The sequence below is a fragment of the Mercenaria mercenaria genome, chromosome 17 (assembly GCF_021730395.1).
Source record: "Mercenaria mercenaria strain notata chromosome 17, MADL_Memer_1, whole genome shotgun sequence".
Lineage (NCBI taxonomy): Eukaryota > Metazoa > Mollusca > Bivalvia > Venerida > Veneridae > Mercenaria > Mercenaria mercenaria.
The window spans coordinates 21,940,848-22,012,936 of NC_069377.1; the positions used below are offsets into that span (position 1 = coordinate 21,940,848).

General features: G+C 34.5%; 2 protein-coding genes across 2 annotated transcripts; one reads left to right on the top strand and one right to left on the bottom strand.

Annotated features, from left to right (window-relative positions):
• Positions 1-32,200: 32,200 nt before the first annotated feature.
• Positions 32,201-38,079, top strand: LOC128550351 (GTPase IMAP family member 9-like). Its single transcript, XM_053529241.1, has 2 exons — positions 32,201-32,818; positions 34,077-38,079. The coding sequence occupies exons 1-2, from the start codon at positions 32,420-32,422 to the stop codon at positions 34,986-34,988; spliced, it is 1,311 nt and encodes a 436-aa protein (XP_053385216.1). The 5' UTR covers positions 32,201-32,419; the 3' UTR covers positions 34,989-38,079.
• A 16,728-nt stretch (positions 38,080-54,807) lies between these two features.
• Positions 54,808-55,338, bottom strand: LOC128549916 (uncharacterized; the record flags this gene model as incomplete). The annotated part of the gene is made up of 1 exon (XM_053527695.1): positions 54,808-55,338. A coding segment is annotated over one exon (531 nt), but the record flags the coding sequence as incomplete, so codon positions are not given.
• Positions 55,339-72,089: the final 16,751 nt, after the last annotated feature.

The window sequence follows — 72,089 nt, forward strand, 5'->3', positions numbered from 1 at the left end:
TTTAAAGGTTTTCAAAATTTTCCAAAGAGCCAAATTGAGAAATCTAGACCCCACACCCACCCACCTCCAGTTCGGGAACACTAACGATTATTACATTATAACCATCACACCGTTATTTTTATATAAAGCCAAATCAGATACATTTGATGAGGATTTTCTACATTTTAAGCTAATAACTTATGATGAAATACGGTAGTGAAAGTTGTGCATTCTGGTATATTTAGGAAAGCTTTCTTCTGTGTATTGTTGAAGTTATTTCAGCTTGATATATGCAATATTTGCGTAAACCCTACATGTATAATGTTACGATCCTGGTGTAGTTTTCATGCGGGTAAATGTAATCAGTAAAATATGTCAGAAAAAAAGGTCATGTTGAAAAGCTCAGTCGTTTTATCATATATATTTATTAATTATTTTTATTATTTTTTAAAACATGATTTGTAAATTTGTAGTTCGTATTTTGTATCTTGTTATTATACGTAGATGTAAAAGAAACTTTGATTTTTCGGACGCTAAACAGAGACCGAATTTGGAATGGCCTAAATTGATTATGCCGATAAATGAACCGGTGTATAAACGAATTTTCATTGGTTTAGAAGAAATAATCCATACAGATCATGTTTCAGAAAACATTAAATATCTCATTTTGTAGCTAGCATACGGAAACGAGTGTAGTGTATTTCTTTTTTAACTTAATAAGCTCACGCGATATCGATAGATACGACGGAAGTGTACTTTTTCTTAAGAAAACATTTACAAGTTGTCTGAAGAATGTCTGCTCGGGTGAGTTTTTTAATTCAAGTATTTACATATCAGTTTGCGATTGCAATATGTGTACATGTGCGTATTTACAAAATAAGAAGCATCTGCTAACACTGTTCGAACTGTTCGTTAAAGATAGATATTCACACTCAAAACTTACATGAAATTTTTGAACGTGTAGGGGAACATCGTTTGAACATTGTCATGTTTTGCATTTTCTCTCAAAGACGCCTGTTGATATAAAGAAATCCCAGAAGCACCCGCATACTTTTCAGATCGCAACCTCTTTAATTTATTATTTCACTGCAGTGAATTAAATTGGGTTTAGAACAAGCGTTCTAAGATTTCGCACCAGTGTTAACATCATCTCCGTCAGATACTGGAAAAGTTTTTACTTAAAGCGAAGGCGGAGGATGGATAACTCTAGACGTACATCATATTAACTATTGCCGTGTCTTGCATGGGGATCGGACTTTCGATCGCTTGATAAGTAGTCGTATTTACGTCCTCCTGCGCTATCAAGACAGAGCCGTAGATAGTCAATCTATTTAATATTGTTTAAGTTGGTCTGCAATTCGCATTTCGCGAATCGAATCGCAGACTGCAAACTGCAGCTCGTGATTCAAATTATGAACTGCATACTGTTCTATTCGACTTGTCAGCCAAACTCTGTTGAAACTACGAACTGCAAAGGTCATAGTTTGGGAATCGAATCGCCAGCTGCACATCAACTTATCTGTTTAAGACTAAAGAAAAATCGTTATTCTTCTAAAATGCAACGCTTTCACATGAATCAATTAACAACTTTGATTCGATGAAAACATGGTACGCTGTCAATAGAGATACACAACAACATCTGTTGAATTTCCATACGCCCATTTTGGCACGGAATCAAAGTTAATCTATGATGGGACTTTCCACTGACGAAGAAAGAATTGAATTTAATACTCCTGTATTGGTCCAAAGTTCGTTGCACATGTATTTCCTTTTGTAATTTCAATGAACAGATCCATAATTTTATACAACGGCACTGAAAAATATAAAGCTTTCATTGAGCGATATAATAAATTGATTTGTGGTTCACATGATTTTAAAGGAAATAAATAGCATTTGATCTAAACGATAAAAATAATTTTCTTCATAACAAAACCGTGTGTATTTTTCGTACAGTGAATAATATTTAACATGGTAAATGGTTATCTAATTAAGCATAAAAACATATGCATATTTTTGCATTATACTGCATGGTCAAAAGAGCCTTATCAGTAAATAGTAGTATATCAATAAAACTAACACAGATAGATAGAATCAAAACTTAGAAACGATAGTAAAACAAAATTACATTTTTATACAGCATATGATAACGATAAACATGCTAAACAAGTTAACTGGAAATATTCATGATGTTCCCTGACTCAGGCATATCTAATTAATATCCCAGGTACAACCCCATCTAAATGAGCATTTTTTACAATATCATCTATATTCCATTCTATCATAGATTTTCGTACCGCGTATTTATGACTGAAAATATAAACGGACCAAAATTCTTACTTTATCGCCTATTAAACTAAAAAAAAACACTAAAAAAACAGGTTTTTCACACTGGAACTATCCTAGTAAAATAAAATGAGAGCTCAACGGGAAATTTACATTTAAAGAACGCAGCCTCCTATACAGCACTCCACATGGACAGGTATCCGCGTGCACAAATAGACCGACCAACCTGATAATGGCATTCTCATGTAACTTAGAATGGGGTCTACCTTTATCAAATGTAAAGAATCATGGACGACAAGTCTGGATATCTTTGATGTGAATTTATCATTTCTATTAGAATGGATCAAATAATATATCAAATATAGAAAAACCGCTTATATCAATCTGCTACACTGAGACTTTATCCTTAATGCTTAGTACTTTTGGCAAGATTAACTGATACTTTATCCAAAATGATCAGTAGTCTGACAAGTTTACTGACACTTTATCCTAAATCATCAGTAACTTCGATATGTTTGACTGACACGTGATCCTAAACCATCAGTAACTTCGATATGTTTGACTGACACGTGATCCTAAATGATCAGTACTTTGCAGACTTGTGTATCATCAATACGTAGGCCAAAAGCCATACCATAAGTTTGCTGTGCAGTTTGTCTGAATAATGGCCCTTTACGTACTTTAAAGGTTTGGATTTCTTTTTATTTAGGTCCACTTTTTTAATTCCATGGGAGCAATAGATTTGTACACTTGTTTATTAGTCCTCTACTGGTTGAAAACCAGTTTCGGGAATTATAGGAATGCACTTTACCGTCATTCCGTCATTCTCTCATTCCGTCATTCTGTCCGTCCGTCCGAACGCAATTTCGTGTCCGGTCCATAACGTCATCCTTGTATGGATTTTAATATTACTTGGCACAAATGTTCTCCATGGTGAGACAACATGTCTTGCGCAAAACCCGGTACCATAGCTCAGAGGTCAAGGTCACGATTGGAGGTCAAAAGTCAACGGATTTATTTTCCTGTTCGGTCTATAACTTTGCCATCCTTGAAGGGATTTTAATATTACTTGACACAAATGTTCCACATAATAAGACGATTTGTCAAGCACAACTTTCAGACCCCTAGCTCAAAGGTCAATGTCACACTTAGCCGTCAAATGTTAACATGGCATAAACAGGGTCTGTTTCGTGCCCGGTCCATAACTCTGTCAATTATTAAGGAATTTTAATATTACTTGACACAAATGTTTCCCATGATGAGACGACATGTTATGCGCAAATCTCGGACCCCTGACTCTAAGGTCAAGGTCACAATTTGGGGGTCAAAGGACACAGGGCTTTTTTTCTGCCCGATCCATAACTCTGCCATCTACGAAGGGACTTTAATGTTACTTGGCTCAACTTCCCAATGATGAGACAACGTGTCATGCGCAAAACCCGGACCCCTAACTCTAAGGTTAAGGTCACAATTGGAGGGCAAATGTCAATAGGCTTTTTCCTGTTCGGTCCAGAACTCTGTCATCCATAAAGGGATTATAATATTTCTTGGCATAAATGTTTCCCATGATAAGACGACGTGTCATGCATAACACCCAGAACCTTAGCTTAAAGGTCAAGGTCACACTTGAATATCAAAGGTCAATAGGATTTTTTTTATGTCCGGTCTTAAACTTTGTCATGCAAAACAGGATTTAAATATCAGTTTGCACAAATATTCCCCCTGGATGAGACAACATGTCCTGCGCAGAAACCGGGCCCTAGGTCTAAGGTCAAGGTCACACTTAGAGGCCAAAGGTCAGATTCAAGAATGACTTTGTCCGGAACATTTATTCTTCATGCATGGAGGGATTTTGATGTAACTTTTCACAAATGGTCGCCATCATGACACAGATTGTTATATGCAAGGACCAGGTCCCTAGGTCTAAAGTCAATGTCACACTTAGAGGTCAAAGGTCAAATTTAAGAATGACTTTGTCCGGAGCATTTCTTCTTCAGGCATGGAAGGATTTTGATGTAACTTGGCACAAATGTTCACCACAATGAGGCACCCTTATCTTTAGAATTACGTTTCTTTGTTTTACTATAAATAGTTGATATTGTAACATTTTTTATTACTGGCTGTAGGAAAAAAATCAAGAATTTTTTTTGTGGTACAACATGCATGCTACATCTAATTATTAGGTTTATTTTGACCTATCTCTATCTGGTAAAGAGTTTCTTAAGGACCTATATTATATATTTATGTGGATTTTTAGCATTAATTTCCCTTTGTTGTTACTATTAATAACTTATATGATAACTTTTTTATAATCGGACAAAAAATTCCATATGAAAACAACTGCAGGTTTTTATATATGCAAATTTAGATCCAAGTGTTTTGTTACAACATATTATATATAATATTGTTTATACATTATTGACATATATCAGTTCATTATGTTATACTGCAGTAGAGAAAATTAAGTGCCTTCTAGTAGGGGACCTTGTATTGCATGGTAATACTTCATTCACTTGTTATCATTAGATTTGTATGAAGGTCAGTATTTCTTGGTTGGTTTTCTTTAAGTTCATTTTGGTTGAATACTTACTATAGCTTTAAACGCTTGATGAATTTTCCTTGTCATCAATTAAGATGAGTAGGAAGGCCAAGATCCATTATTCCAATTCTCTTTTCTTATATACAGTTGAATATCGTTACCTCGATATCGGTTAGCTCGATACTCCGGTTAGCACGATGTGTTTTAGTCGGTCCCGATTTTTCCCTATATATTTTAATGTAATTATTTATCATTACCTCGATATGATTAGCTCGATATTTTGTTTAGCTCGATGAGATTTTTCAGTCCCGTCAGTACTTGTACCTGTACTGTTTTTACACCTTGTTTCGTCGATATCACAGCGTGTCAAAAAATATCCATGTTATTTGTAAGGTGTGAAAATCAACCTATTGTTGTCCGGCGATGTATTAATCATAATCGAGTTAGTGTGTGTGTTTGTTGTTGTTTTTCTTCTTCTTTTTTTTTGCTGTTTATTCTTTAATCCAATTTAAATGTCAGGAAGTTTGCATTTAATTCCCAATAATTATAAAACAACGTGCAAGCGGGCAGGCTGTTTTCCAATATAACAACTAATTTGGATGAAAGATTTTTCTGTTTGACGGAGAAAAATCTGCAATTTACGATTGAGTCAAAATGACTAATCAACTAGGAACATTACCGCTGCATTCAGACTTGTTTAAGGAAGGAATAAAAATGCTAATGTTTACACGTATATTTTGAAAAATTAAAAAGTTGTATGTATGTACATGTATGTACTATTTAATTAAGATGTTTTGTCAATAAAATTAAAATCGTATTTACGTTTTTTATAATTTCTTTCCCCTTTCAAACCCTTTGAAAAAAAAAAGCCTTGGATATAATGACAATAAAGACGTCCGACACAAGTAAAAAGTCCCAGATAGTCGATATCTTTACGTCGAACTTCGGATACATCGATGCAATTTTTACAGTCCCTTGAATATCGAGGTAACGGTATTCGACTGTATTAGCCAGCACTTGCAAACGAGCGATGGCTTCCGCTGGCGCTTCTCCTGTTTATATGTGTAGTTTCCTTTGTCATTCTGTTTACAAACGCTTAAACGATATTTTTTGAATGACAAAAGCACATTTTAATCATACACTTGGCAATAGACTTGCTCGGTGAATCGGTCATTGTTACATAAACTCTCTTTTTGATTGGCTTGGTTACTATTTCTTATTTCCATATATTTAATAAGTAATTGTCGACGCTCTTGGAACAGAGGCTTAAAGCAAATGAAACTCTTATTACACCTAGTTAATATAAACTGGTGGTGGAGCCTGTTGTGTTGTAGAATGACGCTTTACATCGACTGCTCCAACAGAATGAAGATAAAATACATTTTCTCGGTAAATGCCTGTTGTTTGCTTATTTGTGTTATAGAGAAAGTAAAGTATCTTATTCCAGTTGTGTTACTATCAAATAATGGTACCAAAGTCTGCAATGAAATTTTATTAACACGACAAAATACTTAAATGGTATATGCATTGTTTTCATTATTTCTAAAGAACTGTTATACAATGCTGATATACATTGTATGACAATTTAGTTTGTGCTATTTGGTATTTTATTTCTATGTATTTATAAATCAGGAAATTTTTTGAAATAGCAACTTTCTTAATTCTGTATTACACGACTGATCCTTAATAAACTCTTTGTCAGATTGTCTGTCTGTCTGTACGATGAATAATTACACTAAGTCCAAGTAATGGACATTTAAAGGTAATGATAGTAAATACAACTGAAAGAAAGTCTTCCAAAGAGATAAAACATGAACTACATTTATACCAGACACTATATTATAAGAGAAAATGACATTCGTGGTAACTATTCCCGGTTTTGGTGATAGTTGACTGGTTTTGCAGATATATCTATTATCATAAGCCTAGCTTACTTCAGCCAAATAGGTAAATTATATCAGTGAATAATCTATACTTTAAATTTCACAAATAATTGTGTTTCTTCAAAACGTGTCAGCCTATATATTGTTTGGCAAAACTTTAGTCTATCTTGATCTTTAACAAAAGATTAGCAGTCTATTTAAATAAGAACATGCAACGACCTTCAAGTAACATAAGGATATTATATAGAGATAATAAGTTTTGCAATTTACAGCACAAACTGCGCGTAATGACTGTTACAAAAGGGTATGATACACATTTTAAATAATAGCCCAGGGCCGCTCAGGACAACATTAAAAAGAAACTCTAATCTATAATATTGCCTTCTTTTCAAAGCATTACTTTCTGTAATTAGGCAATTGTTGAAAACATGTATCAGTTATGTCATGTTTTGAAAATAATTTTCTTCCAAATGTCATTTCTATATATTTTCATAATGATTCAAACAGCTGTTAATATCATGAAAATATTCTTCACTTCTAAACTGGTAAAACAAATTAGAACAATGATCATTTTTACCATACTTTAAAATAATAAATTAAATTATTACAAGGTAGGTATAGTCAATCGATTTCTAAATAAAATCTGTAAGAAGATCAGGTGGAAGCACAGAACGCAACCATCGAAACCAATAGCAGACTAGGTTAACCATTATATGTCAAATAAGTAAGTGTATGCATTACGTAAATCTACTTGGACCTACTTTCCAAATATATAGACCTTGTCAATGAGTGCTATCAAGTTACTCCACTTGGCAGTATAGATTGTCTAACTGAATATGTAAACATGCAGACTATTATTTCATTTTGATACATTCGGATAAGAAATATCAGGTACAACTTTTTCTACTTTGTATGTATCTTATAGGAGATATTTTGTTAGAAAATCGACATCTTTGTTTCAATTCATGATTTACTTGGGCTGAAAAAAGATCTTTCTGATTTCGTTATATCCTCTGTTGGCAAAGATTTTATTGCATATGATGCAACCCCTCGCTGTGTCTTAATATCATTGAGGGGCCTCCGTGGCCGAGTGGTTAGAGTCGTTGACTTCAAACCATTTGCCACTCATCGATGTGGGTTCGAAACCTCATTTGGGGCGTAGAATTCTTCACGTGAGGAAGCCATCCAGCTGGCTTACGGAAGGTCGGTGGTTCTACCCAGGTGCCCGCTCGTGATGAAATAGTGCACGGAGGGGCACCTGGGGTCTTCCTCCATCATTACAGCTGGAAAGTCGCCATATGACCTAAAATTGTGTCGGTGCGACGTTAAACCCAACGAAATAAATAAATAATATCATTGAAATCTCACATCGACCTACTGTTGGACACCATACATAATAATAATAAAGACAATAATAATAACTTTATTTAAAGAGAATAACATAATAAATTATTTGGCTATAGTTAGTCTAACGCATGGTCCTCTAACATAATATTGTAAAAATTCATCCTAAGTACGTAACATAGACAGTAAAGTAAAGCCTTGAATCAAAATAACGTATTATGAACAAATAAACTCTTAGTGGCTTAAACAGTACGTATAGTACAGTAAAATGGTGTAAAAATACTTCAGAAAATGGGAAAAGCATGAAACTTGGTACATAACTACTTTAGGGCAAAATACTAAAAATGAGCATGAGACCCACTCCGAAAAATCCAATATGGCCGAAAAATCCAAGATGGCCGCCATATATGTATATATTTTCAAAAATACATAATATCATATATAAAATTTCTACTGACACTTACAGTTATCAGTATAATAAGCTAAAACCACCTGCCTGAATAAATCCAAACATATTATATTAACAAAAATACCGCTCTTCCAACAAAAATGAAAAAAAGTTGTCTCCCTTGGATAAAATGTGCTATTAAGCAGAAGAAAAGTCATAATGCATTTATATGAATCAAAATTAAGTATATAATGGTAACTGGCATATCAAGAAAGTTTAATAATGCAACAGTCTTGTGCAGAACTTTACAACAATTGTAAATTAATTAATTATAAATACATTCGAACTTCGGTAACTGGAACCCATCAGGACCGACTAAATTTATTCGAATTATCGGTAGTACTAGTATGAGTGATCGAAAAATATATTATAAAGGAATTTGTTTGGGACCTGACGATAGATTAATTGAAGAATGGTGTTCGAATTATCAGAGTTTGAGCAAACGAAGTTTTAGTCTATAATGTGTATTAGTGAATAAATGACTTGTGTTTCACTTTGTCATTAGTTTTCGTGACTCAGAATTTGTAAGTGTTGCTGTATTCATTTCAATTTATTTACACTAAGAGAACTAATGACAGTTAATAAAACTATATAATTCATTAATTATGTTAGTGTGATAGACCATGTGAACATCCCTGGCCTGTCAGATCATCATAATTTCTTTGGGAAAAAGTCATTGCCGGTTGATCAGCGTAATCAAATTTACATTTGCATGTCCCTGTAATATTCTGTTTTTGTCAAATTGTAGCACATTATGCCATAATAATGGTTTTATAGTTTAATGTCATAAGCATATAATGTACAGTCACTAATGCCCTGATCACTCTCGGGCAAAGACCATGAAGATCATACTGCTTCCTGAAAATTTTGACTCGGTGGGGACGGGGATCAACCTCGAAAAATGTGCAGTTCTAAAGTTCATACTGCGCGCTTTTAACATCCTTGCCAGGTTCTCACGGCGTCTAACATGTTCACACTAATTTTCTTACCACGCGCTTCTTCACGTCCAGTGTGTTCTTACTACATTCTTAGTACGATCAGTCAGATTGCACCTCTCGCTTACCATGCTTTAACCATATGCTTATCACCTTTTCACTGCATTCGTCGGCTACTTATAAATACTACGCCATGCGCCTCTTTTTTTTTTTCATTCCTGCTGCAAGTTATATTGACATAATTTTGTCCGCATCTACACTCAACAACCATAAATTACAATAAATGATGACCCACCCCACCCCACCCCAACGCCCCAATGAAGAAAAAAGAGCAGTCTTATAGAGAGAGACTGCAGTGGAATAAGCAAAAGCAGTGTGAAGGATATACGGAGGTCCAAAAGTCCACTACAAGCTACCAGTGCTGCTGAGTCCATGATTATGTGGCAATTCCTGATGATGTTCGATACCCATTGCTGATTGAAAACGAAGTGATTGGGAATTGGATCCAGTATTCATACTTAATTATCAGAATCTGAACCAATCATGGTGAGAACCTGCTGCAAACGTGACATAGATGTGTTAAGAACCGAAAGAACGTATTCATAACCTTATGCGGTATACTTCAATGTGGCATGCACGTAGCATGGTCATAGCACACAAGCGTAGATAAGTTGTAGTAAGAACTCCATTGACGTAGCAAGAACGCAATGATAACCCAATGACAGCGCAGTGAGCACGCCATGCAGCCTTTCCCGTCCGCACCACGCTTGTACTATGTCCTACTAGGTTTTAGTTAATCATTACTACGTCCTTCCTGCTTCCTTATTAGACCGCGTTCTCACTACATTTGTTTTGAACATGTCCAAAATTCGACCGCGTTCTCTACACTCATGGAGACCATAATTATTAATTATCATGTTCTTATCGGAGTCAACTGTATTTCTTCTACATTGTACAAGTTCTTACTGCGTCCTGCTAGTTTTTACGACGTAGTGGGGACGTGGCTGAGTGTAACGGGGGTATAAATTAAGAGCAGAATCTATCATTTCTACAAGAAAAATGTGCTCTAATATCTATTTCTGGACATTTTACTGAAATTAAAATTAAATCAAATGTGAGTACTTAAGGATTTTTCTAATGAGCACAGGTACATTCGAAAAACAATTTTAATACCAATTTAAATTACTAGTTTTAAGACGACAAATATTATCTATTTACCATTTGTACTTCCAGTTAAGCAGTCCAATGTAAGAATAACACTGTCTTGTCAAACAAAACTAACCAGTACAGCTCGCGCTTACCGGTGAATCAAGCTTTTAAATGCATTTTCTACATCTTCCTACAAGCAAACTGTTCGTATTATATTTCTGGGGTATAAATGGAGGCTTTCGATACTCTTCTTTACAGCAAAACATGTCAAGTAGCTTGATCAACCATCTGTTCACATATAGATTAGGGCTATAATGTGCATTCCTGCATCGTCTGCACACCTCTTGAACATACTAAAAAAGGTTGCCCATTAGGTCGGGCACATATGGGTGTCGGGTGTTCTATCATTTTCCTAAAATTCCTAGTCAAGATAAATAAGGCTGACCAGAGAGATCTTTGATATAATGGAACCTTTCCAGTAGTTTTTGTCTCAAGTACCCGAGTCTCGTACCAATAGCTCCTCAAGTGCATTTGCAACCTCGATAAAGTCTGTCGAGGAAGACGTAATTTGTCAAACGTGCTGAAATGCTCTGCACTGCCTTATGCAAGTTAACTAAAGTTGTCGACAATCTCGTGCTTGTGTGTACTGACAAGAGTAACTGACATGTACCTTATTTCAGATTTCAGCTCACTGTTCAGAGTAATATATTTCACAGAATAGTTACTAAGTGTTGTCCATGACAACAACTTTTATATTTTCAGCATTACTCTTCTTTGTTACACAGTTAGCAATTTATTACGCAGACATTGTGACTGTGGGTGCATAATAACGAACATTGTTTCATTTGATCCTACTAGCCCGTCGCTATAATCTATTCTTGCATTTCGAAGTCCCAAACTGAAAGGGGTAGTTGTCGTACTTGGTGTCAAAGAAACTACAATTTTATATAGCAACTAAGTTAATTGACCTTCACATTCTCCATATTACTTACCATCTATAAACAAGGTTTCATAAAGAAGTCTATAGAATTTGCAATTTTGAAGTTATTGAAGAATCCGCCATTTGCAAATGATGGACCGACATACAGACGGACAAAATGATGTACAAGAGGAGAAAATAAGATAACAAGCATGTTCTCAATTTGTCCCTCTGTCTATGTAAAATTTCTCAAGAAACAATCTCTCCTTGTTTTGAAGAAATGCAGGATGACACTTTGTGTCATATTGGTGCACTATTTGTTGCCATAGGAACAAAATTAAATGACATTGGCATTCTCTGCATTGCCATCTATCCATGTACCACGTATCATGAAAAATTTTGCTGTACTTTCAAAGTTATTGCGGTATCCAACTCTGCATGACTGACGTATTGACATGCATACAGGGGCAACCCATAAGCCCCATCTGGCTAAATACTGGTAAGGGAATAACAACAATGTTTCAACTTGCTGCTGTGGAGGGAATTCAAGTGAAATAATATAAATTACATATATTAAAACAAAATATTCTTAAAAATATGAAAACTACACAATGATAATATTAAACTAAGTTTTAAAGGTTAGATTTTTGCCGTTACCATGGAAACAGAAAGAAACTAACATCATTTGAATTGTTATTTTTGCATTTGATGCAAATTTAGGATTTATTTTATTATATACATTTATATTTAGTGCATTTGGGGGTGAATGTAAATATAATGACCTTTCATTAGAGTCTTCTAAGGTAAATATTGAGTTTTGGCGGCCATTTTGGAAAATGGCCGCCATATCGGCCATCTTGACAGATATCAAATGGGTCCCATGAAAAAAAACGTTTTTAATGCTTTAATAAATAGCTGTGCCAATTTTGGTGCTTTTCCCATTTTCTGAAGTATTTTGGCATTTTCTGTTACGAATTGATCGCACTATAGTAAAATGAGCAGAGATTGAAATAAGATAAAAATATGTACAAGTGATAAAAGAATAAAATGGTATTTGTAATACGTGCACCAAAACCGTGAAACCTCTTAAGCGTTGGATCACATTTAAAGAAATAATATCGTTATTATGTCATACATGTAATAACAGAAATAGCTAAAGAGAAAAAAAGAACACATTATATAAAAATGTGAACATTGCAAGGCTATTACACTTTTAAGAGAAAGTTATGCTTGACAATCAGTTAATTTTATATGAAGGCCATCCCCAAGTCTTTCATAACGCTGAAAGAATTTTTAAAATCGGACCACTATTGAAAAAATATGACAATTTGAAATTTAAGAAAATGGCCGATCATGGAGACAGCATTTTAGTGTGTTTATGACGTCATATACACACTGCTTAATTTTTCATTTAGTACATTTACCTTTTAAATAGATTAATTTCATATTGATCTATTGTTCGAGTCTGAGATGTAAAACATGGTAATTGTTTTCATTTTATAAGAAACAAGAAAGAAAAAAGAAAAACAATAAGAAAGTGCATGAAACAGAAACATTTTTGTGACAGAATTATCATTTGAGTTAAATAAGAAGGGAGTAAAACGAAAGCAATGTCACTAAGTAAATTAAGGTTAAAACAATCAAAAGAAGATGTGTAGAGAATGAATCAATATATGTTTTTATAAATGTATATAAGAATGCTTTTTCGTGAATCTTACGATCTCTGAGAACTCATGAGTGGGAAGAATGAATAGATGTGCCTAGAAATTTTGTTTACCTATACCATCCGCATTTTATATGAAATACGTATAAGGATCGAAATGAATAGAGCAGAATCATGTTTTCATATAATTTAAGTGAAAGTTCGTTTTATATGATGCTTAATAAATATAAGATATTCATATTTATCATACTACGAATTTTCTCCCAATGTTTAATGGCTTGTTGTGACGTCAAACATTACGTCAGAAATGACGTAATGATGGCATCTCGACGTTTCATGAGTCTAAATATTAATTGTTCAAACTAATTTTGAGTCTAGTTTGCCTGAAAAAAAAATCCGGCTGATATTACACTAGAAATAAATAAATGTATATAATAAAGGGTTATTAAAGCAGCATTTTGCTCTGCAATGTTTCATTCCGCTAGCGTTGATTTTGCCAACTTGAAGCCGAATCACACACGACCACATGTTATCTAGGTCTTGCAAAATCCACCCGATAGCCAAAGACAACATTGCAGATCAAGGTGCCGTTGTAATAATTCTATTATATTTAAGGTTTTTAAGAAACTGACATCAGGGACTACAAGTTTGTGCCATTCGGACCTGTTGAATTTTCTCATTCAGTAATGGGCCGACCATTTGATATATTCGGTTGGGGTTATTTTTTTTGTTGTTCTGAAAAACTCCTATCTTTGGTTTTATCTGAAAAAAAATCCATCTTCAACATATTGAAAAAAATCTGTCTCCCAAATCACTGAAAAAAATATCTAAGTAGCATCTTTTAAAAAAAATATATCCATAACTCTTTGAGCCATATTCTTTGCCTTTTTATGAATACTTGATTGATTTGAACTATTGAAACTGTGTAGTGTCGTTTTGACTGCAACATGTTTTACGGATAATATCAGTATATGAACAGTAATTTATACTGCCTAGATAGGAGTAAGAGCATTTTGTATTTATTTTGTTGGGTTTAACGTCGCACTGACGCAATTATAGGTCATATGGCGACTTTCCAGTTTTGATGGTGGAGGAAGACCCCAGGTGCCCTTCCGTGAATTATTTCATCACGAGCGGACACCTGGGTAGAACCACCGACCTTCCGTAAGCAAGCTGGATGGCTTGTTCACACGAAGAATTCAACGACCCGAGTGAGGCTCGAACCCACATCGGTGAGGAGGAATAAGAGCAGGAATCTGGGATGGGGAGTCCCATCGTTGCAGAACATATACATGTCCTTCATGCTGATAAAAAAACGCATTACAATTCAGCATTTGGCTTTTGAAATATTCAAAATCGTCTAAAGTAACACTTCCTAAATGAACCTTGCTCCTTATTGAAGATTTGTACGCAAAATACTTTTCTATGCTTCCATGTGTATGTGTGTGGGTGAACCATATTGCGTTGCGTCCGTCCGTCCCGAAATCTTGTGTGTCCAATTTCTCCCACACTATAAGCCTGTTTTGCTTCAAACTTTCTCAGATGAACAAGCTTGATGTAGAGATGACCGTAAAGGAAAGAACTATAACTACTGCTGTGACTATTTTACTGCATTTATGGCCCTTTGTAGTTGTGCTACATAGAATGTAGAGAAAAATATTGTGTGTCCAACTCCTTACACACAATTAGCCTGATTTGATTCAAACTTTCACAGATCAACAAGCTTGATTTGCAGATGACCATCAGGGAGGGAACTTTTGTTGTGACTATTTTTCCTGTAGTTATGGTCATTTGGTAGTAGAATATAGAGGACAATATTGTATATTCAACTCCACAAACACATTGGAAAGGATATTTTGAAAGTTCTTAGATGAAGGACCTTGATGCGAATATGTTCATAAAGAATGATTTTTTTCTGTGTTTTTTTCTGTGTATAGAAATATGGCCCTTTCTTGATTTAAAAAAAATAGGCCATAGTAAAGAAATTTGGTGTGATCAACTCCTCATAAACTGTTTGAAGGGAACTTTTTAAAGGAATGGATTCAAAGTTACTCAGAGGCACAACCTTATCTGAATAAAACTTGCTTCAAACTTTAAGTCGAACAACCTTCTTTTCAAGATTGTCTGTACTAAAAACTTTGCTATTTAGAGGATTGAGCAGAATGTAGGGGCATCCGTATCTAATGGACACAATGCTAGTTGGCATTATATAACTTACTTAAGCAATCGACAGCCATAATTTTCAGTGTTAAAATCCCCTTAGACAATTTAAGATAAGCATGCACAAATTGCAAAGTTTTATGGGGGAGGACTCCAATACCCCTCTTTTACAGAAATAATACAACGTTTTCTCAAAATAAGATGACCATTTTATTGAAAACAGCTCTCAAACACATAGACCAAAGAATGTGAATAACAATTTTTCAATTAAAATATTTATAACAAAATTTTCATTTGAAATATAAACTGCTGTTGAGGAAAAGTCAAACACTTTTGAAACTTCAGTTAAAGACAAAATACAGGATTTAGTGTTTAAAATACCAAAACATTACAGGAATATTCTCCTCCACGCTCCTACACCCTCGTATACATATACACATATATCATACTGTTTATGCACTATACGAGTCAGGGGCATACCCAATGCACAGTTGTTCCTAAAAGACTAAAAGCATACATTTTTAAAGCCTAGAATTCAGATTTCAGAGAATTTTAGAACATTTCTACCCGCTGTGCTCGCAAATCTGGTATCAGTAGTATCATATTACGCCATTGAAGTCCAGGAGATAGCAGAAAACAGACCCACTGTCTTCTAGTTATGTGTTGTGCAGCGAAAAATCAGAAAAATCGGTAAAAACTCAGATAGCACAAAAATGTATATCTTTTAACATAGAAACTACAATAAGGATAAATTATTCAATAAGTTTATGTTGCTGAAAGTTTAAATAACGAAAATTCTTTTTATGTTTTCATGACACTTGTCAAAACTTTAATGTTGTCTCAACTTTAACACATTTATGCACTTTACTCTTTGATAGTCCAGAATGTGCTAAAATGCTTCTATATCTATTTGTGATAGGGTCATTGTGACTGACTTGATAATTTAAATGTTAAGACTTCCTGACTGATAAGGTGTTGATTGCTGTCAAAACTTCTTAATATTTCAAATACTTGTAATTTTATTACCCTGTATGCTTTCTTGAATTTGATTGGTTTATACTGTTAATTGCACTTACAATAAGGATCATTTCAATTGGTCAGTTATGATATGCTGAGAACAAATATATTTTGAAGACAGCAAGTTTGAGAGAATAACTTTGGATTTTCAAGTAGAAACATCGTGGTTTTTCACTAGAACATATAATATTGTAATATTTAAAGCTTTTTACTAACTGTTATATTCTACGGATATCCGTGTGAAAACTGTTAATTGTGACTTTAAACTGTGTGGTTTTCCACTGAAGAAAAATAAAGAAGATAATCTGGAACTGTATTTTATTATTTGGACATAATAAGTAGTGCCGCAGCATTAAAACATTCCTTCATAAAGTCAATTATATTTACGGCATTACATATGCATATATTGCTTCTTCTCTCTTTCTTTTCCATTCAGACTGCTTGTACCTTGTATGAGGTCTAGACTGTTATCATCAAAAGTAATTACTGTTACTATTGGTGAACTTTATCGGACATGTTTGCTTGCATTTACATCAGATAAGCCACAAAGATCCAGAGGCCAGGGCACGCTCATGACTTATTTAATATTCTATTTATTTTGCAACAATTAAAATGTCAATGGCAACATAATTTACAAGTTGTATCTTATTACAACAATAAATTCACAGTTTACTTATGTGTAAATTCCTCCGTCGGTTGCTTGATTTAGTCAAACACAATTCTTACCAGATAGTTTGGCTTCTGTGTAATATAAATCATATGTACTAACCTGGCATTTACGCACAAAACAAGCAATGACGATTTGACTTGGCTAAAATACAGTCTGTATCATGAAACATGTTCGTCCATGAAGGGGTGTTCTTCATGGGGGGTTCTAATTGAGTTTTTGCCAAGTCCGGTTTTACTAACTTATATCACTCGCTTTTCCGTTTTTCTAAAATAAAATAACGAAATCATAACATCGAAACTCTTAACAGAAAGAAAACTCCTCGTTATCAAAGCGGTTAACATCAGTCTTTAAAAATCAGTCTAAGTATAACTGGGTTATTGTTTTTTTAAAAAAAAAACACACAAATGAAACAAGTAAAGTCACATTCCAAAAACGCAGCCTCTTCAAAACTCAACCTTTAAGCCCGTTGATGTGCACAAGACTAGCAAACATACACAAACAAATGAACAGACAGAGACAAAGAAAACACATGAGTGCAAAATGAACAAAAACAGGAACACATTGGGGCAACGTCATAAGTCGTTTCATAAGCCATTTCAGAATTATTTTTTTCCAATTGTTACATAATTGTGATAATGATAAATAAGCATTTCTTTCAAGACGAAAATAAAAATAAAATAACTAATACACAAGAGAATGAGTAGAATATTGACTGAGTCATTTCAAAAGTTATCTTTTAATTTAAAAATCTTTAAAGGACATTGTTTTAAGGAATCATTGTTTATTTAATCTGGTTTAACATAGTTGTAAAATCATGTATATCTTCATAATGGTTTGCAGGCCAAAACGTCGAAACACAGAAATGATTTAAAATTATTCATTATGATTGATAATCACACTGGGTCGTCCGTTTGATTTAGTCAAACAACAAACTCTACTGATACAGGATTTCGGAATGCAAGAAGTAAATCTGGCCGTTGCTTTCAAGGACGGGTGGGACCAGAAACTTGCGAGTGGTTTCATTTTGTTACTAAATATTTTCTTGAAAAAATATAAAATGTATTATAAATTGTACGTTCTCTTTGTTTTTCATTAACGTGTATAATAGGTTGACGTTCCACCTTCAATTGTAGTTTGAAAGGTATTTCAAGCTTTTTGTTGCGCATGTAAATTATATCTTCAAATTAAAGTTATGGAGGAAAGATTCGTTATTTGTGGCGCCAAATAACCTATAGGTACTCAAGACACACGGTTAGAACAATAACATCTTGAATCTATGCTGACACGTGATAACCCCGTTCAAAAGAATTATGAAAGATATAATCGCTAAAGCTTCATTATGGTAGAATAATAGCAAACATATCAAATGACACAAAAATGCACCGATTATATTGTAAACTAGCTTGCTTAAAGGAATATTTAACCTTGAAATCGATTTTTAACGAATGTTAGAAAATAGAAAATACCTCAGATACTTTTTAGCTCACCTGTCACGAAGTGACAAGGTGAGCTATTGCGACAGCTTGATGTCCGTCGTGCGTCTTGCGTCAACAATTTCTAAAAAAATCTTCTTCTTGAAAACCACTGGGCAGAATTACACCAAACTTCACAGGAATGATCCTTGGGTGGCCCCTTTTCAAAATTATTCAAAGTATTGAATTTCATACAGAACTCTGGTTGCCATGGCAACCGAAAGGAAAAACTTTAAAAATCTTCTTGTCCAAAACTACAGGGCCTAGGGCTTTAATATATAGTGTGTAGCATTATCTAGAGGTCCTCTACCAAAATTATTGAAATTATCCCCCCTAGGGTCAAATATGGCCCCGCCCCGGGGGTCACATGGTTTATGTAGACTTATATAGGGAAAAATTTGAAAATCTTCTTGTACAAAACCACATGGCCTAGGGCTTTGATATTTGGTATGTAGCATCAACTAGTGGTCCTCTACGAAGATTGTTCAAATTATCCCCCTAGGGTCAAATATGGCCCCGCCCCGGTGGTCCCAAGTTTTACATAGACTAGTCTGGCTACCGACTAGATAATCTTTTTTCTATTTTAGAAAAACTAATTCTTTTATATATTCTGACTTCATCAGTCTTGGCTCTGATTATGTTTTAAGAAGAAAAGAGACATAATTATACAAAATTTGAATAACCTCAGTACAGGAGTTATCTCCTATGAACAAAACATACGGTCTGAACACAGACTATACATAGACTTATATAGGAAAAAAAGTTTAAAAATCTTCTTGTCTGAAACCACAACACTTAGACCTTTGATATTTGGTTTGTAGCATTGTCTTGTGGTCCTCAGCCAAAATTGTTCAAATTGTACCCCTTGGGTGAAAAGAGGCCCTGCCCTGGGGGTCCCAAGTTTTATATAGACTTAGGAAAAAGCTTTAAAATTCTTCTTGTCTGAAACCATACGAACTAGGCTTTTGATATTTTGCATGATGCATTGTCTAGTAGTCCTCTATCAAAATTGTTCAAATTATGCCCCTGGGGTTAAAAGAGGCCCGCCGCCCTGGGGTCACTTAGTTATTATGTGAGTTATATAGGAAAAATACTTAAAAATCATCTGATCCTATTTCCAACTGTTTAACTATAAGTACCTGATGACCCCAAGCAATATGATGTCACTTGATTGTGACCTTGACCTACTGACCTACATTCTTGTTTTTAAGATACAGCCTTGAAATTTTGATGACATTCAAAGTTTTGCACATAAATCGTAAAACTGAATTTCATTGACCATGAATGTGACCTACTGACATTCTTAATATTTAATCATCAGTTTGACATTTGAAACATGTAGCTCATATTACTCAGGTGAGCGATCCAGGGTCATCATAACACTCTTGTTATTATATTAAATCATTTTAACTTTATCTTCCATATACTGTATGTAATATTCAACAAATTCTTATCTCATGTAACAAGAAACATTTAGACTTTATGCTACTAAATAAATAATCTTGAATATGTAATGTCTACTTACAATTCACCCTAGATTTAAAGTTTCTTTAAATTGACAGTTCCGGTTCAGCTTAAGTATTTTTGTTCAAAAATAAAAAATGTCCTCTTCATTTTTATAAAATCAGCCAAAATAATGTAAACTATTATATAATGTCTCACTCTCTTGACACAACCGTTGCATTTGTTTGTAGAAATTACATAATGCTGTACTTTGATAACTAATTCTCTTCATATCAAAGACTATAGATATTAATATTTAAAATGTGTCAAAATTTTGTAGACCATATTAGGCGTCTTTGCTATTAAGCTATTTAGTGAACTTCGTTCAAACAGAAATATTACCCAATTGTTGAATGAATTATACCTTAATTGTTTCAAAAGTTTATGTTCCAAAATCTAACGTCGGTTATTTAGCCGAAGAAACCCGAGAACAATTATTCTATTTTAAGTTATTTAATTGATTGTCAGTACAAAGGGTAGCAGTCGATTCAAATAACTTCTATAATAATGCAACTACCTTAAAGTAACAAAGGGATATAGACATTAACTGACTTTTGCAAGCTATACGTAAAACACGCAACGACCTTCAAGTTACAAAAATCCATAACTAGTTTTGCAATGTATAATTCCTAAAAAAACGCCAGTGCTCATGCAGTGCAGCATTGAAATGACATTTTAAAAATCTTTCAGACTGCATTCTAAACTGAATGTTTCTTTATTACTGGTTACCGAAATGACGGTGTATTCCTAGTATACAATGACACTTTGAAAATATTTGTTAAATAACATTCTACCTTTAAGGACAATATCGGTTTCCAGGCGCGTAGCTGCTTATACGCAGATACACAGCTGTGTGTGAAAATCTGATATGCATACACAATTAAACTGGCTAATTTATTTGGATGCATCATGCAACAGAGATTAATACGCAATCATTGGCAATTTGCTTACTTCATATTATGTTTGAAGTACAGTAAACTGAAGTATAGCAAACTGGTTTGTATAATAGGTGATTTAACGTGCATTGAAATTCACCAATAATTGTCTTTGCAGTTGTATAACAATTTAGGTACAGTTACTATCCTACTATTTGCTTGCTTATTTTGTAATAATCCTGACCATGTGAAATATTGCATTCATACGCCGTCTGTGCTAACGGTTTAAAGAGTCAAAGTTTTATAATAAAACTGTAATACAATGTCAAAAATTGATAAACTGTTGGTTGTGAAATCGGCAAAGGGACAATTTTTCAAGGCTAAAATCTTTTGAATAGGAAAAAAATGTATAACACTGCATTATGTCACGCATAATAATTATAATGTTATTTTCAGATATCATAGATATATTTTATAATTATACTGATAGGTATGAAACAAGAGGTCGTAGAACACGAAATACCGCCTTTGATGTATTCAGTAATTGCACAAAGAACAGACCTCAAATCAGTAATTATGGGTCATTAACCAGTCATAAGTAAACTGTACCAAATGTGATCTTAGACCAAAGCATTCTCTAGTGATTTGACAAAAAAAGTTCTACTGTTCTGAGTCAATGTGACCTTGACCTACTGACCTCAAAATCGACAGGGATTATTTGCTGGTCATGATCAACATCCCTTTTATGTTTCGTAATCTTAGGCCCAAGTGTTCTCAAGTTATCGTTCGGAAATGGTTTAATTGCTCACTGTAACCTTGACCTTTAACCTTCCATATGGGAAAATTAGACCCATCGATTTTTCACACGAGTGAAAATATTTTATATAGCGCAAAGAAGGAGCCCTTTACTTTATTTAAATTCATGGAAAAAGTATTATAGGTATTTTAGCTTTGCAAACGATGTGATAATATTCAATGCATTGTCTTTCTTATGAATATTTTATTTTAAAAATGAATTTAAAAGAAAATGGTCTTTTTTGCGTATACTTTATATCTGTGTATCTACAATTAGAATATAGTAAAATATGGATATTTTGCTGAAATTTCTTCTGTTTAACAAAGAATAAATAGATTTTTATGTGTGCTTAAAGACCTTTGCAAACGACTTAGTAATCTATATTCATTTAGCTATTGTTTCATACTAATTTCAGGTTTCTAGGTGAAGAAGAAAATGGTCTTTTTTAAGCATTTTGTATATGAGTATAGGTTTTTTTTCCTTATCGGAAAGACTCGAACATTCTCGTATGTTTCCGTCAATTATTACGGAATTTAAGCTCCTTAACGGTAAAGACTGATATCTTCTCACCCGCTAAACAGCACACATGTACAGATTTATAAATTAGTGGACGCTTCATAATATGATTTGTTTACAGCCAATAGTCAATTTTAAACAGCTTGAGGATCGAAGTTCTAAATTTAAAAAAGAAACGTTGAAATTTTAGGCGGCATATTTTGGGCAAGTTAGAAGTAGAAAATTAAAATTCAAATTTTGAAAGGGTGATGTTGAATTTCGCTTACATTGAATTTCGCACAGACTTGGAAATCGAAATTAAAATAAAAAGAATTCGTCGAATTCCGAGGCAGAATTGAAATTAGATCCAGCAGGATGACCGAAATTCAAATATTTTGAGGGGAGCGGTCGTCCAGTGAATAATGTGTCGGCCGCTCAACCCAGGTGTTGTGGGTTCGAGCATCCGTGAAAGGGGTCACGACCATGACTTCTCACATGACACCAGTACTGGGTTTTCCCGGAAGCTGGCTGTTTAAAAGATAGTTTCACATTCAATACCAGTTTTAAATTCGATTGCTTTGAAAATTCGAGCATGCTTGAAATATAATACCGAAAATAATCTATTTAGATTTTTAACAAGGAGCTGTGTTCAATAAACGCCTGATGCCCCCGGTGGCATCCTTGTCGATACAAAGCAACCTAAGTCCAAAACGAGGTCAAGTTCAAAGTCAATGTCAAACTGAGGTCAGGTGATGTCTGAAGATGAGGAATGGTCACAGGTTACATCTGCATTAGTATCAAGTCATTCTAGTAAGGGGTATTGATGCTAGACGAAACGGTCCCATTTGGTTAACCTCGTACGGATGGACGGACGGACGGACGGACGAACGAACGAACGGACGGACGGACAGGACAATCACTATATGCCTCCCGCATCAGTAGATGCTGGGGGCATAAAAACTTGAATTTCGATATATCCGATCTTGCACGATTTTTAGCTCATCTGATTTTTTGAAAAAAAATGATGAGTTATTGTCATCACTTGAGCGGTTGTCGGCGTCGGCGTCGGCGTCGGCGTCTGCGTCGGCGTTGCCTGGTTAAGTTTTATGTTTAGGTCAGCTTTTCTCCTAAACTATCAAAGCTATTGCTTTGAAACTTGGAATACTTGTTCACCATCATAAGCTGACCCTGTATAGCAAGAAACATAACTCCATCTTGCTTTTGGCAAGATTTATGGCCCCTTTTGTACTTAGAAAATATCAGATTTCTTGGTTAAGTTTTATGTTTAGGTCAACTTTTCTCCTAAACTATCAAAGCTATTGCTTTGAAACTTGGAATACTTGTTCACCATCATAAGCTGACCCTGTACATCAAGAAACATAACTTCATCTTGCTTTTTGCAAGAATTATTGCCCCTTTTGGACTTAGAAAATCAGTTTTCTTGGTTAAGTTTTATGTTTAGGTCAGCTTTTATCCTAAACTATCAAAGCTATTGCTTTAAAACTTGCAACACTTGTTCACCATCATAGGCTGACCCTGTACAGCAAGAAACATAACTCCATCCTGCTTTTTGCAAGATTTATGGCCCCTTTTGGACTTAGAAAATATCAGATTTCTTGGTTAAGTTTTATGTTTAGGTAAACTTTTTCTCTTAAACTATCAAAGCTATTGCTTTGAAACTTGCAACACTTGTTCACCATCATAAGCTGACCCTGTACAGCAAGCAACATAACTCCATCCTGCTTTTTGCAATAATTATTGCCCCTTTTGGACTTAGAAAAATCATTTTCTTGGTTGAATATTATGTTTAAGTCAACTTTTCTCATAAACTATCAAAGCTATTGCTTTAAAACTTGCAACAGTTTTTCACCATCATAAGTGGACACTGTACATCAAGAAACATAACTCTATCCTGCTTTTTGCAAGAATGATGGCCCTTTTTAGACTTAGAAAATCATGGGTAGGACAATATTTCTATTATACAAAAAAAATCAGATGAGCGTCAGCACCCGCAAGGCGGTGCTCTTGTTAATCTTACAGTCTTCAGCAGATCGCAGTTTCAGTATTATACTGAAATTCAGCTTTTCAAAATTTGAAGTACGATTTTCGAGATGGTTCGACACTAATTGCTTGCTCGATATTTGACTTTTTCATTTCAATATCAAACTTGGAACAGGCTGTTCATTCAATACGTGATCGAAATTTGGCTTTTGGAATATTATAAATTTCGATCATTGAGCTGGCCCGAAATTAAAAGCTATTTTGCAATTTGACGTTTTTCAATCTTCAGGTGTAGCTTAGGATCAAAATTCGATAAGTTATGAAGTTTAATTTCGATCTTCGAGCTGGCATAAAATTCTATGCTAGTTGAACAGTAGTTGGACACCGCTCACGACATAATAATAAATATGCAGTTATTTGATTACAGAAAAAACTACTTAAAATCTTTATTTCATAATCATGAACATCAAAGAAAGTATTATAAAAGCGGTTTCCATCTGATTGTAAGAAAGTAGAAATTACTTTTGGAAAGTCATTGTTTGGTTTTATAATAATGTGTTTGTTGAGAATACCGTTATAAATGGTATTCTGATTAAACCACCAACAGCCATTTAGGTTTCTATTTTCTAATCTCTCTTTGCAATCACTGTAAATTAGACTTAACAATATCCCTAAATCTATTAATGTAACGGTACATTGGCGAAGAAGGGTTAGACATCGATCTGAAATGCGGAGTAGGCCGAAAACTAGCGAACTGTCTCGACAGCGATTTACCTGGCCAAACGTATTATCGGCTTTTGTGGTGATTTTCACGATGGGTCTAATTTTCCCATATGTAACCTCAAAACAATTAGGGGTCGTCTGCTGGTCATGACCAACCTCCCTCTCAGCTTTTATGATTCTAGGCCCAAGCATTCTTGAGTTATCATCTAGAAATTGTTGAACTGTTCCGGATCACTGTGACCTTGACCTTTGATCTACTAACTTCAAAATCAATAGGATTCAGCTGCTGGTCAGTCAATGTCAACATCTTAAAACGTCCATGATCATAGGCTAAAGCGTTCTCAAGTCATCTTCGAGAAACAGTTTAACTGCTCCGGGCCACTGTGACCTTGACCTCTGACCTACTGACCTCAGAATCAGTAGGGATCATCTGCTGGTCATGACCATCCTCCTTATCACCTTTCATAATCCTATGACAAAGCATTCTTGAGTTATCATCCGGAAACCGTTTAACTGTTCAGGGTCACTGTGACCATGACCTTTAACCATCTGACCTCAAAATAAATAGGAGTCATTTGCTGGTCATTATCAACCTCCCCATCAACGTTTATGATCCTAGGCCTAAGTATTCTTGAGTTATTATCCGGAAACCGTTTAGTCGGTCACTTTAACCTTGACCTTTGATCAACATAACTCAAAATCAATAGGTGTCATCTGCTGGTCATGCCTAACTTCCTTATCAACTTTCATGATCCTGGATCTAAGAGTTCTTGAGTTATCATCCGGAAACCAATTGGTCTACAGACCGACCGACTGACATACCGACCGAACGGCGTCTGCAAAACAATATACCCCTCCTTCTTCTAAGGGAGGCATAAATTATCAATTATTCCATGGTCACAATGTTGTAGAAAATAAAATATTATAGAAATCAAATAATTACACGTAATTAAGTCCTACACGTATTGTTAAGGTTTGACACCGGTACAAGTCATACGATATAACAGTATCTGACAACCCATTCACAGTGAGAAAAATATGTTCTTTCTTTGTAATTGGTGATTGCAGTTTTTTTCAATGGCCTTATAGGTTACTAAATTATATGTATTATATTTCAGGAGACCTTATGCAACATTCTGAAAAAGTGTCCAATCAATATTTCAGTGTAATACTTGGTTTTAGATATCGTTGAAATAAATCAACAATCATGCAATGTTTTTAACATTTTTATGATTCAGTATTGGTGGTAAAATGTCTACCCAATGCTAATGTTAAAGCCTGAAATTTTAGGGCTTTTTCGCACTTCGCCGTTGTGATCTTGGCTTGTCCATCATGCGCAGGCGATAAGCGCGGAATCTTAATGGTAGCAAAGTGCAAAATCATGATGGCAAAGCGCGAGATCACTATCGAAATCGAGAATTTATCATGTGCGAAATCACGATGCAGAGCACAAAACTGCTGAATTTTCGCGATCTTGCAATTCGCCATCGTTATCTTGCGCTTCGCATATCGATAGAGAAAGTGATGCATGAAGCGCAAAGCGCGAGATCAAGATAGCAAAACCGCGAAATAATTCAAAAGGTGTAAGAAACATTTTGCAAACCTTGTAGTCTAGTTTCGTCACGATGGAAAGAAAAAGGGAAGCTGCGACACGAAATTTTGAATGAGGTAAAAAAATAGATTAAAAAATAAAATTGAAATTGCAAAATACACAAAATATTTGCAACCATGCTATCAGGGAATAATCTACAATCTAAAATGCAAATATGAACATGTGATGGCGCAAAATATTTTTGATATAAGTCTGTTGAAAATTTCATACTGTTTTATACTATCCTAAATGATATGCTAATTTCGCGTGATTAACAATGGCAAATAGTCCGGTTTACCAAATGTCCAATTGTAAAAAAATATAGCAAGTGCTAAAATGGACAATAGCAAACCTATAGGTATAATTTATACTTTAATCCGTTTGTATGGCACCGTTGTACTTGACAATATGCGCAAAATAAAAAATTGAACATTTATATTATACTAGTATTGATTTAGTTTAGGTTTAAAAAATAGATAACGTCGTGTTTCAACACTAGTTCAGTCATATACATGCAGGCAGTTTACCTAACCATCTCTCCAGTATGTGACTGTTCTCAAAACTAAACGAGAGGCTTGCACTTACCTATTTTATGTGCACTTATTCAAGCAAATGACTCAATACAGAACGTTTTTCATTTACGTGCTGATAATAATATAAAACATTTTGAGAAAAAAAAGAATAATCTCCGCTTTATTCTGAAAAAAATAATATTCTGACCTGCAAGTTCTGAAATAAAAGATAATTCTGTCTTTCAAAGAAAGCGAAAAAAAAATCTTCATTTAAAATCCTAGGGTCCCCACCCACCCCCAGAAGTCCTAATGGTCGGCCCCTAAGTGAAAAGGATAAGCATACATATGGAAAATGCAACACTGCCCACGCCCCCTAGCACCGGCTTAAGCATAAACCAATAACAGCATTTAAATAAACTTCGTACTATACGAGCCGCATTTGCTTACATTTAACGTAGTTAATGTGAGAATAAAGAAGTATTTAAAACTCGTTTAAAATATAATAAAGAAGGAAATATGTAAAGCGTTTTTCCAAATTATTTTCTTAAATCATTAGCGTTTCATTCGATTTCAACAAGAACGTCGCTCTCCAAGATAACAGAGATGCTTTGGCAACAACTTAGTTCTGTCTACCATAACTTTACTGACGCTATTTTTATATTCTGATGGTCGCGTTCATTAAGTTACGGCGTAACCCCATTTGTTTACCTAACCAGGTAAAAAACGCAATATCTGCACACTGACTCGCGCGAGAAACTGATGACGTCATGCGAAGTTCGAAGCACATGTTAATTTTAGGATTATTTTTTTTATATATATATTGAATGAATTTAATTGACAAAAATGAATGAATTTTTGATTAAGTTCATAGAATTATACCTTAGAAAGTTTAAATTCACAAAAGAATCCATAATTAACTATTCTTTACCGCTAGATTTGTTTTCAAAATGGAGAGTACTTCGATCACGTGACAACTGCAATTGTGGGCAAAATGTTGCAGACAGCGGTACCCATTTGAAACGTTTATGTATTATAACTCATTTTCAAATGGTGTTGCATGGTACATTTTATGCTAGATTCAAAGAAAAATGGATATGAGATATATTAAATTAGAAGGAGAGTTTGAGGCATTTGATTTGATGAAATTATAGCGTGACAGACTTCTGGCACGATTTCTGGTTAGGTTTCAATAGGGATTCGTTTCAGCTCAGAGATCTAAAACAGCATATAGCATCTCTGAAGCTGAATTGTTTTAGCTAGCAACAACTGTGCTCTTCCAACTGCAGTAGTACCTTTTGCTAAAGTTGTCGGACGTTGATATCATTGGAATCAACTGATTACTGTCCCGCCTGTAATGCTTCAACACTCTTGGAAGTGTAACGACAGCAAACACGACTTGCTGCAAGTTATGCCTAGACCCCATACTTATGCTGTTCCTCGGGTAAATTCTCAGAACCATCGAATATGTTTTACCATGTACTCTAATCTAAGCTTAATAAAAAGTTTTTGGAACGTGCTTTATCAAAATCACATTCTCTATGTATCCGCGAAGAATTTAGTCTCACAACAATTTCGTATCTATCCGCTGTACAATGTATTTCAATGCGGAATTATTTACTCAAATGACGTTATTATCGTTACATACCAGAAAATTTGGCCTACTCTAACGCTACCTTTGAGGCAGCCGTGGACTTGATCACAAACTTACAAGTACTCATGCCCAATAAAAATAGTTCAACATACTTTGAATATATACCAGTGGCGCAGTAATTTACTATAAATAACTATCGGCTGCATGCCTTTACTCAATATCTCCTTACAGTACAGGGGGTTTGAATGCATAACTGTATATATCACCAAATTGCAGTATCATATTGATGGTTAGCTGAATCAAATCATATATGTATTTACTTGTGCACTTTTGGAATGGATTCTTTTCATACATGCACTAACATAAACCACCTTCCACCTGTACAATACTATCAGTACTTTGATTTTTTCATCACTGCGTACATTGCTTTTCTGTCCGATATTGGTTTCCACTGGTGAAAACAATAATACAATGTTCAAATCCTTGTCAAATGTTACACGAAGTCAGTCAACAGTTAATACTTTTTCTTTTGTCATTACGACTGGTCGAGCTAAAATCAACAAGATGACATGTAGCTCTGAACAGAGCTCTTCCTCATGTTGTACTACTGAGAAGTACACCTTTCAGTGTCATTTTACCCTGTTAAGTATACGATGATAATTATACGACCGTTTATGCGATTAATAGTGTTCGTTTTGAATTCTGTTCGTTTAAGAATGCATTTACAAGTTAAACTTTTGTCATTGCCAATTCTTCAAATGTATATCATTTGCTTTTCGTCTGACTGTTGTCGCTGAGTCATATTTCTGCCCTTCTGTCTGATATTAGAATAGGGTCCTTGTTTCCTTTTTTTATGGAACAGATTGGACGGTCTCATTTTGTAACTAAGAGCATAGGTGAAAAATTGTGCATGTTCTATAAATTGTCTGTCATTATTGTTTTTCGTCAACGTGCATAACATATCTACGTTCCAGGTTTAACTGTAGTTTGAAAATGAGTTCGTAAATAGTAATAATTTTTTTAACGCACATGTGAAATGTATCTTCAAGTTAATGTTAAAGAGGACAGATTCATGGTGTCAAATACCTTAATGATACCAAAGACACATGATTAGAATAATAACTTGAACTTCTGAACTCGTTCAAAACAATTAGCAAAGACATGATCGTTCTTCTGGAACATCATTAAAGTGGAATAAAAGCAAAAATATCAAAATTCTACAAAATTGCACCGAATTTATTGTAAACTGGCTCGCACAGAGAAATTTTAAATCATAAAATTGATTGTTTTGACCATAACTACTGACGAATATAGGAATATAGGAATTTATCTCAGATGTTTTTATTATAATATGATTTAAACACATAACATTTATTTTCCATATACATTGTCTGTATGTGTTATTCAACAAATGATTGAATTATATAATAAGAGACGTTTGTATATTTACATTTACTTAATAAATATTCTTGAATCTTGTAATGTCTGCTTACAGTGTACCTAAGATAGCCTGTGAATCCAGTCTGTGAATCCAGTCTGACAATTTCTAACTTTTTTCTACATGCAAATTCAGAAACTCGATAAATGCCAAATTAATACGCATTAGCGCACATTTGGTGGGATTTTCAATGCATAGTAAGAAGGTATAATTTCGTCTGACAAAGCAGGAATTATCAACGCCTTCCAAGGCTACACTTAAGATTACATTTCTTAAAATCCACAGTTCTAGTTCAATTCTAGTCATAGTTTTAGCAGAATTCATAATATTCTCATCATTTCACAATATCAACCAAATATACAAAAAAGCAGTTATATATAATAGTGAAAACTACATGTTTCCTGTTCCATGTAAATCTATCAAGTGACATATTACCGTGGTTTTGCATTCTATACAACAACGAATTTCGTATAACAGAAAGGTATAAATAGGTTTGCGATGCATACCATTTACAACAGCAGGTGCGTACACAGCGCAGCAGCCCGCCCGCTTAGCTCAGAAGGGAGAGCGCAGATCCACGGATCTCGGGTTCGTGAGTTCGATTCCTGGGCGGGGCGTATGTTCTCTATGACGATTTGATAAAAGACATTGTGTCTGAAATCATTCATTATCCACCTCTGATTCATGTGGGGAAGTTGGCACTTACTTGTGGAGAACAAGTTTGTACTGGTGCAGATTCCAGGAACACTGGTTAGGTCAAATGCCCGCCGTTATATAACTGAAATACTGTTGAAAAACGGCGTTAAACCAATACAAACAAACAAACAAACAAACAAACAAATACACAGCCCAGCATTAAATGAAATTTTACAAAAATCATTCATAATATTGTATTCTACGTTAATTGTTACTGAAACAGGATCAGTTATTTGTTCAAATTAGATTAGGTATATTATATTCTAAAGTTCAGAATATACCCTTCTTATATCATTTTCGTCATGGTAGACGGAGACTATAAACATCATGTAGACATCGTAAGGAGTGAAATAATGCCATGTCATACTTTTGATATTACACTCGAGTACATGTAATAACATTTTGACATTGACCGTACAAGTTCAATGAGTACTTGCCCATGATAAGTACAGAATGAAGAACTGTAAGCGTATCAGTAGAAAATGTAATGAATAATGAAATGAATTTTACATTTGTGTCATTCAACATTGAATATATGAAATGTGCTGTATGAAATGATAAAAAAATCTCGTTAAATAAATTCAGTATTAAAAGACATACATGTAAGATCCTGTGTATATTATGTTTAAAATACGGGTACTGCCAATGAACTGCCAGTAACCTGAAAATGAAAGCAACTAAGGGAGAGGTTACGCCGATGCAAGCCATATGCCATTCTTGCACTTTAATATACTAAAACAACGTTTTAAAAACATGTCATATGACAATATATGATATTGCAAAAGTCATACTAACAACTATTCATGGAAAATAAGCGTCCTAGTTGTCGTTGATAACAAGGTTAACCCATGATGGTAAAATAGTGAAATTACCAGTCACGATATCTTTGTTTGTTTGTTTGTTTGTTTTTGGTTTAACGCCATTTTTCAACAGTATTTCAGTCATGTAACGGCGGGCAGTTAACCTAACCAGTATTCCTGGATTCTGTACCAGTACAAACCTGTCCTCCGCAAGTAACTGCCAACTTCCCCACATGAATCAGAGGTGGAGGACTAATGATTTCAGACACAATGTCGTTTATCAAATAGTCACGGAGAACATACGCCCCGCCCGAGGATCGAACTCGCGACCCCGAGATCCGTAGACCAACGCTCTTACCTACTGAGCTAAGCGGGCGGGCTAGTCACGATATCTAAGTGAGATATATTGTGATAAACATTAAACAGCTTTAGTTCTAATACTCAGTAGTGCTGATGTTTCTTGCGTTCCATTTACTGTTGCTCGTAACTTTCACGAAATATTTTGACCGAGTGCCTATCGACATTTTCAAATTCTCAGTGTGTTCAAACTTATTTATAGAATTATTGTTGAAATGGACATATGTATCATAAAAATTTCAAACGTAATCTATCTTTCATAAAAGTCGTTGTTGGTTTGTTTTCTATCGAAATGAAATAAGTCTGTCATGTAACAGTTTGTATATGAATTTCACTATAATTCCAGGAGGTTTAAAAAATGGAAACATCTGAGAGACGAGTCATAGTAATTGGAAAAATTGGCGGTGGCAAAAGTGCAACTGCTAACTCCTTGCTTGGACGTAAAATCTTTGACACAGGATGTGGTTTAAGCTCTGTGACAAAATACTGTCAATTTCGGAAGTCCTACACAAAGAATGTGAATTTCATCGTTGTAGACACTCCTGGGTTGCTAGACACTGAAGTAAACCCGAAAGAAAGGATGGATGAAATAAAGCGGTCGATAGATATCTGCCCAGAGCCACATGCCTTTTTGATAGTCTTCAATCCGAACTACTTTATGACGGAAGATGAAGAGTTCACTATCGATCTCCTTGAGCTTACATTTGGCGAAAACTTATTCGACCACTGTATCGTTCTTTTCACACATGGGGATAGTTTCAGAAACGAAAAGAAATTCAGAAAGTGGGTGTGGAAGTCAAACATGTTATCGCAACTTGTCAACAGATGTGGAGGCCGGATCGCAAGAATTGAAAACGATTCTAATGGAAAGTCCGACATGAACAGTTTATATGGACAACTTGAAATCTTGTGTGAATCTAGAAAAAAACAGTACCTACCGATTAATTCAGATGCCTTGCATAGAAGTCTTGGTAATAAGGTATATCTATTTTTCAAGTAAATCCTTTGACTGTATCGCTATTACCGGTGTTCTGGTTTCAAAAAGGGCAGTTACCAAGGCAATGTAAAATTTAATTCACGCAGTTCCCTCAAGCAGGTTATACTGTATAAAATGTAAATTAACTTTTAGCCACACGAGCTCGCTGTAAGCATTGTTTAAGTATTAAGGATGGGTATAGTGTTACATTTCTATTATAAAACATGTCTTTTGTAGTCATAAGCGCTATGAGCAGTTTTGTGTTTTTATTAATGTGTTTGTTCGTCTTGGGTTTAACGTCGTTTTTCAACAGTATTTCAGTCATGTAGCGGCGGGCATTTAGCCTTATCATTATTCCTGGATTCTGTATCGGTACAAACTTGTTCTCCGCAAGTTACTGCGAACTTCCCACATGAATTATCAGAGGTGGAGGACGAATGATTTCAGACACAATGTCTTTTATCTATTAAGTATTTGTACTGGCTAAATACAGTAATAAGTGTTTGATCGAATAAATTTCTTAAAGTGTTATAAACCACAATAGACATGAAAATAACAGGCAACGTACAAAACAAAGTTTTTGCAAGTTCAAGAATAAAGGCTTTAATGTTTTATTTGTGAAACGTTTTAGTACGAATTTAAGTATTATCCATAATGTTGATACAAAAATATATTAGTTATTAACGTTTCTCATGTTTGGTACATGAACTTCCTAATTTTACTTTTAGGCAATACAAAAGATCAAATGTTATATCTATACTAGATCAACGCTTTAGTGCTTGTTTAACTTTAAATAGAAAGTCTAACTAATTTATAGTTCAGCCCAAACTATAGCCATTCCATTTAATAAATTGCTAAATATTTCATGTAGTATGTATAATCACCATCTCTGTGAATATCACAAATAGGTTTTCAACTGCCACAATAGGTATACAGTCAAACCTGTCTATAAAGACCACCCTTGGGAGAGCAAAAATGTGGTCTTTATTGGGAGGTGGTCTTTATTCACAGGTTAAAATACGATATAAATGTTCTAATGGAGAACAAAACATGTGGTCTTTAGAGTCAGTTGGTCTCTGTTCAGAGGTCGTCCTTAACACAGGTTTGACTGTATTTGTAAAATGTCAATAAAAGTAATAAATGGTTCTCCTTAGTTTGCTTCTGTTGAACAAAAAAGTTAACCTCTTTAAAACACTGAAGAATTTATATTTATATAATTTGTACATTTTAAAATAACTTTGTTAACTTCTTATATGAACAGCAGATTCAGTGGAATTCAGCTGAGGAGAGGCGCATTATACTGATCGGAAAAACAGGCAATGGCAAAAGTTCTACTGGTAACTCTTTGCTAGGGCGTCATGCCTTTGACGAAGAAATGGATCTTTGCTCAATAACCCAGACATGCAGTATGCGGAAGCGGTTTGACAAAAAACGAAATATGACATACATTGTAGTAGACACTCCAGGGTTAATGGACACTGATGTTGATTTGATAACACGAATGCTAGAAGTACAGAAGTCCGTATATATCTGTCCAGGCCCACATGCCTTCTTGTTGGTTTTCAGTTCGAAGAACCGCATGACGGAAGATGAAAAATATACCATTGATCATCTTCGAATATTATTTGGCGAAAAAATGTTTGACCACTGCATAATAGTTTTCACTAATGGGAGTGAATTCAAGACAGACGAACACTTCAAGCAGTTTTGGGAAAAATCACCTATAATAAGTCCACTTGCTGAGAAATGTGGTAGGCGAATACTACGAATAGAAAACAAGGATTTAGCAAATATCTGGGATGATGTATTTGTGAAAGGAGTTTATGAGCAAATAGCAAAATTTGGACAAAATATATATCAGTATAAACTTCTAAAAAATCATACCGAGGTGCTAAACCTACACAAGGAAAATTATAAAGGTGATCGAAAAATAGAGTCTCAGCTTTCTTCACTGGTAGTCGAGCTTGACAAGAAGATAAGGGATCAACTGATATGGAGAGCAGTGCTTGTCGGCAGCACAGTTGTTGTAGTCGGTTTAGGTGGTGCTGGGGTTGCTAGTACAGCAGCAGCTGCAGCTTTAGCTTCTGGAGCCGCAAGAATAACTGCTGTGTCAGCTGCAACAGCTGGTGCTGGTGTAGCAAGTGCATTAATCGCTAAATTCAAATTCTGGTAAATTGTGAAAAAACGATGAAGATAGAAGTCATGCATCATCTAACCACATAACACATTCCTTGTGCATCTAGTTTCCGGCTTACCTTGAGACCAAATATTTGGCCATTTTACCAAAGCTCTGCAGCCGAGATGTTATTAGGCTGCTGCCTTCAAATCGCTTTGATTTTGTCTTGTTGTGTGTTCGAGCCGTTAAACATTTTTTGAACAGTGGACATTGACGCAAACGAACTTTTCAAAAGTTTTATTAGTTCAATCATGATTGCAGCTATAACATTAGGAAACTTTAAAGCAAAACAAGGTGTTTTGCATGATCATAACAGTACATAATTGAATAAACCCAATCGCTAAGATTGAAATGTTTCAACATATAAATACAATGAATACATTTGTTTTTATCAAAAGAGTAATAGTGTGTTATTGGAATTATGGGATCGGGTGTGATTTGGTTTGTGATTTTTTAGCGGTTTCAAAAGATCTTACTGATAAATATCAGTTTAGATTGTTGATTGTTTGGCTGGTTGGACAGGGACATAATCTAGATATAAACAACTGAGAGTATTTACAAAATCATTGAAACATTTTTAAGGTATCTAAGGATATTTATCATATTTCTTCACACAATCATATGGTGATTCGGTACACGAAGGGATTTTTATCGGTAAACAGAATTTCATGACATTCTGTGAAATATTTGTCTGGTGGGAAGGGGAAAAAATGTATGAACTTAAAAATGGGACATTTATCACATTCATTCAAACACGTAATAATAACGTAGCAATAATACACGAAACAATTTTTATCAGTAGACAGTATTTCATGGCATTCTGTGAAATGTTTGTCTGATGGTTAGGAAAAACGTATAACCTTCAAACTAGCGGCCAAGGAAGATATACATGCACTTCCATTAATATGTATTATGGAGGTTCAAACGTTTCGATACGTTTGCAATCTGAGTTGTAAATTCGTTTGCTATTTGTATATATATCATTTGATTTATAGCGTGATAAGTAATTATTTTGCCATGTTTGAAAATCCATTTAGAAATTATATTTCTGTATTTTTCATATGGTCTGTGTACTGCAATGGGCGTGACGTTGATTTTAGGTTTAGTTATGTGAGTACACGACCTAGTATTTAGAGTCAAACATATTATGTATCATCATTCAATACAAATGTTCACTACTGTTACGCTTATGAAACCTAAAATGTATAGCAGTGTAAATAAACAGATTGTTGTCTGTTCTTGTGTTAAAAAATTAAAGCTGTAAATTCTGAAAAGATCATGATCTGACCTTAAAAGTCTCGGCTTCTTTAATTTTATGTATTTTAGTATAATTCCACTGACATTAAGTGAGACACCACATTTTCTAAAACAATGGAATTGCACTTGTTATCAGGTTAAGGGAAGTTCTTCAAACATTGTAACAGGAGTTAAAGTAACAACGGCATTATCTGTTTACAGTATGTTTTTAGCTTTAAATTGTAAATAATATAATTATAAGGATGTATATTTTAAAATGCTTCTACTTTGTAACTCTTAGTGCTTTTTTGCAATCAAGATTCGGTAGAAATAATAAGAATTAATATTTGTCTTGTTCTAGCTATTGGCGCCTTTTCTAACAAATTACTTTTCATTCTTAATGTTTGTACCTCTCCTGTCGTCCCTGCCGTTTTCATTGCTGTTGTGGTTTTTACAGCTGTATCTTAATTTGCTTAATTAGAACTGTTTTGCAGGTATTTAACAGGTGTACAGTGAAGTCTACAACTATGGAGACAGTTGCATCACATGAAATCTACAAGAGTAAATTTGAAATATCTGAACAAAAACATGTCTACAAAAGCGTTGGTTAAGTTAAAACGTGCATAACACTACAATTTTATGCTAATAGTTTTAAAAACATTCACACTTTACCTGTATAGATTCAAGTATAGTGATCAAGTTGTGTTTATCATTTTGTTTTTATTGTGATTAGCATGTTATATAATCACTTTTCCCTATTTTTATATCCATACCTATTGACCTATTTTCCGGAAGAAAAATGATTGAATTTCACCATAACTGTACATCGGAACATCGTTATGTTCATTATATTTATTTTCGATTGTTGTTGTTTTTGTTCATTGACAGTAATAAGTTTAATGTAAGATCTTTAAACTGTAGACTGGCATCAGTCGTTAGAGCCATTGAATGTTAAGCACCTGGCCATAAAATCAGTCCTCTCTGATACCACTTTCTAAAAAAATTTACAATATCTCTTGCCTTTGTCTCTATGTTGAGATGAGCCTAGAGAGAAAATGTTTTTCTGAGAAAATAATTTTGTGTCAGTGTGAAGAAATTAATATTATTACAGACTTTTTGATCTCAACAGACTTTGTAAGTCTATTTAAATTGCAAAATGAAACAATTCCTCGCGATATTAAGTCAGGTCTTTGAAATGCTTTTAAGGTATTAGGTCCATAACAGAGTACCTCCTTTTTGAAGAGTATTCAATTCCTACCATAAACCTACTTTGACTGCAATTTTCAGGGGTGGGGAGGGGGCGTAGGTTCAAACCCTACTGGGACCATTTTTTCCCCTTGTTTTCCTTTTTTCTAGTAAGTTTTTACTTTTTTCAAGAGTAACTGTCATTTGTTAAACATTTTCTTGCTGTTCAAAGTGAAATTACATCTGAAACAGAAGGGGTAGAGTTAGACATCTTTAAAAATACTGAGTTACATGCGGTAAAAGTAATCTATTTTGCCTTTATTCTTTAGATTACATATTGTGGAAGAAATGTAGGTTGGTTTTACTTCTGTCCCAATGTTATTTTTGAAGGAAGTGAGCAAAATTCAAAACAGACCCGCAGGATTCGACCTTAATTTTTCAATGTTGGAGTTAGAAGTCTGTCTCATTAAATCCGTTTACTTCAGGCACCCTAGAAAAACATGATATTGACAGTTTTATTTCAAGTTTTATAATTGTTTACCAATAGTTTGATGTTTCTTTAAGGAAAAATAATGGTTTAATGAATTCTCTGCAAACTTTTTGGATAAAGGCCATCACTTTGAAATTTGTCTCACTTGAGCTTGAGGAAATACTATAAATTATACAAAATTTATAAAAAAAAAAAAAAAAAAAAAAAAAAAAACAGCATGGTAAATTTGTTTTAAACATTTTGCAACACAGTACGAAGCACGATCAACAGTAAGAATATACCAAACAAATGCCATTTTTTAAACATTGCTATAAGGGGTCTAATACCTTAACTCGACTTTTCGAAGAAGAAGCAAAGCTATTTCACTCGCCCCGGCGTTGGCGTCGGCGTCGCCATCGCCGTCCCTGTTGGTTTAAGTTTGTGATAAAGTCAAACATCTCTGTTACTATCGAAGCTTTTGACTTGAAACTTAAAACAGTTATTTACTATCAAATTGTTCACCAGGAGAAACAATTTTGACAGAATTATGCCCCTTTTTAACAACTCAGAACTTTTGATTAAAGTGTTTGGTAAATTCAGATATTTATGTTACTATCAAAGCTTTTGACTTGAAACATGAAAAAGTTATTTACTATAAAGTTTACACCAGGAGAAAAAATCCCCTGATACAATACTCTGATTATATTTTTGATTGAGTTAAGCCCCTTTTACCGGCAGAGCTCTAATTCGGAGTCAAGCACTGAGAAAAGTCGAGCGTGCTGTTTTATGGACAGCTCTTGTTTTACATAATTATCGCATGATGCCTCAGTTTTACTTTGATCTGTTCATAATGACAAACCAAACATGGCACATATATTAAAAAAGCTGTGCTATGACCACATTTTATACACAACCTTTAGTAATAAACCTTAATATTCTGTATTTTTGTGACTTCTGTCTGGTGCACACCTCCGTTAATGTGTGTTGCAGGGATTAACACAAGAGTCTGTGTGTATTTTGGCTGTGACCTTTTACGGGTTCTTCCAGACAAATATCTCAGAAATGAATCACATTTTGCATATAAATCATTATTTTTAATTGAAAATATCTTAGGAATTTGGCTTAGCTACTTGTCATAAATTTTTGTTTCTTGATTATTTTAATACTAAAACTGGGTTTTATGCATTTAAAAACGAGTTTTTGTTGCTGATTTCATTTTAATTCTTGTCGTGTTGGACAACCTGTGGAGTTTCTATTTTGTATAATTTTGTTATCACAGCAGCGTTGTTTGTGCCATGTGGCGGCTGTAAAATGTCTACCCGTATATTCAATCAGAGCTGTAATATTTCGATTTTTTAGATCGTTCAGCACGCCATTTATGTTGTGTTAGTGGTATTGTTTAGTTTTTCAGATTGAACATTTCGGTTTGCGTTGTTCCAATACTCCTGCTTTCATGGTTTTGAATAATGTTTAATCACCCTAAGAATATTGTGCTTGTATTTTAATTTTGTCTTTTGACGGTTTCTGTGATATGCAGGCTCCATAACCTCAGATCCACTCTGTAAATTCTAGTTTGTTTAGTTCCGCCCACAGTTTTCCCGTTAAAGGTAAGTCCATTATTTGAATCGGTACCTGGTATTGTTCATTAGTGTATCATTGAAGGTTCCATGTAAATCGCCGTATGAACACCGCTGCAGATTTTTCCAAATTGTAACTGAATACTTGTAACATGTGCAATGTTAAACTACTCTACTCTACCCGGGCATACTGAGCGTGACGGTGACATGTACTTCCACTACCGTCCAGAAACATCAATCAAACAATTTTGCAAAATTTTCATTTAGTCGTGTTGGGCGACCACTGGAGTTTCCATTTTTCTACTTTACAAGATTCATTGTTATTTTCTTCCAATTTTCTTAGGTTTCACAAAAAAGTAACTTTTTGAAAGCTCGTAGACTTTGTTCAGAAATAATCTTAGGATTTTATCGATTAAAGAAGTAAAGTGGAATATTGTATCTAGTTTTTAAATAAATTATACTTTTCATATTGTTTATTAAATGGTGACAGAGGCTTTGATAACCCCGCTGATATTTGTTTTTAAATACATTTTTGACAGCCGTCTTTTTTAAGAAAAGTATACTCAATTTATTAAAATTTTACTATTTTATTAATTTGTTCATAAACTGTACTATTTTTTCATTCATTCTTATTTCACGTTTGGCCGTATGTCATTCATTCTTCATACTAGTAACTGTTTAGGCCTATTAACAAAATAAAGTAGCAAAAGCGTTCAGAGCATCTTATCTGTTATCCCTTTAAAATTTATAGATTCACATGTCTTTTAAATATAAAACACAATATACTTTTAAAGCAATATAAATCGTATACGTGTAGTTAGGCCAGAGTTTGTTGATTTTTCGTTACTCAGACCCTCCTGCCCTTTTTTCTGTCATGAAAAAACAAATGAAATTACAAAAATTTCAAAAAAAATATTAAGAACAATTACTGATGGTTTGCTGAGTTCTGATGATGACAACTCAAATATTTGTCAGTGCATTAGCGGTCAGTGTCATTAAGTTGCAATTTTCTCTCAAATGAAAGCGTCTTCAATATGCAAAAAATAGTGTGAAATTTAAGAATATCTTTGAACCATTTACAATATGCGATGAAAAAGCGAAATCAGTTTAGTCACACTACACCGTATAGCGTTAACGGACGTCCAACGTATAAAAACATTTACAATCCGTTCGTGTCCGTTAGCATGCGTTTCTTTTCCGTTTCTCATGCGGTGCCTGCACTTCTTGTCCGGCGATGTTCGTTCCATCCGGTGGAAGGTTTGAGCATGTTCAAAATTTGGAACGTACACAACCGGACAAAGTTGTCGCGAATATGAAACCTCGCAAAAATACTCAAACTTTTGACCCAGCGAAAATACGTGCTTTTACGGTATGTGTTTTGTTCGTTACTCGTGCGTTCCTTATTCTGTACTTGCCTGGTTTGTACCCGTTCCTGTCCGGAGGACATGATTCACGGCCGGGCTACTACCGGCCATGCAACGGATGTAACGTATGTTCAACGGACGTTAACTGACAAGACATTTGTCAAACGTTCGAAGAACATTGTGACAGTTTCTCATGCGTTGCTCTTAGGTTTTACGCGGTACAAATCCCTTACTAGTAAGGTGATGTCCGTTAATTGAACGTTGTTCATCCTGTATATGTGCGTTGATCTTGCGATCATTGTGCGTTTTATGCGCTCCATACACCGATCGCGATGGCACCGAGCAGCAGCAGGGTATGCCTTTCGTCACCGGATAACTTTCTGCTGCATTTTTTCTATACGTTGGGCGTCCGTTAACGCTATACGGTGTAGTGTGACTGACAATGAAACACAAGTTCTGTAAAGGCCAAGAAGATGAAAACATGAACAATTTTTTTGTGTCTCAAATATATCCTAGATGTAACCGAATGTAAATAACAATGGCAACATTGATGTGAATTTGACATGCATTTGGGAAATAAAATTTGACATGGGAAGAGGTATTCTGAGGTGACCCAAGGAGCAACAAAGTGCTGCCGAACAAAGGAGTCATCCGATAAAGCTTTTGATCACATATCGTCTGTTGTGTTACTGCCTTTTTTTTTTTTTTTTTTTTTCGATCCTGCTGTCAACATTTTTCTGCACAGAATCCGAGTATCAAATAATTAAAAAAAAACTCTGGCCTTATGATATTTGAATAACAATTAATACCTTATACACGTTCATCATTAGCGAAGTCGGTAGAGCTATTGGAATATGAAAAGTTCATTTTCGCAGGTTCGGTTTTCATATATTGATTAACTCTTTCCTTCTTTTTTAACAAATTATTTTCTTTACTTATTTGTACATATCAGCATAATTATGTCACATTGATTACCTCTCTAAAAAAACATGCATTCATATATACAAATGTGATAATAAAGATTGGAAAGAAATCGGAAAATGGTTTACAAAATCAGAATACACATAAAACGAAATTTATTTTATTGTAAATTATTTTGTGATATAACTTATTTTTCCCTGAAATACAAACAGCTCTTTCTAAAATTTTGATACACAAAATCTGTGTCGGAGACCCCCGTATTTATCCGCTCATTTTACAGTTATATAAATTTATATGATCATTTTAGTTTTGTTTTTTTTAATCTCAACCCTCTACTCCCAAGAAAGACGGAGGCATACTGACTCACTTTAAATATACACCAGACTTTATTATGATTTAAGTTCATCTATGTGTATACGTTAAAACATGTCATGATTCTTTTTAGTCAAACTTTTCAGTCTGGTGTTTATTAAGGCCAGTTATGTCAAAATAAGAGAATAAATAAACCAAGTAACAACTTTGTATTACTTACTGATATAGGCATTGAGTATAAATAAATAGATAAAAATGAAATCATATTAAATGCAACATTACGCACCCGACTGAATGCTGTAGATATTCGCTGTAGTCTGGCTGATGGCTCTGTGTCGCATTTCGGCATACATTCTTTTTTTAAGTTTTTAATAAGATCTTTCATGAACGGGTGGGACTAGAAACTTGCGACCGATCTCACTTGTAACATATTTGTGAAAATAGTAGTAGAATGGACTTATAATTATCCGTTCATTGTACATAACATATTGACGTTCCGGGTTCAATTGTAGTTTGAAAACAAGTACGTAAATCAAATTATTTAAAAGCACATGTAGCTAAAATATATCTTCTGTTAAATGCTATAGAGGAGCGGTTCATGGCGACAAATACCCTAATGGTATCCCAGACACATGGTTCGAATAATAACTTGTTGAATTTCTGTTGACACGTAAAACACTCGTTAAAATAATAGCAAACATATCAAACAACACATTGGACAAACCTGTTGTATTTTGAAGTAGAAATAATAAAATTCTAATGCCACATATTTATACTGTATTATCATAGATAGATAGATTAATTTCTGTGCACAATGTACATAATCATGGCAATATAAATAACAATATACAGATAACAATGAACAAGTATGCATGTTAAAAACTAACTAGTAGAGAATAAATCTATCCGGATAAAATCGTCCTGGAACCTAAACAATGACTAAAACAATTTTGAACAAATTCAGATAATACTAATCAGGTGTTCTTTGTACTTTGACTGAAACGTTGAAATTTCTGTTGCATCCCTATTAGTGGTAAGCTGTTCAACAGGTTACAACCATTATATGCGAAAGATGTTTTACCGAAACCTTTCACTTTTGGAATTATAACGAAACTTTTACTATCTGAATAAGAATTGTCCATATTGTCCAAAGCAGAACCAACGTTTACACTAAATCTTGTGTGTTAAATATGGACTGTACTAACAGGAATAAAATACTCTCTCATCTAAGCAGGAGTAATGTTAGAGTGAATCTTAATGACATGACATAGAGTTTTTATTTGATTGGCCCTCTTTGCTACAGGTATCCAGTTTAGGCGTGCAAAATGTTCTTTATCGATATGCGACATCGACTTTAAATTAAAAATAAATTAATTTGTTCTGGGTTACCTGTAACTTCTGTTTTAACTCTTGGGTTAAACTACAGAACAAAGCAGAAAATGCATAATCAAAATAGCATTGTATAAGGGACGCTGTGAGGAGTCTGTTTGTACTGAGTGGGGAATTGACTTTTCCTGTACAAAAATTTCAACCTGGTATTTGATTTTCTTATTATAGACCTTGCCATAGTTTCAAAAGACAAACTTTGATCTAGAGTTGCACCAAGGTATTTTACAGAAGTTTTGGATTCAATGCTTTGACCTTTGCATTTTATGTTGAGTTGGGACAGGGACCTTAACCTTTGTTTAGACCCAAGCAGGATGGTTTCAGTTTTACCAAGTTGCAAAGAAAGTTTGTTAGCAATAAGCCACACACTAACAAAGTCCTCACTCAAGAGACATCCTATGTCTTTCTTATATTTGGTACTGACTATGAGTGCAGAGTCGTCTGCATACGGTAATAGTTTATGTTTAATAACTGCAGACACATCATTTACATAAATTAAAAAGAGGAAAGGGCCTAATATTGACCCTTGAGGAACATCACAAGAAATATTTGCTTGTGTAGACAATATGCCTGATATGTCAACTAACTGATGTCTGTCAGAGAGATAAGACGAAAACCAACTGTAGGGACATCAAGGCCTAAGGCTTTTAATTTCATTAGGATAATTGAATGGTGGACTTATCAAGGACTGTTTTTAGGTCAAGTAGGACCATACCAGCAAGGTGACCTTTATCCATCTCAAAACGAATATAATCTGACAGGTGGATGAGACAAGTACCTGTTGAAAAACTATGTCTGAATCCTGATGAAACTCATACAGAAGATTATTCTGAACAAGATTTTCCTCTAACTGGTCAAAAATAACCCTCTCAAGATTTTTTTATACAACACTCAAAATCGAGACAGGACGGTAATTCCCAACATCCGTCTTGCCGTTGTTTTAAATAAGGGAACTACGCGTGCACACTTCAAGTCATCTGGAATCACCCCTTGTCGATAAATCAATAATACGTGAGAGAGGCCAAGAAATGAGTAAAGCAGCGTCTTTGACAAAAACATGAAGTCATCCAGTCTAAGCCTGTTGCCTTGCTGGTACAAAGATTACTTCGGTATGCGCAATAGAAAATGAAAAACTGTTTTGTTTAACACCTTTGGAAGAATAAACACTAAAAATGAAACAGCTTCCAAACTTATTCGCCACATTAAGTCGTTTACTAACAAGCTTATCTGCAACTGTATAAAAATCATTAAATTTTTCAGCAATTTTCAATTTGCCAAACACATTTCTCCATCTATGTTCCATCGATATTACTTGAGCACTGATCTTTCTTACTTGGCAAACCCAATTTTTAAGACTTTTTCACGAGGATTTAGAATTTAAATGATGACTTGAAAAAAAAATAATCTTTTTAGCATTCAAAATAACTGTATTTGCCTTGTTTTTCATGGCTTTATACGTTGCTTTATACGCATAGGTTTAACAGGAGCAATGCTATCTAATGTAGACATAAAATAGATATAAAATTATGCCAAGCTGTATTTACATCATCACTTCATAACTGAGGACTAGTCTGCTCCAAAACGTGACTGCTGAAAACTTTCTTTTTTATAATTCTTCGAGGAACGGACAATCGCAGTGTTATGTTTACCAATAGAGTCACGTGACAGTTCCCTGGTACAACAGGTTATCATGCAATTACTAATGCAAGAGTCAATTACAGCACTCTGTGAAATTTTATGTGGATCAGATACTAGAATCATATCAATAGTTGATGAAATTGATACTCTGGTGAAGTTGTTTATCACTTGTACATAACTGAACATGTCACTTAGAGGTTTCAATTCCTTGACTAATGAACATTTGCTGACAGAAGACACATTTGTATTAAAATCTCCTAAAAGCATTGATTCAGTAATATTAAAAGATGATAAGAAAACTGATTCTAAAATTTGATAAAAGTTAGACTAGTGGTCTGTACATAACACCACATATTTTTGGCTTGGTTTTTGGAAATAAAATATCAATAAAAGTTGCTTCAAGTTCCTGGTGTTGAAGATCGCCTCTGGAGTTGAATGCAATGTCCCTGCGGCTATATATACACATGCCCCCTCTATGACGATTTCGGTCTTTACGCTGAATAACATAATTGTTAATGTTAACTTCAGAGTCAAAAACGCTGACATCGAGCCATGTTTCAGTTAAAACTATACAAGATGCATTAGTATCTTTCGCGAGAGGACGGTAGAATTTCATCTGTTTTGGGAAGTAGACTTAGGACATTCAAATGTATAAAATGCAGACCACGTTTCTTGAAATTACTGTACAGTACTTATTAAAAGAACTGTCATGGTTTCGACTGGTAGTAGGCCATAGGCAAGGTTGCATGTCACCGCAAAAAGTAGGCTTATTTGACACCACTTGAAACTGAAACCAACCAAATGAGGCTTTGAATATTTTCTAGGCTTCCAATAAACAATATGGTATGACGTTACGAAATGTTCGTATAACGATAGTTGACAAAAAGTAATGGTATTTTGAAGACAACTTTCAGTGTGAACGACAAAGGAATGATATACTGCACTCTGATAAATAAAAATAAAGAAACTTCATATCAGTTGGAAATAGACACAGACACATACAATTTCCATAAGAGGTATTCCTACCCGCACCTACATCCAGCGACAGAATCATTTTCTTGCATGTCATATTAAATACATAATTTTAGAAATAAAAGTTTTTTTCATATTCAAACTATCAATTATCTACTTATAGTTTATTAAAGGAGTAGATATAAGTACTGCCTACTTTAAATATATTTCCTTTTATATTCTTTTCCATCAAAGCTAGAACTAATGCATTGAAGCAAAAGAAAAATAGTTATTTATGTTAAGAGTAAAAATATGGCAAATATTTTGTCAGCATTTGACAGTATACATATTTTAAATAAACACTCAGTCAAAAAATTCCACCTTTTTAAATCAGTATGTGTATTTTTTTTTATTATAGCTGGATATACTGTAGTCATTTTTATCCCCCGACGAAAGTCGGAGGGATATAGTTTTGGCGTTGTCCGTCCGTCCGTCCGTCCTTCCGTCCGTCTTTCCGTCCGCCCGTCCTTCCGTCCGTCTTTCCGTCCGTCCGTCCGTCCGGAGCCATATCTAGGAAATGGTTGGGAATATTTATTTAAAACTTCATGTACATGTTCACCACTATGAGTTCTTGCGGCCCGTCAAGTTTCAGACAGATTGCCCAAGTAACACCAGAGTTATGGCCCTTAGAAGTTTCTAGTGTTAACTATATAGGGTACTATAAATATGGCAATTTCTGCATCATAACTTTTGATATATTTGACCTAGAATTATGAAACTTAAACAGAATTTAGATCACCATAATGTGGTTGTGTACACATAATTTCATTTGGATTTATTTGTAAATTAAGAGTTATTGCCCTTTAATTGTATAAAAATGCACATATTTGTACATAACAAACTTACCATTTGGTAGAATTTCATTAAATTTCTTTCATTCTTTTCCATGAACATTTATTGTAAACATGTAATGTTGTGTACCCACACTTGGTCACCCCCTTACCTTGATCACACACCACTCCCACCCTATACCCCCTCCTCCCCCCTCCGCTCCAACAAAATGAAACAAACAAAAAAATCATTCCTTATTTTAGATTTTTTTTCAAACAAACTTCATATACATGTTCACCACTATGAGGTTATGGGGCCCATCAAGTTTCAGACAGATTGCCCAAGTAACACCAGAGTTATGGCCCTTAGAAGTTTCTAGTGTTAACTATATAGGGTACTATAGATCTATAGATATGGCTATTTCTGCATCATAAATTTTGATATATTTGACCTAGAACTATGAAACTTCAACAGAATTTAGAACACTATAATGTGGTTGTGCACAGACAATTTTATACGGATTTCTTTTGTAACTTCAGAGTTATTGCGCTTTAATTGTCTAAAAATCCACATATTTGTACATAACAAACTTACCATTTGGCAGAATTTCATTAAATTTCTTTCATTCTTTTCTGTGAACATTTATTATAAACATGTGAAGTTGCGCACCCACACCTGGTCACCCACTTGCCATGGTCACACCCCCTCCCCCTCCCAACCCCCCTCCCCCACCCCCACCCCCGAAAAAAAAATTTTTTTTTTCATTTCTTATTTTAGATTTTTTTCAAACCTTCCAAGTTGTACCATTCCCCCTCCTCACTTCTCCACCCAGTCATGCCCACCACTGATCATGCATCCTCTGCGCCTCTGCGCCCCCCCCCCCCCCAACTTCTACTTTTTTTTCTTCTTTTTTTTCATTTTTAATTTTCAATCAATATTTATAATCAACATGTGAAATTTTGTTTCCTCTCCCGTTCCCCTGCACCCCCACCCACTAAAAAAAATAAATATATACATATATCTATATATATATACATATATATATTTCCATTCCTTTTTTTTTTTAAATGTTCAAACCTTCAACACGTTAAGTTGTGACTGCACAAACCTTGCCCTCAGCCATGTTCAAGATATCTTACCTGTGTTCTCTTAAGGACATCTGTTCTTTTAAGTTCAATTGTACATGTTAAACAGCAACACCTGGTGCCAAACCACTCAAAGACAATATTTCGTTCCAGTTAAACTTCAAGCTCACATTTCAATTAACTGCATTTTATTTTAAAAGCTAAGCTTATTACAGTAAGCATATCCCATTAAAAATAAATTCTTTAGTCAGGATCAAAGTACCATACATTTATTATGTACTCTTTAATTAAACATTTGTTTTCTGTTAAATTGATTTTGACTAATGAAATTCTTTGCTTCTTATTAACATCCTTAACGTTTTGCCGGATATATCTTTTTGCCATTCTTCACCACAAACCCTTTCGGCGGGGGATACCAATTCATCGAATTTGCTTGTTAACTTTAGCTTTAAACAAAACCGGGTGATATGAATGAACTGAAGTATAAAATATGAAAGATCGGTGCCGTTTCCAAACATTTACGCAAAGAATCTAGGTTCCCCGAAACATGACCGCTCAGCGTCTGTTTTCACACTGGCCATATCTTTATCAGATCTAGTGGTTCCAACGTTATTTGAACGTGAATTTTACGTAGAACAGATTGAGACATATGACCGATTGTATAAATTTCCGGTATTGTAAGTATGATTTAAAGGAATTTCTACCCGTTGTAAATGTCTCCGTTTCTTAACACATGTATCCATTTAGCTGAGATTTGTGCCGTATTTTCTAACACTTCTGTACAGTCCGCCGGGGGAAGGAAATTGTTGTCAGTTTTTGACAATATCGCATCATTTATAGTGCTTATCGGGAACAAGTAATTATTAAAACACTTTACATCTAAAGGACTCCCTCTTAAAACAAGGCATGTTTATTTTCATAGAATTATTCAGGTTTGTTTCAGAAATTTAACGCAACGCAATTTCGACTGGGTCGCTACGCGACGCAATCATGTGGATGTTGTTCTGTGTCTTACTTGCAAAGTCTTATCCGTCATAAAAGGTCATTAGAACCTCACACAGAATAACTTTAGAACGTTCTACATTGTATATCCCGCCATTTCTAATATATTGCACTTTTACACCTTTATGTTCGCTTAACATTAGACATATTTTTGCGGACATTGTATAAAAAAAAAAACACAAAAAAAACACACAGCCAAAATAAATATCGAACATTATCATCATATAAATATTAGTTAGTAAAAACAAGAACCAGTAAACGGATGTACTAGTAACTCCAACACGTACCGGTATATGGTACTGAACAGCGTACCAAAACAATCACAAGCAATCATTAACCCTTTAAATCAGTATAGTTATATTTCGTTCATTTTTACTCCCTTAAAACAATGCATTGCTATTTCATTACATTTATGCTGTTCGTACAATTGTCTGTACATGTTTTCATTCATATGCCTGATGAAGCGTTATCTATTTTCAGAGAGATAAATCACAGAGAAACAAGAACGCTGAAAATGACGAGGAAAAAAAGATTTTACTTGTCGTCTATGAAACAAAAACGTTGAAATGTTTGCCATTCAAAAATGAAAATAAACGGCTTACGAAGTTCTGTGGTTCTACCCGGGAGCCCGCTTGTGATGAACTAATGCACGGAGGGGCGCCCAGGGTCTTCCTCCATCATCAAAGCTGGAAAGTCGCCACATGAGCTATAATTGTGTCGGTGCGACGTTAAACCCAACAAAAAATACATAAACGGACTAGCCCGTATTGAGTGAACAATATACTGTCTAAAGGATATTAGGGTTAGGTTTAACATAGGTTTAACAGTGTATATTCAATGCCTGCGTACACTAAATGCGGGATATTTAATGCCGACCGTTATTTAGTCGGTAATCAAACGTGCCATTTTATTACTGTCTTCAGTAAAGCATTTACCATATATAATCCAACAATCACTGCATTTTTCCATTGTTTAATTGATATTTCTCTCAGGTAGACAACAAAAAATGCAAATATAAAAGTTGTAAATAGAAAACGATAACAAAAACGTTATCGGAAAAGTCGATTATGTCTTTATTGGTAATTCAGGGCTTACTTCATTTCTTTATTGTCAATGCGACTCAAAGGTAGTAAAACTATTTTCTCACGGATAATTTTTCACCACCCGATTCCTCTTTTCTCAATAATAACATAAACATGTTATCGTTACAAATACAGTGCGCGAGTAGTACATAAGTTAAAGAACAGAACAGAACATTTCTTTTATTCACCCAGGTACATGGTATTATAGTGCAACATGGGGTTATTACAAAAAAAGGGTAAATTAGCATAATCTAACAGTGGTCCGGTACAAGATAGTCAATACGTGTTACAGTTTTAAGAGAAAAGTATAAACAAAAGTAATAATAAGCAGATACTTAAAAGAAAAATAGACAAGAGACGCAGAGGATAAATGCTAGAATAAACATTAAGGTATTTCTAAATATACATTGCTCGGTGTATACAATGAAAAACACCTCTTAGAAATTCAGTTTTAGCACAGTGAAAAAAATCACGATTTTCATGAGAAAAGTGCGGAAAGTAGTCCGGTTTTCTTGAATGAAATTCCATAGAATTTCTAAATGAACTTACTACTTTTACCTGATTGGCTATTGTCAAATGTGTTGTAATCAATCTGAAGTATAAAGATTAACAAGTGCATTTTATTTATACGTAGGTATTATGTTATATTTACAAACAGTATTATTTATGTATCCAAAATGAGAAAAAAACAAGATAGTTTCAGATAAACATTGTACATAATAATAGCAAGTACTATTAACAGCACTAAGTATTTCATTATTTGCACTATGTTTGCAGCAATAGATAAAATTATGTTACGGAAATAAAAGGACTATAGGCATAGCTGGCAGACACTGGTATTCATCTATTGAAGTATTTGATTGTTACAGTTTTGAAGCTGCACACTCTCTTTCATAAGTTGAGATTAATAGGATTTTGAAACCATAGTCAGTACTTTCAGGAATATTAATATTTCTAAAATAAGTATTTCTTTGATTTTGGAAAAAGTCGCATCTAAGGAAATAGTGCCGCTCCGAGCCTGTCTCCTCTCTATTGCATAAATTGCATTACCTATCCAGAAAAGCAGTCCCATCCCATCTGCCTGTTTCTATAGGGAGCCTTAGTGTTTGCTGTGCGGAATTAAAACAGTGTAATACAATCTCTCATTGGTAAAATTTTAAAATATTTTTCGATTTCCGGGCTTTCTTTAAAACTGCTATATATTAAACCTTTATTTGATTGCTGTAATTTTACGTATCACAATTGTTTAAATTGGTCTGCAAGTGTTTGTTTGACTGATCTGACATATATCTGTCAGCAATATTATGTTGATTTTGCCAGAGGTCTGGTCTTCCCACAGTTTGAAATGCTTTTTATCTTCATGATCCATTTAGATTCATAATTTGTTTGATTTAAGATGTAAGTATAAATTTGGTATCCCAGTTTATGTTCCTTTCATAATAATGGACGGTTCCAATATGAAATCATGCGACCTTGTATAGTAATAGCAATAGGGTATCTCCCCAATTCTCCGTAAATCATGTACATTGGTGTACATTTCCTTGCTTTTGTTAATTGTCTAAGAAAATCATTGTGAACTTTTTCGAGTAAGTCTAGATGTTCGAATCCAAAAATTTCGGAGCCATATGTTAGTATCGCAGAACCGTATGATCAAAAACATTAGGTCCATTGGTAAGTCAGTGTTATTTGATTTTGTTAATAGGAATATTCTTGTAGGAGAAGTATTTCATTTTCATTAGAGACATCAGTTGGTTCTTGAGCTATGTCAGTATTTATGCGTTTGAAATGATTATACAGATCCTGCATTGAGAGCGATGGACTATTTTGCTGTTTAGGTTATAGCTTTTTCAGGAACTGCCAATATTTTTTGGGACTTTTCTCTTGGAGTGACATTAATCTATCAGCATTTGTAAGTTTGTCTTTGTTTGTACATTTGTATAATAGTTCATTGTACGTTTGTACATATTACTGACATAAAGTAAAGTTAATCTTATTATCATTATTTGGTACCTGTCGGTATTTTTCTCTAGCATTGTGGTAATGTTTTTTTGTGACATTTAGGACCATACCACGGTTTGTTAGTTGTATTATTATAGTTAATTTTTTATTGGATTTATTTTTGATTGATGCGGACTTTTTAGGAAAGGTTTTGTCGGCAGATTTTGAGAAGAGTAACTGTAGCTCTTCAGATATGTATTAAAAGTTATTGTGCAAAATACCTACATCGTTTCTGCAGATGCCCATATGGTACACGTTTGACTTTTGACTTTTCGTTGATAGCTCAGCTCAATAAGAAATAATAGAACACTCTTTGGCGTGTCCTGGGTTACAAATAATCACTTGGACTAACATCAGAAATAATGAACAGCCAGGGGCAAATATCAGCCGAGATACAGTCATATAATAGTTTGATTTCAGATTTATTACTGATTTCAGTAATGTGCAGTCATATTACGTGTATCGCATAATAAAGTAATGATATTATTGTATGATATATGTGGTGCCGCAAGTAAACTGCCGTATGTTAAATTGTGGTTGTGATATAAACAGTTATTTCCACGTACAATTTCGAGCTTACGTGCTTTCTTTGCATAGCGAAAACGCACTTTGTTTAATTAACAGAAAACGCACTTTGTTTAATTAACAAAATCAACAGGCAAACAAATACGGAAGAACCATGTGTGATTCTTCTTTAAAAATCCCACATATTCATATCCCTATTACGTCAGCAAGAGAAAAAAAAACATTATGTAGTAATCAAGATTATGAAAACTAAATATAACCAGATCTAGGTACAAATAAAGTTTAATTTTAGCTCTCGTAACACTCGCTAATAAACAAACGTGAACACCAGTGTGCCTGCGGTGTGAAAAACGAATTTGCGCAATGGTAACAGTATACCAAAATTATTCACCAGTTTCATCTTTTCTTAGTTTTTATGATTTACTAGTAGGTAAAAACCCACTTTTACCGGGTTTATTATATGTAATAGATAATTGACTGAATATGTTTTAACTGAATGGCCGTACAGAATGTTCCAAGATTTTCGACGTTGCTGGAAAAAATTGTCTTACAGCCGACGTATAAGATGACTCATGAATGAAAATATGCTACTTTAAGTTAGTAAATTAGTACCTACAAGAAATACATTCGTTTTATTTAAATTTAACGCCTTTATGTTATCTAAAAAAATTACGGCATACAAAAAAGGAATTTATCACTGGTTGTTGGTATGGACAAAGAGCTATAAAAATAAATAGATTGGCAACTTGAAAGACATACAGAGCAAATCTCGCCAACCTCCCGTGACAAAAAAAAAACGAGATCTCGTTTACTGGAAGTGGCGCTTTCTCCACGCGCCATTTTGTATGCGAAAGCAATTATGCATCGGTAAAATAATTATCACCGTATGACCACGCTTCTTTCGATGGCAATAAAATTGTGTACTTCGTGTCTTAAGACCATTTCAAATTAAACTAATTTTGTTTTAGAAGCTAAAATGTATTTTAAATGTAGTTTTAAAGGTACAAATTGTAACTCCATGCTCGCCGATGTTTGTTTTTAGTAAGATAACGCCAAATCACGCTCTGACACGAGCTCACGCGAGATTACAGCCAGTTGCCATTCTGTGTATTTTATACTTCTTTGGTATGGATTGCAATATCCAGCACTCAGATAATTGTTTTGTGTTAACTCTACAGAGCATCGTTACCATCTAAACAGTTACCTCTGTGCCGGATATAGAGAATAATCTGTCATTGGTGTTCGGTGAAGAGCGGGAAATCCCAACCGAAGGCGCACCACTTAAGTCTTAAACGAGCCTGTGCCGAGTTTAGGACTTGAGCGGTGCGCCCGAGGGTCGGGATTCCCGATCTTCACCGAACACCAATGACGGATTCTATTTCTCACTTACCACAAAAGAAAATGAAAATAAATATGGAACTTTTTTATGTCGCGCATTAAGTCACGACGTAATGAAGCCCAATCACACACTACCGATTCAAGTGTACAGCGAGGTCAACATTAATTCAACAATTTCAGGAAAATAATGGAATAAGCAGTGTTTAACGGTTAACATATGTAACAATGGAAAAGAAAAACGCGTCAAGAAATATAACAACAACTGTTAACAGTGAATTATGCCCCTGGGAGTCAAATATGGAATTGATTAGTGTGGAGTTATTTTTAGACTACACGGCATATAATAAATGTAGAACTAGACAGCTGAATTCAGAGAAAACAACATAAACGAAGCTGAAAACTGTCACTGGTCAATGTGTGGCCTCTTTGGCTGGTCAATATGCAGAGTAATATTGAATGTGTCTCCATAGATGTACGAATTTCCAAAAATGGAACTCAGTGCACGGTTGGTGTCAATGTCGAAGGAGGATGTTTCTTGAAGCTGTGCCTGAGATATGTTTACTTGGGAGCTTCGTGTTTGTGCTGAACGGTGGAGATCCTCTGGCTGATTTAAACTGTTACTATGCTGTGGCTGGGCATTCTCTTTCAAGTCATGGACAGTTGATGACATGATTCTGGACATATTTTCTGATGCCTGTTAGTGATCTTCCTGCAGTTGTTTAGAGAATATTAATATTTGTGACCAGTTACGTATACATGGGCTGCTTGATCATCTGTAACATTATTGTTCAAAAGTTTCTGGCACAAATGCTTTCTGATACTGGTGTGTTGTCAGACGTTTGTTGTTACGATTAGGTAGGTTAGCTTGTTCAGTCATTTTTGTCATAAGATTGTTTATTTTGTTTACTCCAATTAGCTATGAAATGAACAACCTTTCACGCTCCTCTGCTGGTTGCTCACTATTTGTTATTGAAGCTAGATAAATGGGGCTGTCATCATTTTGCATTCCACAAGGTCGTTTGCTGGCATACTTCTTGTAAATCATTACAGGGCACCTGTTTTCAACTGCGGTAGCATACATTCTTGCATTTGATGTCCTGACAATGCGAATACCTTCACAAGTGTGCGTTTTGGTTTGGCGTTCATGATATTCAGTATATTCACATTTCAAGTCATCGTCATAGTGCAGTTTCAAATCACCCCAGCATAAGTTTCTGTGTTCAGCAGCACCAGTCCTCATTCCAAAATGCAGGGTATTGTTAAACCATAGAGTGTCTATCAATGGTGACGGTGAGGCAGGCCCTAATTGATGGGCGTCATACAAAAGATTAATTTCTTCGTCTGTAATTTCATCAGCGGGATGTGGTTTATTACCACGACCTTGCTGTTTTAAGTCTTTTTGTTTACATTTTGTTACAGGTTCATACTCCGTCCATTCTTTTGGCGTACACCGATAAAAAAACTGAGAGATGCGTACATCCAATTCTGATGCAGAAATCTGGTGAATTGGACGATGCTCATTCTGGAGTGCGAGTTAATTTTCAAGAAGTTTTTGATGACATAATGTTTTTCTTCTAGTTGATGAGTTTTCATTTTCTAAGAGGTACTGGTCAGTTTCAACAGATCTGACAAAGCGATTGGCCTAAAAATGTAAAACAAAATGATAAATTACAGATTTCGAACACATTATTTACCGATCGCTGTTTTGAAACGAGCATTTAGCAAGTGAAAACAAGATAGTCCTGGTGAAATATAGCGTTGTTGTTTTTTCTGACATATTGCCATGTTACGGTCCGACTGGCAAATTGTACATTTTAACAAGGGCCGAATCCGACTGTCCATGAACAAGGACAATACAATATGAAAAAAATACTTTTTTCGGCAAGTATTAACTTGTACTAACATAATATAACAAGTATTATCAATTTTGTTAATTGTACTAGGAACAGAGGTAGTAGCAAATTTTTAACTTTTATGCTTGAAACAGAGTCTTACAATTTTTGTTGAATTATCTAAACATATATTTTGTCATTTCTAGGCTTTATTGTCGTGAAGCATTTGTTTAAATGGGCTTCAAAGCCAAGTGTGTTGAGAAGATGTGGCAGTGGACCAATGATACTTGTTGTTTAGAAAGGGAGCTTGCTCAAATCATCTAGATTAATTGATACTAGATTGGTACAAGACCAATCACTAAACATTCACTTGGTTTATCATTCAAACTAACATGTGCTGGTAATGGCAAAATAGGCTTTGATTCAGTGTGAGACTCATTGCTCAATGCAGGCATTTCATACAACTTTTCTGCAACATAAGGAATCTGATCAAAGGATTGCAAGGTTGACTTCTCAACAAAGGAGAACAGATTGTTTAGCTCTGCAGAGTCATTATCGTCCAAGATCGAATCTTCAAATACATCTGTTTCATTTCTCGGAACTGTTGAACTAGAACAGTTTGTGTAGATTTCATCTCGTGACACTGTATGTGTAGCAATACTCTGGTTTGTTTGTTTATCAAAGTTAAATAGATGGTATGGTAAACCTTTCACCAGTTTATGTTTTGCCACCGTGATGATTTTTCCATCATTGTATAATTGCACTTGTACATGCAGTAAGTTCCTAGTGGGTGAACGATGTCCGTTATTTTGCCTTTCTCGCCTTTCGATCCCACTTGAACAGTGCCCCCGACCGAAAAATCATGCATTTTATTACACCCGCCAAGGGATGCAACTCTATGTAAGCGATCTCGTGATTTTACAGATATCTACCTCCCTTGATTTAAGGCGTATGAATAAGAAAGTAAGAATGAGAGCTACAAAGAATTTCTTTAAATTTGTTTTGGGTTGTTTATTCTATAATTTGCAAGAAAATGGTCTGTCACTAGTTGTAGACGCATGTAGGAATATCCGGACATTGCCATCTGCGTCTACAATTATTGACAGAATATCATACACTAAGTCTTATCATGATTATATTTGAACGTGCAATAGAAGGTATATAGGTCATGGCTTACGTTTTACAAACTGGATCGGAAACCTTGGTAGCGCTAGGGATATGGACAAAGAATGCCAGCATGATGAATAAACTATACTACGTTTAGATCCTTGTTCTTTTCCTTACAAGCCGGATACGTACACATATCATTTAAAGATGTGTTAGTTAATGTACCAGATTAACAGTTTTAAGACTCACATAGATATTCACATAAAAGGTCACTGGAGTCAACTTTCCTCCGGATGACTGTCGGTTTGCTTATAATAGATACGGCCACCGTCCTTAATTTTCGACCTTTGCTCACTTTACTTCAAATGCATATCAGGTAATGAAGGTATGATTCTAAAAGCAAACTATTTCGATTCCGTAAGTAATCGTATTGCAGCACAACCTCGGGTTTACTACCAGGTATCAACAGAGACAGCTAAATACTGCAGGAAATCCTCAGATATACTACTACGTGTTATTAAGGCTCTATCAGGTATCCTTGAAGGAGCTAAAATATTAGACAAGGACCTGGGTACACTTCCATGTATCATTGAGACAGCTAGAACATTGCATGAGGCCTCGGGTAAACGCCAGATATTATTGAAGCAGCTTAGATATTACACTACGGTATATTACAAGATATTATTCAGCCAGCCTAAATATTGCAGAATACCTCAGGTATACTACCAGGAAATATTATGGCAACGTCAATTTTGCATGATCCCTCAGTTATACCACCAGGTACTATTGAGGTAGCTGAAATATTGCAGGAGGCCTCGGGTATACTACGAGGTTATACTCTAGCAACTTAAATATTGCACGAGGCATCGGGTATACAACCAGGTATTATTGAAGCAGCTTAAATATTTCAGGAGACCTTGGGTATACTACCAGGTATCCTTGAGGCAGCTAAAATATTGCGCGAGACCTCGGGTATACTACCAGGTATAATTGAGGCAGCTAAAATGTTGCACGGGGCCTCGGGTAGACTACCAGGTATAATTGAGGTAGCTAAAATATTGCACGGGGCATAGGGAACACTACCAGGTATTATTGAGGCAGCTCATAAAAATTTGCATGAGGCCTCAGGTATATCACCAGGTATTACTGAGTTAGGTCAGCTAATATATTGCACGCGGCCTCGGGTACACAATCAGATATCATAGAGGTAGCTAAAATATTGCACGAGGCCTCGGGTATACTACCAGGTATTATTGAGGCAGCTTATATATTGTACAAGGTCTCGGGTGTACAACCAGATATTATTGAAGTAGCTTAACTATTACAGGAGGCCTTGGGTATACTACCAGGTATCCTTGAAGCAGCTAAAATATTGATCGAGGCCTCGGGTATACTACCAGGTATTATTGAGGCAGCTAAAAATTTGCACGCGGCCTCCGGTATACAACCAGGTATCGTTGAGGTAGCTAAAATTTTGCACGAGGCCTCAAGTATACTACCAGATATTATTGAGGCAGCTAAAATATTGCACGAGGCCTCGGGTATACAACCAGGTATTATTGAGGCAGCTAAAATATTGCACGAGGCCTCGGGTGTACTACCAGGTATTAGTAAGGCAACTTAAATTTTTCAAGAGGCCTCGGGTTTACTACAAGGTATCCTTTAGGCAGATAAAATATTGCATGAGACCTCGTGTATACTACAAGGGATTATTGAGGCAGCTGAAATATTGCACGAGGCCTCGGTCATACTACCTGGTATTATTTAGAGAGCTGAAATATTGCACGAGGCCTCAGGTAAACTACTAAGTATTATTGAAGCAGCTTAAATATTTTACGAGGCCTTGGGTATACTACTAGGTATTACTGAGGCAGCTAAAATGTTGCAAGAGGCATCTTGTATACCATCAGGTATGATTATGGCTGCTTAAATAGATTTATTTTGTTTTTGTTTAGTTTAACATCGCCCCTGTCATATGGCGACTTTCCAGCTTTGGTGGTGGAGAAAGACCCCAGGTTCCCGTCCGTGCATTATTTCATCATGGGCGGGTACCAGGGTACAACCACAGACCTTCAGTAAGCCAGCTGGATGGCCTCCTCACAGAATTCAAAGCCCCGTATAAGGCCGCGGATCCACATCGGTTAGGGGTTGCTTAAAAAGAAGACATCTTTATCACTGTTTAAGTATTTCAACTTCGAACGTTAAAGGTGTTTGTTATGAAAACAATTTGAAATGTAAGACTTCCTGATATATATTCTGAGGAGCAAGCGAAAACAGGATGATTATAATAGAAATATATTTAGGGCAATTCAAAATTTGAAAACGCTAATATTCTTTTCTATTGAAACATATAAAGAGGAAGAAACATCTATAAAAAAACGTGTACAACAGGTATTTTGTAACAATGTTTTGTTGCAATGACAAAGGGAGAATAATTTATGCACATATGAATAACCACCTGTTGGAAGTATCACATTCAAGTTCCTTTTTGATAAATTATAGGAGAAAATAAAATCACCAGTTGTTTCAGAGTTTATTTTGTTCATAAGAACGCAAAAGACCATTTTATGCAAGCCAGTGCGATGTTCATGGATCGTTAAAATTATGCATTGACTAATAATTGACTTAGATGGGATTATTTCTACATTATATTGTTGATGGACAAACAGGAAACACAAAAGATGTCATGAGCTTTAGAGGACTGAAACATACAATCGTCTGCTCACATACAAAAATGTAAATATCTAGACTAGAATAAACACTAGACTGTACCAAACAAACTAGTCTTACCATAAAGTTGGCTAAATGAACTAATACTTGATATTAGATATTATCTAGCGTTCACTACAATATGATACAGGACAATAGATATAATCTAGCTCCGTTCACTACAATATGATACAGGACAACAGATATAATCTAGCTCCGTTCACTACAATATGATACAGGACATAATTAAACATTATCTAGCTACGTTCACTACATTAAGATACTGGACATTAGACCTAGCCACGTTCTGTACCATATGATACTTAACATTGTCTGGTTCCGTTAACAATAATATAATACTGGACATTATATATTATCTAGCTCCATTCATTATAATATGATACTGGAATTTATAGAGTATCAAGTTTCATTGAATATTATGGGATAAAAACCGGCTCCATTAACAATATGATGTTTTGCATAAACTATAACTGGTTTCATTCACGACAATATGTCATGCTTTTAGCAATCCACATTAAATTCAACATCAACAAACCATTGACAACAAAATAACTATATAGATTTACCCTGTTCACTACAATATGATAAATAGAATAGAATATGTAACTGTTCCATTCAATAAATATGGCTACAGGCATAAGATAAAACTAATGCCATTTACTGCAACATGATTTTTTGTATGGTTCCGTTCACTACATAAGGAAAAATGTGACACCATTTACAACCATATGATAATTTGAATAAATTATAATTTGTTCCGTTCACTTCGATATGGTTATGTGTATACGATATATACTGGTTCCGTTCACTACAATATATTCTAACACTATCAGCAAAAATAACCTATAGACATGTAGAGCAAAATATATCTCGGGTTATTCCGCAATAAACCACTCGCGTGCAATGACGTCATCAGATCCAGGTTCGTGGCACGGTCGTATAAAGTAGTTACCATTTTTTCTAACGCTGTTGATTCTAGTATGTCGTGTTAGAATCGAAATAATAAGTTCCCAAGTGTGATTTATCGTAGACTAACCCGAGTTTTTCGTTCTTATGCGAAACAATATATATATACCTACGACCGGCGTGATATATTATTACGCGTAAGAACTCAAAACTCGGGTTAGTCTACGATAAACCACGTTTGGGAACTTATTATTTCTTAAATAACTGATATTAGTTGAAAAGTTTCATTTTTGACTGCAATACAGTGGTTTTGTTCACTGTAATATGATGTTGGGCATAAGGTGTCACTTCAATGGGCATAAGGTATCAACAGAATTCCGTTTACTTTTATATAGACTAAGTAATTAACATTATCCATAAACTAGTTAGTTTATACATAATTTATTTTAGGTCGATTGTGTAGGAAGTTCTCCAACTAATATTAATCACTCTCAACACCTCATTCCTTACGGAATCCATCGCCACGAGGGTATGAGAGAAGAGGCCAGTTTCCCTTTTAATGCTGAGCGCCATGCAAGGGAGGTACTGGTACCATTTTTCACGTCTTTGGTATGACGCGGCCGGGGATCAAACCCACGACCTCCCGCACTGGAAGCGGACGCTCTACCACTAGGCTATCGGGGCGGTTAACTAGTTCAGTTCACTACACTTGTGCGTAATATATAAAGATATAAACAATTCGTTCAAAACAAATGGGCAAAAGTTATACATTTGAAACGTTCACTACAATATGATAACTGGGATTACAGATTAACTGACATTAGTTTATACACTGGCGGCATTCACTACAATATGATATTTGGGATTGGATAAATACTGTCTCTGTTCACTATTTTGTGACTTCCGTATATATCTAAATACTAAACCAATGTTTTTTCCAAAGGGTTAAATTATAAAACAGTGAGCTGACATGTGTTTTTTTCTACATCTGTTTGAACATGATAGCTGACCTGCGCCAATACATTTACCCTTGAGACAAATAAAACTGATGATATTTTCATACCTTCTATTTGATCTTTAACCCCAAACATGACATTGAACCTCGTAAGGGCATCACTGGATAGAAATGTGCTATTATTATTTAGATATTGTAAGTATTTGTGTGGGACTGTTTTTGGTTGCGGGTTTATCCCGCTACCAAAGTTAAGTGTATTTCTGACAATCATGTAGCATCTTTATTTGATTCCAAATCACATCCAAAGGAATTTTTCATGTGCTACACAAAGTAGTCCCATTCATGAACATTGCGGATGAATTATCAATGATCAAGCAGTTCTTATTCATCCTCTATCCATTCACACTGGCCATTTAGATTATATAAGATCTGTCAATGATTAGGTATTCCAGCCCATGGTTACATCACTGACTTCCAGCTGTTCATGTAAGGTCAGGCAAAGTTTATCTTAGATATGAGGCACATTAGTATTTGTTTCTTATACTTGTATATTTATAGATTGGCATTTAAAATGAAAATAACTCTAGCAAAACCTGCAACCACCAGACATCTCAATGCTTTGATTTAACCTGCACTATCATCATTGTGCCCAATTAAATTTCAGTATAACATTTACTGCTCCCCATATTTTTTGTAAGAATAGCACGTTACGGCAATGCGTATCGCCCGAGTTATCTTTATTCCCACGATAACAAAATGCAATGTAATACTGAAACATAAGCTTAGGTGCTGGCTGTAAACAATATATGCATATTATTAAAATAGATTTAATTACAAGAATGAAAATTGTCTCCCGATCTTGTTTATACCCCCGATAGCCTTGAAACTTAAATATATAGAACATTTATTGCTATTAATATTATTTTACATTAAAACCAGACACGATTTGTTTCTAAAAACACATCGAGGACAAATGGCTCAAATGACAATGTTATACATTGTAAGAAATACCAAAGTTTTCAAAATCGTTCTGTTGCAGTCAATTACTGTACGTAAGTCAATTGTCAACAATTTTGCCAACTTTCAGTTTGAAAGAATGGCTACTGTCGGAATTATGCCACATTCAGACAGACAGTCCACACCTGCAAAAAACGTGTCAGGGGCATAGATAATGCCAATTTTTCATTTAAAGATAGTATCATACGGCCTTACTTCTCTTATTTCTATAATTCGTTTGCAAGAAACAGCTAGAAGTACAAGAAAAAAAATCGATTTCTGTCATTCTTACCTAAAATGGTGTCGCTGATGCAAAACAGAGATGTGGGGAATCACCTTAAAAACAGAAGTTTGCCTACTTTCCGAAAAAATCTCAAATTTGCCCAAAATATGCAAATGATATGTCATGTTTGTCTTGAAATGGTGCTTATTGCTCAATTCTGACCAGAAAGTACCAGTTTTACATCGGTTCAAGCAATTTTCACGAAGTGCGAATTTTTCATTTTAGGTATGAAGGTATTAAATGCATCCGCTACTATTTTCTATATAAAATTAACAACTTATAACATATTTTTATCAAGACTTCTAGCCTTTCACTTCCTGCGAGACTACCCTTGTCTTGAAGGTCTGTCTTTAGGCAATCAAAATATACCCAAAAAATATGGGGTCGACCATAATGCAGTGAAACCATGGTCACGTGACTGAGACACGTGATGGAAACGCTAATATTGCGTAGGTAGACATCAGGAAATACCTACTTTCACTTTCATTTTACAAGGCAGCTTCAAATCAACTTTTGAAGCATATAACGTAGCTTAAAATCATCTGCGGACATTCCTTTTTACAATCAAGCATCAATAAAGCTTATATCTGGCATGAAAAGGGCCTTTACTAGGCGGGAAAATTGCACTATATATTGATATGGACTACATTCGAGTGGACCACGGAGGCATATCCGGCCAATTGCCCCCTTCATGCCTGTACTCATTAAACATCACGCGGATGCAACCAGATACAAACCAGCACATTTGTCGATTTCCGCCATCGACAATATATAATTTGCACGTAATTTCAAAGCTTGCGATTTATTCTAATTTTTGTTTCAGTAGTGTCCAAACATAACACCTATAAGTTTTAAGATAAAATTCAATTCGTAAGTTGATACTATTTATGTTTTAATAAACATCGGAGAAAAAAGTATATCTATCAACTTTCTCGCTTGCAAATCGAAAACGAAATAAAAGAAACATGTTGGCACGGTTTACGAATTTCTGTAACTAATTTGGGGTCCTCTGTTACTCATGCAGGCAGTCTGCGGAAAAGATATAAAACGGAACCGGAAGACATCGAAAAAATTGCCTCGATATATGCAGACAACAAAGACGAATAACTATATAAGGACGTCACCGTTTGGGGGATTTTCATCCCCTATTAAATATGTTTTTGTGCTTATCATTCAATACAAGTAATATTCTAGAAATATACTAAAATAAGTTGGGTTTTTTTTTCAGAAATTTTCACGAATTCAGTTTGATAACGTGCGAAAACATAAGTTAAATTAAACTTTAAATGAACATAGTGAAATATTCTGTTTTCTTTTTCTACAGCATGTATTTGCGGAAAAGAATATTATATCAAGAAGATGAGCGAAAGTAAAAAGAAAACTTCTAGCTTAATAAGTTACGTGTTTATTTACTACGGAGCCCCAAAAATGACATTAAGATATTGCATTCTTTTTTCATTTCGTATTCAGGAAAGATTGTTGCGTGTTTACAAATAAACAAGAACTATCTATAAAACAGGTAGTCAGGGTATTTCATATCAATCCTTTAAACACGAAGTTTTGTTAAAAATATGATAACAGGCTATAATATAGAGCAAACAACTTGTTTTACAAAAAAAACTCTTAAAAACAGAACACGTCTTCAAAACTGAAACTCGGGCTAATCAACCAAGTACACGATGTCAAAATTTGCATATTTGAAACTGTCGGGTAATGTAAAATCATATGTATTATTTAATTGAAACAACAGATAATTCCAAAGGAAGTAGTTTTTAATCATGACATTATGTTTCAATAATTAATAAACTTTATTTTTCAAAATTTTGTTTATTAATATAATTTATTCATTCAATTCTTTTCTCTAATATGGAGACATTATATTCCAACGAATACATTTATGTCGCATGCAATTAGGCAAAATAAGTGAATGATTGTGTGCTATATTACAAGAAAATTTAAAATTACAATGTTTCATCGATAGAAAAGGAGTAAAAGTTGCTCTGCACATCGGCGATGTCAGCTTTGAGTCATAATATGAAAATGTAATATTTGAAAGTATTGAATAAACAATAGTGTTCGGTAGACTTCTATTTTAGATGGAAATCATTTTGAAAAGCAATTTCACCTAAAAGAAAAATGTCACAACATAGCAACACAGCTTCTCTTGGTCATATTATATGCACCACTCATTGTGGGCGTATGAGTCGAATCTAAACGGGTGTTTTGGGGTTGGGTTGAAATATACATTTCAGTATTTCTCTAAGAAAGACTTAAGTATACGAATATTTGGACTCGTACTTCCAACATTATTTAGCATTTGCAAATATCCGGCGATGTAAACACTGTATTTAAATGTGATTTTGAAAATGATGAAGAACGTTTGAAAAAATCAAACACCCCTATGAACCTTATTTGTTATAGAATATGTTAAATTCCTTGAAGAATACACTTTATAGAGAAATATACATTTTCGTTGAAATTATTCGTTTTATATTCATATATAGAGATGTTTAGTGTGACTATTATGTCTCAAAACAGACTGTTTACCAAATATTTGATATTCTCTCACGGACTAGCTTTTTTATTTCAGCAAGTATAGATCACATTACTGTTAAAAGTCCGCAAGCAACTAGCATAATGTAATAGAGATCGAGATATTGGACTGCATCAATTAAAGGGATCAGAACAACATTGAATCTAAGTATTTGGAGAATTTGTACTGCCGTTACATAGCAAATAAAGACTGTTTTGAGAGTTAACAAAAAATAATTATATAAATCAAACAAAAAAAGTACTTAAGCATATCACGTCCCTGGAACCGGTTTTAGTAAAACTCTTTCATTCAGATACATTTAATGGACTCTTGGTCCCAGCTGCATAGAAAGGTCTGTCATTTGACTTGCCCTCCTATCAGATCGCCTATGCTAAGACTGATATGCACTTTTTGAATATCCCTTTTGTTAAGCTTCTCGGCATGTTTCCTGAACTAGTCTTGTAAAATACAAAACAATAAGGGATAAGCAACAGCTGAGGTCGAGTTTAAAGATAAACATCGGTATATATGCAAATATTTAACAACGTTTTATGTCAAAGCGTCTCCACATGTGGACTAGTAGCTTGACAAGCTGAGGATTTCTCTATAGGAAATGTTGCAATTGCACATTTTTTAATGTCACATTAATGTCTTCAATAAAGAAGAGCTTCTAGAGAGGTTTTAATAGATTATTGATTAAAGTCAGGGGCGCAGTAGTAAGTAGCTCGGATTACATCACCAGCGACGGTGTTCGATTCCCGAATTTCATCTACAACATCATTTGGCTGTCGTAATACATCGCTCCATATATGGACAGAGTGCTGATATGATTCCTAGTCTTGTCGGCTCATGGAGTCCATTCGATATTTTTCAGTTATAACAGAGGTCCGCTTCAGCCGGTGATAGAAGAATAAGGTATGTTGAAGCTTTGATTACATTTCTTGAACGGACTCATGCAAACGGAGTGACTTTGCTATCATTTAGTTTAATTGCATTCTATAGTCTATACAAAGAAAGAAACAGGTTGATAAGTTTTATTATATGTGTGCCTTATATGATTCAATATCTTACTTGCTCGTTTGCGTTCAGACGAATGATGTAGATGTCCGCCAAAGAAAAAAAAAGAAATAAAAACTGAGGATACGTTGCTGTTCTCATCTGTTTAAATTGCATTGAGATTATGAATAGATGCATTGAAATCTGTTTAGGAAAATGCCCGTCTTTACAGAAATAGGACGAAATTTTAAACTATCGTTAAAAATCTTATAAACTAGTTTCAAACCAGCGCAAAATTGTGATACAAACTGAACCCGGATAAATTTTACGACGACTTAATAGGTTGCTACCCGGTATTTGCAAAATAAAAACAGTATGTTTTGGTAAACAAGGAGAAACGGGGTTTTTGTGTGTGTGTGTAAAATATGCAAGATTGAATAACACTTAAAAATAAACATGATCTAATTATCGTATCAAAATTAAATTAAATGCGCAGTTTATACCAGACAGCTGAGATTATACGAATGACATTTATTTCGTGTTATAATCTTTTGATAAATACATGTATATATATTTGGCAATGTTTAGCCGAGAGAATTTTTTTAAGAAACAGCGAATTGAATTTCCAATAAAATGTACCAAAAACAAGCTTTTAATCTATATACATTTCCATTAGATAAAATAATCTCCCTCATGTATCACTTTTGAACTAATGAAGAATTAACGCTTTATACATGTTTTCTCCTAATTTTCGTTATGAGAATAAATAAAACGAAAACTGAAAAGAAAAACATTATCTTTGTATGTCTATAACAACCTGATTGCACGGCACGGGGGTGCTAATTACCAGTAATAATTATGATGTAGTCATAAGCACCGAATAATCTAAATCACTGGGGGTAATAATATTGATGAGTCATAAAGTTTTGAGTACGTTACCCGCGATATTGATAAAAAAAATGCTTGCAAAATCATTTTAAAATCTCATACCTTTAAATCAAAAGTATTAAATCAGAAAACTGTAAAGTTTCGTATTTTTAGCACATGTCAAAAAAAAAACAACTTTTTTTTTATTTCTGATTGAGTGTGAAACTTGCTTTTGAAGTGTTTGCTAATTGTTAATATGCTGATGCTGGTACTTGAAAATGCAGCACTCTTTGTGGTCAGTTAGAAATGCTAATGTCATGTTAGAATTATGAATACTTCAAAGAATATCGTATTAAACATTTTGCAGTTAATACGAACAGAACATCACATACTTATTTTTTACGAAGGCAGGTCAATAGCGATATAATCCAGGAAGTAATTAAGTCATTTATTGTAAGAGATGTTGTGCCCAATCTTGGGATGTTACTTAATTTACGGATCCCGAAAACGCATGCGCAATCTCAAAATTGCGCACAGTAGGATCTCAGTCTAGCAATAAGGTCAGTAATTCGGTCGAAAATGTGCTTCCGTGGTGTAGTCGAAAGAAGTCCATAATAAATAGATCCTAATTTTCCCATTTTCTGCGCAAATTCGTGTAGAACGAGTGCTTTTACCACACTTTTTCGCTACTAGAATACATTCTGCATGAAATGGGACGGTTTTCATGTTCATACAACCCACATGGCAAGTTTTGCAGATCGAAACCGGAAGTAGGTGTTTATTGCGCGGAGGAGAGCAAATATGCGCCATTTTTAGGGTAGCAGACCACAACTGACTGGCATTTCACTAGGAACTATTCAACCCCCTATTTTCTTTTCATTTTTTCGTTAGTTTGTGATAGAACTTTCATGAAAAATTGGTGTAGGAAAAAGTGATGTTCTCTAAAGATACGTAAAGACGACATGAAGTTGTGGTTTTTTATATGAAACAAAGAAGGATTTGAATTACTGACCGTTAACCTCCTATATACATTTGTATGAACAAATAATTATCTTTATATGTGTCACTGTCTTGTGAATTATTTCTGAATTAGTTATTTTTTATTTTTTCGTAAAACAAAATTACATTTCGTTTACTATTTTACAGTTTTTTAAACAAATTTTGTGTATCGCAATAATATAAATTTGTTAGTATTTTGAGTGCGTTGTAAACGGATTTTATTTAACATTTTGCCAAAAGAAAAATACAAAAGCGACGCTCAAATGAATAAAATCTCAAATAATATCTGTTCAACTGGCGAAGTTCCGAAGTATGCTAAGTACCTTGAATACATAAACATTTATGCAAAACGTTTTAAGTATACTGATTTCTATCTTAAAACAACTCTGAAAAGAACGTAGACATGTTTTAAGTATTTGAAAGCCTATGGTTAAATGCAAAAAGAAATGAAAGGAACATAATTTCAAAAACGTTTTTAGGAGAACATTATCTCTTATTTGATTTATTTATATCTTAACAACTTTTAAAACCAAACCGAATTTCTTTTGGTCTTTTTGAATTCGTCTCATCATTCAAAATATTGATTTTTTTAAAATTCCTAAAGAAGAGCATTTATTTTTGTCGTTTCTTTTTAAAAAACTTAGCACAAATCGATAAATAAATAAGTATTGAATAAGTGTAATGAGAAGTACTATACTCATAAAGTCTTGTGAATATTTAGTCCCCATAGGTATGCTGCACTCTGTCTACAAAGAACATGAACACAAATTAATAAGATGAAATACTGACGCAATGATATAAAGCATACACAGAAATACACGAAGTTAGAACTGTTCGTTCGATATCTCATTAACGGTTTTTAAGATTAAATTAGTTACAGGGTCGTTTGTTTAATCAAAACAGTAAGTATAATATTTATAATGCTTTAAAATGCTTTCAACGTAATCATTTCATTCCTGTATATAAATTTTGGTATCAGCTTTCTTTTATATCATTATTTTTCCGTTCATAGTTATGTCAAATTCAAGGAGACTACGTAGAAAACAGTGATCTGTATTTAAACAGTAATCTAATAAGCAGCGAATGTGTTTATGCTCACAGTTATCGAACTGTGGTTCTTACAAAATATTGAGACCTATAGATAAAACAACATGAAATAGTTCACAGTGTAGCATAAAAAGTAAACATTGTCAGTAAATTATGCCAACGAAATGTTCGCATTTGCTGCATAAAACCTTTTTCAATAGTAATTAGAAATATACGTTCCCTTAAAGGTCCATTACTAAGGGAAAGTGAGTAGGCAATTTTTTTCATAGCCAGTGCATAGACTTCTGCAAGACACTAAATAATGAAGATTGGCAGGTCAAAATTTACAGAAGGTCTTTGGAACTCAAAGAAAGGTATGTGTATTATGTTGAAATTTCAATGAATCGACAGAATGACCCCCCAGGTCTTTTTAACTTTCTTCATACTTCATAGAAAAATAATTGTACATATACTGCGATTTATTTCGAATTTCTACATACCAATTTTCATTTTCCAATAAAATGAAATAGTTTCTGTGCTTTTTAAAAGAAATTAAAATGTTCACTTTCCTTAGTATTGGACATTTAACGTAGCACATGACAAGTTTAAAGTTTAACACTGGCTTGCTGCGCTAAATCAAAATTTCGGTAAAAAAGTGAAATTTGTTTCAGCTGTCGTGTAAAAGAATACTATTTAATGACTTGCCGATCCTTCGGACCGCTGACAACTGGTTTGAATATCACTCTGAGCGTAAATACAACTTTCTCTGCCTTAAAAGCTGCCTATTCAAAAGGAAGATGAACTGTTGTTAAGATTGTTAATCGTATTTCAGCTGAATCCGTAACTGGCCGGTCAAATATTACAGGTTTTGGTATTTTTATGGACTTGTCTATCAATTTCTGGAGTTCGCTTGGTTATATAATTTTTTTGAAAACTGTTTAAGACTGTAGAAAGCAGGTTTTCATGCTTATAATTATCTATAAGATGTGTTTAGAACATTTTTGTTCAATATTTGTATGCATTTGTAACAAAGAATTATTTCTGTGTTCGAATGTGCATTTACTTTGACTGAGCTTATTACATTAACAGTTAAATTAAATATTCCATTATGCGGCCAGCATGGATCTAGACCAGCCTGCGCATCCACGCAGTCTGGTCAGGATCCATGCTGTTTGCATTTAAAGCCTATTGGAATTGGAGAAACTGTTTGCGAACAGGATGGATCCTGACCAGACTGCGCGGATGCGCAGGCTGGTCTGGATCTATGCTGGTCGCAAACCCACTATGTTTGTTTTCTCATGGCATGGCTCATATATACAAATCACAAACGCTATTTTACCATAATTTATGAAAAAGAGGTCAATATTATCATAAACAGAAATTTCTGATAGATAGACGAAGGTAAGATGAACTTTTCCATACATTACAACATGCGCCACCTTTAATGGACAGTACTAATTGTAATAAACAATGGTCAAAATACCATTTTTGAACTATAACTGTAGTACACAACAAATGTATATTAATAAGTTTTCTCTGCTAGAGCAAATTTTATTACACAATGAGGTTTGTGTTAAGTGAGCGAATCTGGCCCGAATGTGTCTCTGCATTTCGACGCATTACAAATTAGACAGACTGTGTAGTTTTTTTTAATAAGTTTGCAGTTTTTGTAAAGTATGTAGATTTGCAAAATATCTTTGTTCGTTGTATGTTTACATACTACAGTTTTATAGACATACAGCAAAAAAGCACGTCCTTAAAGTTTGCAGTATCTACAGGGCTCTTATAGTGTAAACATGCGAAGAACAATAATTGTGACGTGCCAGGCGAAGAGGGTAGTTGGTGAAAAATATCGCCGTGAAAGTTACATATTGATACTGTGTCTTTTTCTTTTATCTTTCAGAAAAGGTATGGCTTATTATACATAAATCTTTAGTAGAGTGAATATATTAATCATCAACATACACATGTATGTCTTAAACAACGCTAACGTCAGACTTTGTCGTCGTTTTACCGTTTAGTGTCATTTAAATCGACTACCCCATTCCGGCCTGGCGCATCACATTTTAACAAAGGGGAAAAAGGAGTAGTTGGTAAAAATATCAACATTGAGATTTTGAATCTATGTTATAGATTTTTCTTTTATCTTTCAGAAAATGTATAGTTTATTATATATATTTTTGTAGAGTAATGTTTATAATACCCATAGATATACACGTGTATGTCTGAAACAATGCTAACGTCGGAATTTGACGTCATTTTACCGCTTAACGTCATTTTAGCCAACTATCCCCTTTTCGCCCGGCGCGTCACATCAATACATAACATAGTATAACATATACCTGAATATTGGAAATAATACAAGACATGCATTTGCCAGTTTTGCTCACCTGAATCCAAGCGTCTGTGTTTTATCATTTTCTGTTTTCACTGTTTAAAGCGAAATATATTAATAATGAATCTTTAAATTAGTTCTGTACAAACAGAATTGAAATATGCCTGATTATTACTGTCACACTGTAGTCCTTTCAGATATGCGTTGAATAGGAATTGCACTAAAACTTCAATACACCTTAAAAAATCTAACTTAAGCCCGTCTGACATGCGGCAAAATTTTTGATTCGCAAGTTCTGTGATGCTCACGTACTGGGATTTCTTAATGGTTCAAAATTCTTCGACACCTTTCTAGATTTTCGAGCATGTTTACCCCTACTTCTACGAGGCTTGTCGAAGTCATGATCTCTGAAACATGGAACACATTGTAAGAAACGAGTCAAATAAAATGCAATTAAATATTCTTGTTATACATATATTCTTTCTTTCGGGGATAAAATAAGACTTGTGACTAGCTTGGCTCAGCCTCCGAGGTTGGTTTTTGTTATGGAGGACATGTGTCTGTTACAGGTCCTTTTCAAGATAGGAAGTTAGGCAAAGACTGAAATACCGGTTGTGCTTTAAGACAGGTTTG

Bases quoted from the DNA above. Each gene is read 5' to 3' on its own strand.
- LOC128550351 (XM_053529241.1), top strand. From the start codon at position 32,420: ATGGATGAAATAAAGCGGTCGATAGATATCTGCCCAGAGCCACATGCC. The intron at 32,819-34,076 runs GTATATCTATTT...TTATATGAACAG, and splicing joins ATAGAAGTCTTGGTAATAAG to CAGATTCAGTGGAATTCAGC.